At 38.9% G+C, this 72,089-nt stretch overlaps 3 protein-coding genes and 3 pseudogenes across 3 annotated transcripts; 5 read left to right on the forward strand and 1 right to left on the reverse strand.

Annotated features, from left to right (window-relative positions):
- Positions 1–7,335: 7,335 nt before the first annotated feature.
- LOC124102146 (putative gustatory receptor clone PTE01) lies at positions 7,336–8,332 on the forward strand (annotated as a pseudogene).
- Positions 8,333–8,663: 331 nt separating this feature from the next.
- Positions 8,664–29,669, forward strand: LOC124102136 (olfactory receptor 7E24-like; annotated as a pseudogene).
- Positions 29,670–37,884: 8,215 nt separating this feature from the next.
- LOC124102144 (pecanex-like protein 1) lies at positions 37,885–40,642 on the reverse strand. The gene is given in 2 exon segments (XM_046458358.2): positions 37,885–38,335; positions 38,338–40,642. Coding segments are annotated over 2 exon segments (2,532 nt in total). The 3' UTR covers positions 37,885–38,108.
- Positions 40,643–49,665: 9,023 nt separating this feature from the next.
- Positions 49,666–51,483, forward strand: LOC124102137 (olfactory receptor 7E24-like). The gene has a single exon (XM_046458355.2). It carries the CDS (start codon positions 49,738–49,740, stop codon positions 50,584–50,586), a length of 849 nt encoding a protein of 282 aa, XP_046314311.2. The 5' UTR covers positions 49,666–49,737; the 3' UTR covers positions 50,587–51,483.
- Positions 51,484–56,312: 4,829 nt separating this feature from the next.
- LOC124102139 (olfactory receptor 7E24-like) lies at positions 56,313–56,892 on the forward strand (annotated as a pseudogene).
- Positions 56,893–68,628: 11,736 nt separating this feature from the next.
- LOC124102140 (putative gustatory receptor clone PTE01) lies at positions 68,629–69,321 on the forward strand (the record flags this gene model as incomplete). Its single annotated transcript, XM_046458356.1, has 1 exon — positions 68,629–69,321. A coding segment is annotated over exon 1 (693 nt), but the record flags the coding sequence as incomplete, so codon positions are not given.
- Positions 69,322–72,089: the final 2,768 nt, after the last annotated feature.

Consider the following 72,089-nt stretch of genomic DNA (forward strand, 5'->3'; position numbering starts at 1 on the left):
AATCCATTCTCCAAATGCCACATCAAAAATGCCACAATGAAAATCACATGACTGAAGACTTGTGTTTCAAAACAAGATCCTCATAATGCCATCCAATCCAAACAACAGAGGTCATTCCTTGGGCTTTAACTATTTAATGTGTGGTTTGTGGATGACTTGCTTAAGAGAACTGAAAGGCAGGAAAGAAGCAGGGAGGCCCATGTTGGGGTTGAGGGAAAGAAAAAAGGGCTTCTAGAAAAAACAATGATTTGAGATTGGAGAATATTGCTCCAGAAAATAGAAAAGATTTATGAAAAAATAGAAAAAAATGAGATTAGAGAGAATATAGGAGTATAAAAGTCAGGGTGCTGTCCATGCTTTGGATGTTTTGGACACAGGCATCGGGCATTCTCTTCCTCATAATTAAAAAATGTAGGTGTGTGTAAGGAGGTAAAGGATACATCAAATAGTAATGAAATAATCCCAAGATCATTGGGTTGCTTAAAACTGTGAAATATTAGTGAGGGTGTATGGACCTCAGCCTGAATACTTTAATTATAAATATTTTTATTAAAAATATACATAGAGATCTGGGTTGTAGTTCAGTGTCAAAGCACTTGCCTAGCATGTGTGAACCACTGGGCTCCATCCTTGGCACCACATAAAAATAAACAAAAAATAAATAAATAAATAAATAAAGACAAGGTGTCCATCAGCCAATACAAAAAAAAATAAATAAAAATTAAAAAAATAAAATACAGTGTTTGGGCCTGCATGCTTCCTCCTTCTTGTCCTCTTTTCTATTTAGAAGGTATATAAGCAATATAGAAGCATAAAATCTAACATGTGTCTCAAAGTTACATCTCCTGGGACTCTCAAAGGATCCAGAACTACAGCCCACCCTCTTTGGGCTGTTCCTGTCCATATTCCTGGTTGGGTTGTTTTGGAACATGCTCATCCTCCTGGCCATCAAATCTGATTCCCCCTGCCCTCCTTCATATATTTATTCCTCTCCAAAGTGTCATTAGCATGCATTTTTAAATCTCCACCATCCAAAATAAGACTCATCGCCTATGTGCACATCTTCACACAGATCTCTTTTTATCATTATTGGGTACATAGCTGATCTGCTTCTGACTGTGTTGGCCTATGACATCTTTTTGGCTTTCTGTCATCCTACATTACCCAGTCATCATGAGCTTTGGCCTCTGTGGCTTATTAATTTTTATGTCTTTTTGATTAGCCTTTTGGATTATTAGTTGAAAATTTGGTTGTCTTACAATTTACTGACTTCAAGGGTGTGAAATTTTCTAGTTTCAGCTGCTTTATCTTACCTGTTCTGACACCTATTCTAGTAATATTGTAAAGTATCTTATTGTTTATATTTATGGCTCCCTTCCTCTCAAGAATCCTGTTTCTTAATGTAAAATTATTTCCACTATTCTGAGAATCCACTTGTGGGTAGACAAAGCCTTGTCTACCTGTGGATCTCATCTGTCAGTTGTCTGCTTATTTTTCAAAACATGCATAGAAGTGAACCTCAGACTAGCTATATCATTTTATTCTTGAAAGCTTGTGGTTACTTCACTGATGTACTCCTCTCCTGAATCCCCTCATCTATGGTCTAAGCATCAGGAACATTAAAAGTGTCCTAGGGAGGCTCCAGGACCTGTGGCATCCAACTGGAATATATATTGTAAAATGATTCAAAGCTAAACACCTAGTCCTCTCCATTTAGTCTCCTTGGTAACATTATTTTTGTAGTTCCATGGCTTTAATTTGTTGTCAGGTATCATAGGATACTGGAGTAGCCACTGCTGAGGAGGGTGTTTTGGGGAGTTTTTTAAATGGAAACAAATCCTCCATTTGTAAATGTGAAAATTTTCTGGAGATGGATGGTGATGGTAGTTTACTGCAATGTCAGTGTAATTAATGCCTATAAATGTGCACTTGGCAGGGAAGAAATTGCATTTTTCCCCAAATATTGATTTTACTATAATAAAATGTAAATAAAAGCAAAATTCATCCCTAAACAGAAATTAAAGTAATTAATTATACCCAGGAGATTATTTTTCAGTAGTGGAAGGACTACAAACACTTTTTGACATTTTCTCCTCCTCTTCCTCCACCATTAATATGAGGAAGTCCTTAGAGTGGGCCAATTTAACTAATTATGAGCTTTGAGCATTGAGTCTCCAAGGTCCTATAAAAGTCAATGTCAGCTTGTGCCTCTAGTCCCTCAGCTCAATGGCTCCAGTCTAATGTATGCCATACCTATGTCTCTTCCATCCATGGTTTGGATCAGGAGGCTGCGCTGATGTCAATCCTAAAGCCTGAGGAGGATGTCATTTACTACCAAGCATGGAGGAGTGTTGGAACCACAGTTCTTCATCATGACCCACCAGAGACACAGGGCAAATCAGTAAGTGTAGGAACCGAAGGATGGAGGAGGGACTACCCAAAGCATTGTTTTCTCTTCATCAGGAAAGTCAAAATATCTAGGTAGTTGTATTGGAGAAGAATAATGTGCAAAATTTTAGTTATGAGTACTCTAAGTTTGCATATGTGATTTTCGCAAGAGAAATCTTTCCTCCCACACTCTGCTTTCCATACCCTGTTATCCACCATAGCAAAAAAAATGCACTCTTTTCAACTGTGTCCTAATCACTGTGATAGTATCCATAGCCTCATGAATCTTTATTGGAGAATTTTGAGTGCCAAGTGCTGAGCTATGTGATCCATGTAGATTGTTTGAATTTATCTGCAAAGTTCTTCCCAAGGTATAAGTACTACATTATTTTTACAAAGACCAAAGGAGCACAGCTGTTTATGTAAATTTGTGCTAGGTGTTTAGGTTGGGTAGAATAACTGAAGCCATGTTTGACTTGAGCTGTGGATTTGAGACACAGGGTGTCTGCACTCAACAATGCTGACAGGTTGTTGCCTCACAAGCCAACCATGCATTTCTCTTTCTTGTACTTAGGATGGGACTTTACTATTTCTCCCATTTTGGAAGTTCTGTTAGTTCTAGGGATACAATAATGTGTGACATTAGCTTCACAAATTCAGGTAGAATGGATAAGATGACTGAGATGTAAGACAAAGAAGACACAAAATAATTCTACACAGACCTCCCTCCTTCCCCCACTCTGGGATGTCCTTGCAGCTGTCCATATCCTCCTGTTCTTATAAATAGAGCCCTCAATTTGAAAAGGGGACATAGTGTAACATTTCTATTTCATTACTATGCAGGAAACTGGAAAGAGTTATTAATGTATTTGTTATGTGCCTGCAGTTCAGCCTCTGGATTATGTTCAAATATTCTTAAGGTTGGAAAACAATGAAAAAATTAGCACATCAAACTCAGAGTTTCACAATTTCATTTTGACTGCTGCTGTTGGTTCCAACTTAGTATTTCTTGAACCTACTTCAGGTTGTTAGTATGTCTGAAAATCAATATGGTCATTCAAATAGATTTCTATTTGATACAGATGTATTAAGTAGAGATTAAAAAGAAAATGGGTATTCCCTACATGATTAATATGTGATGAATGTATAAAACAGGGGAAAATAAAAGTTGGCTGGTTATTATTAATATGGCAATATGGCAAGGTTAATTTATATACTCCTTCAAATAAAATGTCTTATGACCTGAAGTTAGTCAGCCTTTTCCTGTAATGTTATATTTTAATTGTGTCCTTATGTGATGTATGTTTGGTGAGGATTGCCTTATTTCTGATTCCCTAGAGCCTTTAACATATTTGTTATAAAGGACATAAAAAAAATTTTTAAACACTGGATAGAACTTCCTTTGTTCATAGATCCTGGCCTTAATCTGGGTGTATTCAACACACTTGAGGCTTTCCTGTCTTTGCCTTCACCTTCTTAGGAACATGCCATAGAACAAGAGATATGAGTAACAACTCTTGTTTTTGCCTTTGTCATGGGCCCATGGGCCCTATATTTATGCCTCACAGCATCCAAAGCATTCAGTTATTTTTTAAAAAAAACAACAGAGATTTTCATAGGCATAAGAAAAGCAAACTATATACTAATGGGAGTGACACTAAACCTCCTTTATTGGGCTGAGACACATGTTAGACTTCCACATCATTCCATCGTTCCAGTGTCCTTTGACAATAGTGTTCACCAGCAGATAGCAAGTAGGTAAACAGAGAACAGACTGTTTTCTTAGTGATTTCTTAAGAAAAACCCCACAATGATCAAGTATTTATTAAGATGCAAACATGTACATTACGAGCTATACATGGTGTGACCATGAGTGTTATTCTTCCTATTTCCATTAAGTAGTATGAGCACAGAGAGGTACTACTTATGTAGCATGTCAATATACATGCCAAGAATGTGTATTTAGTAACTCCTAGTGTAGGCTATTTTCTCTTTTACTAGAGTAAAACGTAGATAATACTCCCAATACAATATAAATTTTCTGGAATAGATACTTCAGATGAATTGTTCTTATCTGGGTCTCAGGAGTTATTTTGATAGTGCATATTAGGAAAACAGTGGGTACACATGATGATGAATATTTTTCCTGAGACAATAGATATAGGTGATTAATAATAATATGAACATTCATCCACAGTGGATGTCAAAAAACTATCCACCACACACACATTATAATTTTCACTTGTGTGAAATAGACATAACAAAAATTTTTTTGGGGGGTACTGGGTATTGAACTCAGGGGCACTCAACCACTGAGCCACATCCCTAGCCCTATTTTGTATTTTATTTAGAGACAGGGTCTCACTGAGTTGCTTAGCACCTCGCTTTTGCTGAGGCTGGCTCTGAACTCTTCATCCTCCTACTTTAGCCTCCCAACTCGCTGGGATTACAGGCATGTGCTACTGCACCCAGCTAGACATAACAATTTTGAAAGTAGTATTATAATAATAAACTTAAAAGTTACATGATGTCCCTCTCTCAGGTCATGCTGTACATCACTTAAAGCTTTGGAGACAGGTATTTGTACTTCACAGGGAGACTTAAAAGCACATGTTGATGTCCAGTAGTACATTTCAGGGACAAGAGAAGTTGTGCTGTGCACTCCTTAGATGAACTTATTTACCTTTTGGATATTTCTCAGAAAACTGTTTATGAATAAATAAATCAATTGTTATGGAAACATTGACAACAGCATCTGTCCACCAAATTCATGATACTAGCTGTGTTTGGAGGAGAGCTATGCAGAAGAAAGGAATCATGTAGAGGTACCAAGAGCTCAAATTTAAAAGATAATAATTCAAATCTTGATATAATTTTAGTTGTGAAACAATTATTACCAAATATTTATATTTTCAAATTGATATTCTGTTTTATTCATTGTAATAACAGGTAATGAGACTGCACCATATCTTAAATCTTAATGCCAGTTATAATTTAAGACAGTCAGATATTCTCGTGAAATTGGGTTTGGTGTGACACCAGGCTATATGAATGTTTTAACATTTACATAGGTAAATATGTTGATGCACAAGATTGAAAGCCACTAATTAAGCAATATATTTTATTTAAAAATTTCTTACAACAATGTTGCAAATTAGGTCATTTTTTAATTTCTTTGTCCATATGAAGAATCTGTTCTTGTGTGTTCACAATGGTTCATGTGCTTTTCTATTTTGCCTCTTATCTCAATTAAATCATAGTGAGACCTGACAAAAATCATAATCCTGAGTTTTCTTCACAGAGCAGAACTAATTATAATTCATATACCAGAGAGATTGATGTGAAAGTTTTAAAGGTTTTTTTTTTTTAGATTTTTTAGTTGTCAATGGACTTTATTTATTTACTTATATGTGGTGCTGAGGATCTAAGCCAGTACCTCACACATGCTAGGCAAGCACTCTACACTGAGCCACAACCCCAGCCCCTGATGTAAATATTTGTATGATAATCAAAAAAGGTTGGAACTTAAACTGGGTTTTGGGGGCATATAACTGGTGTAATGAGAGTGATTATGATCAGAAAATTAGTGCTGGATGGGAGCATGTTATCGTAGATTATTCTATGAAAAACCAAAGAGGAAATTAAATTTGGTGCATGCATGATGATGTCATAGTGAACTTAATTCCAGGCATGATGGAACATGCCTGTAATCCAGAGGCTTGGGAGGCTGAGGCAGGAGTATTGTGAGTTCAAAGCCAGCCTCAGCAAGGGCTAGGTGCTAAGCAACTCAGTGAGACCCTGTCTCTAAATTAAATACAAAATAGGGCTGGGGGTATGGCTCAGTGGTTGAGTGCCCCTGAGTTCAATCCCCAGTATTAATAAAACAAAACAAAAACAAACTCAGCTGTTATGTATAAATATTAGACACTAACAAAATCATTAAAAAATCCTGCAAGGGATGGTTTTTCCTCACCAGATAGGTATGGGGCTAATATAAATAAACTTGTAAAAAATTAAAAAAAATCAAAACTGTTTTCTAATATTTAATTATTTTTAATTCACCGACAGGCACTATGTGCACTAATGCTATGATTTTGGTCTGTGACATCAATGATTCTGTACAGATATCAAACCATATTTCTTAACATTTGAGTCTATCTAGACCAAGGATAAGAGAAACATATTGATTGCTTTTCAAAAGATAAACAGTGTATGACCAAGGTCATAAATCCATGGAGGCAAGTAAGAAAACCTAGAAGTGATAAAATCCCAGAAGAAAACTGGTCCCTAGGAATGTGTTCTGATTATGAATTTTCTTCTTTAATTTAATATTCAGATCATGCAGTTCTAGCTCTTATGGGTGTTTATAAATATTCTTCATAAAAGGGATTTGTACCATTGTCTTAGTATATGGTAATGTATAATAGACTGCCTCTTAATTTCCTTTAATAAAGTGTTTTTTTTTTCTCAAAGAGGAAGCAATGTTTCTTATAATATTTTTTTTTTCTGGAGAGTAGACTGCATTTTACTGTGGTCATTATCTTGCTATGTGGAGTGTTCTTGGTTTTCTAACATTGTTCATTTGAGTGTCTCTAAATCAGGTATGTAGGTTGGGTGCAGAGATTCATGACTGTAATACCCACTACTGGGCTTGCTGAGGAAAGAGATCTATTTCAAGGCCAGTCTGGGCAACTTTAGGGAGACCCTGTCTGTCTCAAAGTAAAATAAATGTGGATGGATATACAGTTTAGTAGAGTGTTTGCCCAGTGTGAGACCCTGGGTTTTCTTTCTAGTATGGCAAAAAAATGTGTATGCACAGAAGGGATAAATGATACATAGAAAGTTCCAAGAGGATTTAATCAGACTGTGAAAGGCTGGTGAAGGTGTACAGATCTCAGTCTGAATGCTCTAACGATAAAGGATTCAGTTAAATGTACCTATGGAGTGATGGATGCTGCTCATTTGTTTCCTTTTTCCCAACTTGTTTTCTCTCAAAGGTGTCCCAGCATTATAGATGCACTAAATGTAACAGCCATCTTAGAATTCCAACTCCTGGGATTCTCAGAGGATCCAGACCAGCAACCAATCCTCTTTGGACTGTTCCTGTTCATGTACCTGGTTACTATTCTTGGGAACCTGCTCATCATCCTGGCGGTCAGCTCTGACTCCCACCTTCACACACCCATGTACTTCTTCCTCTCCAACCTGTCTTTGACTGACATATTTTTCATTTCCACCACAGTCCCAAGAATGATTGTGAACATTATAACTCACAGTAGAGCCATCTCCTATGTGGATTGCCTGACACAGATGTTCTTTTTTATCATTTTTGGATGTATGAATGGTATTCTTCTGACTGTGATGGCCTATGACCGTTTATTTTGTGGCCATTTGTCACCCCCTGCATTACTTAGTCATCATGAATCCTCACCTCTGTGGCTTCTTAGTTTTTATGTCTTTGTTGTTTAGAATTTTTGTATCCCAGATTCACATTCTGATTGCATTAGAGTTTACCAGCTTCACAGAGGTAGAGATTTCTAATTTCTTCTGTGACCCTGCTCAAGTTCTGAGTCTTTCCTGTTCTGACAGTTTCTTTGGTCTCATTATCAAGTATTTTATTGGTGCCATCTCTGGTTTTTTCCCAGTATCAGGGATCCTTTTTTCTTACTATAAAATAGTTTCCTCTATTCTGAGGATCCTATCCTTGGGTGGGAAGTACAAAGCCTTCTCCATTTGTGGGTCTCACCTGTCAGTTGTTTGCTTATTTTATGGAACAGGAATTGGAGTGTACCTTGGTTCAGATGAGTCATCCTCCCCCAAGCAAGATGTGGTGTCTTCAGTGATGTACAGTGTGGTCACCCCCATGCTGAACCCCTTCATCTACAGCCTGAGGAATGAGGACATTAAAAGTACCCTAAGGCGGCTCCACAGTAGAACAGACTAATCTCAGGACTTTTGGCCTCCATTTGATAAGTAGTTAGGAAAATGCAATAAGATGAAGCAAATAAATCTGTAAATACTGCATTATTAGTTACACTATTTTTGTATCTTATTGTATTTTATATATCAAGACGTTTAACAGCAGATTGATGGTAGTCATTATTTGTGGGAGGGATAAATGGGGAATTTCAAGTGGGATTTTGAAACCTGAGAAACAATGTGTAGTTATGTGGACCTTAAATGTGAACACATGTGTGTGGACCTTGCACGTGAACGTCTGGTGGTGAACCTTGGGTGTGAACACATGCTGGGAGTTGGTGTAGTTTGGACCTGGAATGTCCCCCAAAGACTCACGAATTGAGGGCTTGGTGCCAGCACAGGAGTGCTTAGATGCTGGGTGAGAAATGCTGAGTGAGAAATGGTTGGTCCCTGAGAGCTCTAATCTCCTCTGTGGAGTGATTCATGGATGGATTCATAGGTGAGAGGAATTCAGGGAGGTGGTGGAAACTGTAAGAGGGGAAACATAACAACTAAAATATCTTCTGACCTCAAGTCAGCATTTTTTTTAATGTCTATAATGGGCCCTTTTATTTCTATCCTTCTGCAAGTAAATGCTGTGTATTTGAAGAGGCATGATTAATCCTCTTTCATTTTTGATTCCACAAAACGTACACAAAGGCACAGAGGCATAAAAAGTACAAATCTGTTTTAAACATTGAAGAGATAATTCCCTGGGTCATAAAAATGTCCACAATCACTGTATCTTCAACACATTCTGCTTTTTCTGCCTGCCATTTCATACCTCTTAGGAATGTCTTGTAGAACCAGAGGCAAGTTATTTTGGTACATTTTTGTCTATGTCATGGAAATACTGGCCTGTATTCCATTGGACAACACCTGCAGCATTGTGTTAATTCCAAGATCATGTCTGATATTATCATGATTGGAAAAGAAAAAAACAAATTTTGGGGCATAAACAAACACTATGAAGGGAGCTAAAGCACATTTAAGATCCACAGCACTCCAGAGTGCAATGCCATTTGAAATGTTATTACCCATTAGACTAATTTTTTCCATGGTCATGGGATTCTTAAATTGAAAATGCCAGGGTGACCCAACATTTACTAAGTTTCAATGTTCCTTTAGGTATCACACCTGGCATGGAGATGGGTGTTGTCTCCATTTCTATTAAGCAGTATGAGCATAGAGAGGTGGAGAATTTTCCACATATTATGCATATGGTCAAATAAATGATATGGGAGAAAAATGTTATTTTCCTCACCCCATTTCAGGCCATTCTCCCTCCAATTGGATCTGAGTAGAAATATTATTCATAATACTGGATGAAATGTCTTGGTGGTTTATCATGGGAACATTATTTCTAAACAGATTGCTGAGATATTTCAATAATAGAATTTCAGAATAAGAGGATGTAGTTGATAATGACCCACATTTTTGTTTGGACAACAGATATAGGTTTTTAATAATAAAATAAATGTACATCAATTGTTTAAAATCAAACAAATATCTTCCATCTGCATATTATATGTAAATTACATGGAGAGAGGAGCAAGAATTTTTAAAGGCTTGTTGTGATAATAAACTAACATATCAAATTATGTCCCTCCCTTACAGTAAATACTGTGCATCAGTTAAGGCATTTCAAGTAGCCTTATGTCTTCAGCCAGTCCTTCAGCCTAACAGCATCTGTTCTGTGAGCTGCATTGATGGGCCTCCTCCTATGGTCATCTGCTTTGGAAGCTTCTATCTGACATGATCTTCATATGAATCCTGCAGATTGGGCCTGAGCCTTTATCAGGCACCTGGGATGGTTGGGTCTTGGGATCTGCAATTCTTTGTTATGGCCCAGCAGAGACATAATGTAATCTGGTAGTGCAGAGGAAACCTTAGGATCTTGGAAGGACTGTTGGAAGTATTATTTTCTTATCATGAATACAAACAACACAGTTTAGTAGCCAGCTGGAAGGACACAAATATGTAAAGTTTCAATGATGTGGATTGTGAAGTTTACGTGACAGTGAATCTCACCATTGTGTACATCCACAAGAAATTAATTAAAATAGTAATAACTATGGGTAAATGGCAGAAAGATCAATAGAGGAAAGGGAGTATGAGGTGGGAAAAATGTAGGGGAAGAATAGGTCCTATGATCTGAAAATGAAGAAGATATATTCCATGCTTGTATAATTATGCCAAGATAGATTCTACTGTCATGTATAACTAAAAAGAACCAATAAAAAGGTGGAGTGTCAGAAATCTTATTCAAATCTTGTTCACTCTACCCATTGAGTTCTTCTTCCCATTGAAATCATGCCCATAACAGCACAAATGGGTCCTTCTAAAGTGTCTCCTAAGTACTATGAAGATCCGTGATGGTGATGATCAGAATGAGGAGAATGACAGTAGCCTTAGCATCATGAACCCATAAAGAAGGCTTCCAAGTTGCAGGTGCTGAGTGACACTTCTACGTGATATGTTTCATTTCTTGTGCATAATCTAATTTTAGTTATGTATGCCCATTTTCACAGAAAGTGAAAAAGTGAATTATCCTTATGCAACTTGTACTCATTTGTTAGGTAGCAAAGAGTGAAGCCTTGTTTGCATTGGGCTGTGCGAGTATGGACACAGGGCATCATGGAGGAGAATCCTGGCTGGCTGTACTATCAACAAGCCAATCAAACATTTCACTTCTCAATTATTCTAATAGGGAAACATTTTTCCCTGTGCTCTTCCTTGTGGGATTCCTGGTGATCACTGGGCAGGATACAGGGTGGTATCTGCTGCATCCACTATGGAAGAACAACCACAGGTCACAGGAGAGATCTCATTCAGTACAGGTCATGCTCTTGCACCCACTCAGGAGTATTAATGCCCCTGATCACATGGTCCTCCATGCTTGTAAATCTCTCAATCTCAAAAGGAAACCTAAGGTAAGCTCTTGATCTCATTCTTACTCATGGAACTGAAAAGAGTTTAAAAATATTCCTGAGATGTACCCATGGTTAGGACCTCTGCTGAAAACTTTGTCATCTGTGAAACACTACAAACGTTGAGTGGGCCACACTTCACTTATCCTTACTGTGACATGGGCAGGCTGTTTATGTCTGAGATTCAGCATTGTGATCTAAGTTGATTTCTAGCTGAGACAACTGCAGTGAGTCAGGATGAAACAGAAAATAGGTGCTCTGTGTATGACTAACATGTGATGCATGTTCAAAATTAGGGCAAAATATAATTTAGATGTTATTATTATTATTACTGATGATAAGAGGTATTCTTTATGCCCCTCAACTAAAACATCCATTGACCCAAAGGTACTATTTTCCTGTTTCTGGATTGGCCATTTTATTTTTGACTCTACAGATTATATGCTGTGTATTTGGGAAAAATATCTCTTTCATTTCTGATTTGTCACAGCTGGTGTTTTCTTGATATAGGAGGTACAATTTCTTAAGTTTTATAAGTCTAAGGGTTTTGTCCCAAGTTCTTAATACAAAACAAGGTACAGTGGACTGTTTCTAATTTCCTCTTATTAAAATTACTTTTCTTTATAAGGAAGGATGTTTTTCCCCATTTTTTCCTTAAAGCATAGGCTGCATTGTACAGTGATCATGAATGTATTCTCTCCACAGTCTTGGACTTCAATATCTCTAAATTGAGTGTAAAGTGTGTAGAAAAGAGTGAATAGCACAGAGAACAATAATGAAAGAATGTATGAAGATTGGGCTACTGAGAAATGTTGTTGAAAATGTTGAAAATATCTGGGAATCAAGTGTAAACACTTTCCTTAGGAATATTTGAATTCAAATTTGGACAGAGTGCTTGGGGCCTTCTGTATTTCTTTCTCTCATTCTATTTTCTTTTGCAAAAGCTGTCCAATAAATTCAGAACCACAGATCTCACAAGTGTCTCTGAATTCCATCTCCTGGGACTCTCAGAGGACCCAGACTGACATCCCCTCTTCTTTGGACTGTTCCTGTCCATGTACCTGGTTGTGGTGCTTGGGAACCTGCTCATCATCCTGGCCGTCAGCTCTGACTCCCACCTCCACACCCCCATGTACTTCTTCCTCTCAAACCTGTCCTTGGCTGACATTGGTTTCATCTCCACCAGTGTCCCAAAGATGCTCAAGAATATTCAAACTCACAGCAGAGCCATCTCCTATGTGGGCTGCCTGACACAGATGTCTCTTTTTATCATATTTGTATGTATGGATGATCTGCTTCTGACCATGATGGCCATCTGTTACCCCCTGCATTATCCAGTCATTATGAACACTTGCCTATGTGACTTATTAGTTTCAGTGACTTTTTTTTGTTGGCTTTTTGGAATCCCAGCTGCACAATTTGATTGCATTACAGGTTACCACCTTCAAGGATGTGGAAATTTACAATTTCTTTTGTGTTCCTTCTGAAGTACTCAGACTTTCCTGTTCTGACCCCTTCACCAATAACCTAGTTGTGTACTTTGTCAATGCCATCTTTGGCCTTTTCCCATCTTAGGGATCTTTTACTCTTACTATAAAATAATTTCCTCCATTCTGAGAATACCATCCTCAGGTGGGACGTACAAAGCCTTCTCTACCTGTGGGTCTCACCTGTCAGTTGTTTGCTTATTTTATGGAACAAGCATTGGAGTGTACCTTGGTCCAGCTGTGTCACATTCATCTAGAAAGGTTTCAGAGGCCTCAGTGTTGTACACAGTTGTCACCCCCATGCTGAATACCTTCACTACAGCCTGAGGAACAGAGAAATTTAAAACACTGTGAGGAGGCTTCTTTGTAGAATTGTCTGTTCTTAATATCTGGGACATCAACTTAATGTTTAGTTTGGAATAACAATAAAATTTGACATCAATACCTATAAATCTTGCCTCTTTGGTCAACTTATATTTTGTAGTTTATTAACTTTAATTTCTAACATTCATGGTGAGATTGCTGTTGTCAGCACTGGAGAGAGGCAGTAATGGGGTATGAAGGTTCAATCAGGAAGGATCAAAATTTATTAGAAATTTGTGTTGGTGATACTTTTCTAACAACATGAATATAATTAATGCCAATGAACTGTGAAGTTAACAAGGCTTAAATTGGTACATTTAAATTGCATACCATAGAAAATATAAATAAATATGTGGTTCTCAAATGTACAAAAAGGCGATTTCTAGAAAACAAAACTAGAAAAGGTAACACAAATAGATGAGGCTAGGCAAAACTTGTGATTTTATTTGAGGTACATTTTAGAAATCACATCACTCCAGGATGAAGTGTCATTTGAAATCTGTTCATCATTAAATTCACATTTTACATAGTGATGGGATTCTTTATTTGAATAATTCACTGGAGAATAAAATTATGTGATTTTTATGTATGCGTATACTCGAATGAAACCCATTTTTATGTGTTTATAATTTGGTAATTAGAAAAAAATAGAAAGGAGACCAGTTACAGTAGAGGAAGAGGATAAGGTGGAAGAGAAGGGAAAGGAAAGAGAGAGAAGGTACTGGGGAATGAGGTTGAGCAAGTTATACTCTGTGGTGATAGTTTTCTAACAGCCATGACACAATAAATCTGATTATTATTTACAATTATAATGTACCATTAAGGCCATAAAATTAACAAAATTTCTTTTTTCTTTTTCTTTTTGATACCAGGGATTGAACCTAGAGTTACTTGACCACTGAGCCACATCCCCAGGCCTATTTTGTATTTCATTTAGAGACAGGGTCTCACTTTTTGTTGAGGCTGGCTTTGAATTTGTGATCCTTTTGCCTCAGCCCCCTGAGACTGGATTACAGGCATATGCCACTGTGCCCCGAAATAAAATTTCTTAAAACAATCATATAATGTAAATAATTGTTATACCCATTTTACAGATGAGGAAATTGCCCAGATGTGTTCATAATATTTCCTGTAATTTTCTCTTTTTTATCTGTTTTCTATCAAATCAGGGTGGCCTGACAAAATAATAAACTGGGTTTGTCTTCAGGGAGCTGAGGCAAGAGAGTTCTAGTCCATGTATCAGGAAGAATTGACAAAAAAATCTATTAATTAGGTATACAGTTAGCACCAAAACTTGGGGTTTGGCATGTTCCCTGTTGCCAAAATCTTCAACCATAAAAAAGAGGCTTTATGACCAGAAAAAAATAAAAGTATTGCCAGGCTAATACAAAAGGGAGAATCAAAATGGAGAAAAATACTTGAAGACAACTTATAAATAAATATTTTACTGATATTTAATAGTTTGATCAAAAGGAAGGCTGTACTAAATAAAAATCTTCAAAATTATTCTTCAAATCTTACGATGACTTAATTATTGACAGGCAAAGTGTACAATAATTCCACATTTATGGTCAGTGATGTCTGATTATGTGGGTCGACCAAATTATATTATCAAAATTTTAAGTCTACTGTGACCAACAATTCTAATCATATATTAAGTGATTTTTAAGATAAATCTTATTTGTCTGAGCACTTGCATCCAGAAAGGAGGGAAATTAGAGAACCCAAGATTAATAAAAATATCTCTTGGTTTAACACAATGCTTTCTGGTCATAACTATGATTCTTAACATTTAGATAAGGCAGTCCTAAATAAAGAGGTTAGAGAACCCAAGATTAATAAAAATATCTCTTGGTTTAACACAATGCTTTCTGGTCATAACTATGAGTCTTAACATTTAGATAAGGCAGTCCTAAATAAAGAGGATTTGTATCACTAGCACAAAATGAAATGAATTATATTGGGCAGCTTCTTAATTTCCCTTTATAAAAGTGATTTTTCTTGAAAGGGAAAGCATATTTATTATTTTCTATGTTTTTCTTCAAAGAGAACATGACCATTATCTCTAATGTTCTTGGCCTTCTATGCATGCTCAGCTGAGTATCTCTAAAGTAGGAGTTTATGGAAGATAACACAGATTATAATAATGCAAGGGTTTTAAAAAGATTTTTTTAGTCACAACTGAGAAGTATTGTGAGGTGTATGTACCACAAGGTATGTGAATACCTTCCTTTGAATACCTGAATTCAAAATGTATACTGAGTGGTGGCTGTTTATTTGTTCTTTTATCCAACACTCTCTATTTTCCCAGAATATGGTCAAACAATGCATTAACAGAGAATCTTACACGTGTCACAAAATTCTTACTCCTGGGCACCTGTGGTGTTTGAGATGTTTAGTCATCCCTCCTTGGATTGTCCATGTTCCTGCTCCTTATCCTGCCAACACCTCTGAAACCTGTCCTGGGTCTGCCAAGGTCTTAAAGATGACAGTGAATATCCAAATCCACAATTGAATAATCTCTTTTGTGGGTTGTATTATACAGATGGCTTTTTTTTCTTGTTTTTGAAAGCATATGCGATATGCTTCTGAGTAACATGGCCTATGAACTGTAGCCACCTGTCTCCCCTGCATTTCCCAGTCATCATGAACCCTCACTTCTGTGATTTCCTAGTTTGGTGTCTTACATGGTTAACCTTTTGGTTTCCCAGATGCACAGTTTGATTATAATTTCCCTACTTTATGGATGTGGAAATTTCCATGTTTTTCAGTGATCCTTCTGAACTCCTTAATCACACCTGACCTGATACTTTCTCTAATAACATTGTCAGGTATTCTTTTTTGTACCATGTTTTTTTTTTTTTTTTTCCATCTTAGGAAGTCTTTTATCTTTCTTTCTTTTTTTTTTAATTTTAATTGCTTTTATTTTTTTAAATACATGACAGCAGAATGCATCACAATTCTTATTACATATATGAACACCATTTTTCATACCTCTGTATATAAAGTAACATATTAATTGGATTATTTTATAAATTAGGTGTATACAAAGATATCAGCATCTGTTGTTGGTTGTTCAAAACATTACATAGTTCTTGATATATCATATTTCACACTTTGATTCAAGTGGATTATGAGCTCCCATTTTTACCCCATATACAGATTGCAGTATCACATCAGTTACACATCCATTGATTTACATATTGCCATACTAGTGTCTGTTGTGTTCTGCTGCCTTTCCTATCCTCTACTATCCCCCCTCCCCTCCCCTCCCCCCATCTTCTCTCTCTGCCCCCTCTACTGACATTCATTTGTCCCCCTTGTATTATTTTTCCCTTTCCCCTCACTTCCTCTTGTATGTACTTTTGTATAACTCTGAGGGTCTCCTTCCATTTCCATGCAATTTCCCTTCTCTCTCCCTTTCCCTCCCACCTCTCATCCCTGTTTAATGTTAATCTTCTTCTCATGCTCTTCGACCCTACTGTGTTCTTAGTTACTCTCCTTATATCAAAGAAGACATTTGGCATTTGTTATTTAGGGATTGGCTAGCTTCACTTAGCATAATCTGCTCTAATGCCATCCATTTCCCTGTAAATTCTATGATTTTGTCATTTTTTAATGCAGAGTAATACTCCATTGTGTATAAATGCCACATTTTTTTTTATCCATTCGTCTATTGAAGGGCATCTAGGTTGGTTCCACAGTCTTGCTATTGTGAATTGTGCTGCTATGAACATCGATGTAGCAGTGTCCCTGTAGCATGCTCTTTTTAGGTCTTTAGGGAATAGACTGAAAAGGGGAATATCTGGGTCAAATGGTGGCTCCATTCCCAGCTTTCCAAGAAATCTCCTACTGCTTTCCAAATTGGCTGAACCAATTTGCAGTCCCACCAGCAATGTACAAGTGTACCCTTTGCCCCACATCCTCGCCAGCACTTGTTGTTGTTTGACTTCATAATGGCTCCCATTCTTACTGGAGTGAGATGGTATCTTAGGGTGGTTTTGATTTGCATTTCTCTGACTGCTAGAGATGGTGAGCATTTTTTCATGTACTTGTTGATTGATTGTATGTCCTCCTCTGAGAAGTGTCTGTTCAGGTCCTTGGCCCATTTGTTGATTGGGTGGTTTTTTATTTTATTGTCTAATTTTTTGAGTTCTTTGTATACTCTGGATATTAGGGCTCTATCTGAAGTGTGAGGAGTAAAGATTTGTTCCCAGGGTGTAGGCTCCCTATTTACCTCTCTTATTGTTTCTTTTGCTTTCTAAAAAAAAATGTTTCCTTGATTCTGAGACTCTCATATCAGCTGATAAACATAAATGCTTCTGTCCTGTAAGACTCTTTCATCAGTTGTTGGCTTATAATGTGGAACCATCATTGGAGTGTTCCTTGGTTCAGTTTTGTCAAAATATCTGAGATATTGCCTTAGTCATTTATATTTGCTCATCCATATCCTGAATCCCTTCATCTTCAGACTGAGGAGCAAGTACATAAAAAGTATCTCAAGGAGGCTTCACAGCAGAATGGTCTAGAGCTAAGCAATCAGTTTAAATGTAGGGTGGAATAGGCAACACAACTACAAAAATAAACCTGGAAATCTAGCCTGCCTTTCAGTCACATTATTGCATAATGACTTCAATTTGTCATCCTTTTTGATGGGAGAATGTTGGGAGCCAATTTTGTGGCTGGGAGGAATGGCAAGATTTTTATGTTGTGTAGAAATTTTCAGTTTGGCTACAGATGCTGGTGATGGATGCACCACAGTGTGAGTGTGATTAATGCTGCTGATCTGTGTATCTGGCAATGGGGAAAATTGCCATTTTTAGAGGGAATGAAATTTCACCATCATAAAAATGGAACAAGGAAAAGGAAAAAAATAATGAAAGAAATGATAATACCCAGGAGCTTCCTCTGCTGTGGGGGAAGAGCCCAAGAGCTTTTGTGGATACTGATTTTTCTCTTCCTCAGCTGGCATTGATATGAGGAGACATTTAGAGTTTGTGGTAACCTGGACCAATTTGGCTAATTAGGAGCTCTGTGCATTGGGCTTCCAAGGCCATATAACAGTCAACAACCAGTCTGTGCCTGCAGCCCTTCAGTTTGATGGCTCCAAGTCCAGTGGGCTCCATCCCTGTGTCTCTTCCTTCCATAGTTGGTCTGATTCAGGAAGCTCCTATCTGAGACTGCATGGTTAGAAATCCTGGGGCAGAGCCTGAGGCTTCAATGAGTACCAGGCATCAGATGGGCTCTGGATCTTCACTCCTTGGCCATGACCCACCAGAGTCCCAGTGCAAATCAGTAAGTGCTGAGGGAGGTGAATGACGGAGTATGAACTGTATGAAGCATTGTTTCCTCATCACCAAGACAGACATGCATTTTGGGAAATCAGATGAGAGAAAAAGAATGGGTCAAATTTCAGTTACCAGGATTGTGAAGTTTATGATCTTGGTGGTTGTTGCCCCTAGAAATCTCATTTAGAGTCTTGCTTTCCTCCCACCCTGGTTCTACTTCCCATGGACAGCTCTCAGACCATAACAGAAAAGTAGGTCCACTGAACTCTTTCCTAAGCTCTCCAAGACATTTATGAAGGTGTTGATGAGGATGAGGATAGTGTCCATCACATCATGAGCCAATATTAATTGACTTTTACAAATTGTTATCTTTATTAAATTTACTACTGAAATTCACCTTTTTGTTTAATAATAATTAAGCACTGTTGTGTGCCAGTCATGGGTGTGGGCATTTTATACATGCTGAGTGTTTTTAAATGATAACATCTTCTTAACTAATTAACCCCTTTGGCAGAATTGGAAAAAAAAATAATATCCAGGATTCAAATACATGTCTATCTGATCAAAATTTATTTTTTTAAAATATTTTTATTGGCATATATTAATGACACAGAGTAGTGGGTTTCATTGTGGCATATTCATACATGTATATTGCATAATTTGATCAATGTCAATCCTCCCTTCCTCCATTAATTCCTCCCTCCCCCCTTCTCCTGACTTCTGCCTGTACTCTGTCTTATTATTGGTATATTTCTGAGCTCCAGATTCTGTCTTTGCATTCTATATAGATTGTATCAATTTATGATGGAGTATGAACTGTATGAAGCATTGTTTCCCATAGTTTTCCCAATGTCAAAAGTGCCACATTACTTTTATTTTTCAGGAAAGAAAGAAGCACAATATTTTTATGTAATTTGTCATAGGATTTTAGGTTGAAAATCTGAAGTCCTGTTTGAATTGAGGTTTGATTAGAGACAGAGCATTTGAGCAGGTTAGGCAGGATGGCCTTGTCAGGCCTTGTCCTGCCAGGTGGCCTTGTCCCCTGTGAACATTCCCCTTCCCTGTCACTCCAGGATGATACCTTCCTTCACTGTGCAGTTCAGTTTGGAGGTTTTTGGTGGAGCACAGGACAGATCAGTGGTTGGCATCTGGTGCTACAATTATAGGAAGAATGTCTGAAATCACAGGGTGAATTCAGAGAAAGAGAAGACAGACACTCATTCAGTATAGATCCTCTCTCACCATCCCAGGATATCCATGCAGCTGTACACACGTTCCTCATTCTTGACATCAACCTGATCTCAAAAGCAGTCTGAAGTTCAGGTCTTGATTTCATTACTACTCAGTAGTCTAGAAAGAATTTTAAAGTGCACCTGGGGTGGAACTGTAGCTAAGACCTCTGTACCTCTGCTCTCTTTTGGATTGTTGGGAACAATGAGCAGAAGGGGTGCATGTCACCCAGAGGTGGAGAATTCAATTTTGAGCCCTGGGGGCTAAATTTCCATTGCTGTGATAAAGAACAGGGTATGGACTCTCTTAGCCTAGGCCTTGTCTTCTGAGTTGAGTTGTAATTGAGGCAACTGCATCAAGAAAGGATTAAACAGATAAAGGATGCCCTGGATGTTGTTAATATTTGGTAAACATAATAAAAAAATCAGAGATTAAAAGCCACGGCTTACATGGCATACAAGTTATCTACAATTGAGTGACACTCCTAGACCCAGGGATTTAAAATGGTTTGTTAAAAAGATTATAAAGTATATAAAATGGGAAAATATTGTCACCATGTTATAAATGAGAAAATTGACAGATGTGCTTACATTATTTTGGGCATTTTTCTCCTTTGCCTTGTTTCCAAACTATATCATAGTGAAAGGTGATGAAATAACAAACCTGAGTTTCCTTCAGGTTGTTGAAGTAAATGAACTGCAATCCATGTTTCAGGAAGAATTGTCATGAATATGTCTATCTGATCAAAACCCAGGGAATTAAGTTTGATAATGAAATCTAGAGTTTGGAGCTTTGCTTGGGGTCAAAGTCCTCCCTGAAAAGGATTCACTTTGTGATCAGAGAAACAGTGAAAGAGCATTGCCAGCTCACTAAAGAACAGTGAATCTAGAAAGAAAAGTCCCACATATCTGTCCTTACCACAGATGTGATGCTGCATTGATAGAGGGGTGCAAGTGAACCGGTGTTGAGGAAAATGTTCAAAAAGATTCTCAACATTTCATTATGCTTTGACCAATGACCAGTGCAGTGTGCACTAATTCTGTATTTGCTGTCAGGGATGTTATACATTTGTGTATTTTCTAAAAATGTTTATAAAAATTTGAAGTTCTTCAAATCCAAGAATAGGAATTACAAATAAGTATTCATAAAATGCAAACTACATTTGAGTGGATATTTACTTGCAAAAAGGAGGGAAATCAGAAATCCAAGATGAATGAGAAGTCTCTGGGAGGAAATTGGCCCATAACACAGTTTTGATTATGAGCTATCAAGTTTAATTTCATATCAGTATCTACAGTCTTACGTCTTACGTCTTGTAAATGTTTTCTAAATATTCTATGTATAGGAGTATCATGCCATGGTTTTAGATAAAAATAGATACATTTGAGTGCTTCTTAAATTATTTTTTATTGATTATTTCTTCTGAAAGTGAAAAGGCTATTGCTTATTGTTTATTTCTTTCTTAAAAGAAACAGAGAATAAATGACATTTTTATTTATCCAGGCTGTCTTTTACTGTGATTGGGAGCTTGTGTGTAAAGTTATGGGTCTTTTTTTGTTGTTGTTGTGTGTGTGTGGTACTGGAGATTGAAACCAGGGTGCTTGCCCACTATACCACATCAATAGTCATTTTTATTTTTATTTTTTTTAATTTTAAGACAAGGTCTCACAAAGTTGCTTAAAGCCTTGCCAAATTGCTGAGGCTGCCCTTGAATTTATCTCAGCCTCCTGAGTCACTGGAATTACAGGTCTGCACCACAACATCTGGCTTATATTATTGGTCTTATAACATTGTTGAGTGTCTGTAAATCAGATGTATGTAAAAGGAGCAGGAAAACAGAGAAACCAATAGTATGAGAGTTCCGATATGGTTGGGTTTATCACAATGAGAAATACTGCTGAAGGGTATAATCCAGAAGTGTGAATACTTAATATGTGAATATATGAGTTCAAAATACATACAGAACTGTTGGTGCCTGTTTATATGTTTCTTTTTTCCCATTTATTTCAAAAGGTGTACAAATACTATAGAAGAAAAAAATCTAACAATCATATCAGAATTTCATCTTTGTGGTTTCTCAGATGATCCGGACCTGCAGCCCATCCTCTTTGGACTGTTCCTGTCCATGTACCTGGTCACAGTGCTTGGGAACCTGCTTGTCATCCTGGCTGTCATCTCTGACTCCCACCTCCACACCCCCCATGTACTTCTTCCTCTCCAACCTGTCCTTGGCTGATATCTGCTTCATCTCCACCACAGTCCCAAAGATGCTCACGAACATTCAGACTCACAGCAGAGTCATCTCCTATGTGGGCTGCCTGACACAGATGTCTCTTTTTGTCATATTTGGATGCATGGTTGATCTGCTTCTGACTGTAATGGCCTATGACCGCTTCATGGCAATCTCTCACCGCCTGCATTTCCAGTCATTATGAACCTTCATCTGTGTGGATTCTTAGTTTTGGTGTCTTTGTTGTTTGCTCTTTTTGAATCCCAGCTTCATATTCTGATTGCATTAGAGTTTACCCACTTCACAGAGGTGGAAATTTCTAATTTCTTCTGTGACCCTACTCAAGTCCTTAGTCTTTCCTGTTACAACAACTTCTCTGGTAACATGATCAAGTATTTTATTGGTGCCATCTATGGTTTTCTCCCAGTCTTAGGGATCCTTTTATCTTACTATGAAATTGTTTCCTCCATTTTGAAGATCCCATCCTTGAGTGGGAAGTACAAAGCCTTCTCTGCCTGTGGGTCTCACCTGTCAGTTGTTTGCTTATTTTATGGAACAGCCATTGGAGCATACCTTGGTTCAGCTGTGTCATCCTCCCCCAAGAAAGATGTGGTGTCTTCAGTGATATACAGTGTGGTCAACCCCATGCTGAACCCCTTTATCTACAGCCTGAGGAACAAAGACATTAAAAATGCCCTAAGGCGGCTCCACAATAGAACAGTCTAATCTCAGGAATTTTGACCTCCATTAGATAAGTAGTTAGGAAAATGCAATAAAATGAAGCAAATAAATCTGTAAATACTGCCTTATTAATAATATTTTTGTAATTTATTGAATTTTATATATCAAGATATTTAATAGCAAATTGATGGCTGTCATTCTTTGGGAGAGATAAATGGGGACTTTTAATTGAAATTTTCAACATTGTACTTGTGTGAACATTGAATGTGAATATCTGTTTGGAAACGGGTACAGTTTGAATCTGTTCTGTCTCCCAAAGACTCGTGTGTTGAAGGCTTGGTCCAAAGCATGGCTGTGTTCAGATGCTGGGTGAGAAATTGTTGGTCCATGAGAGCTCTGACCTCATCTGTGGATTAATCCACAGATGAATTCAGAGCTCAGTGGACTTCAGAGAGATGTGAGAAACTGTAGGAGGGGCCACATATCTGGAGGGAGGGGGTTCTTGTGGGAGGGCCTTTGGGGCATGCAACTTTTTCTTAGCCAATTTCTGTTCCTTTCTTTCTTTCTTCCTTCCTTCCTTCCTTCCTTCCTTCCTTCCTTCCTCCCTCCCTCCCTCCCTCCCTCCCTCCCTTCCTCTCTTCCTTCCTTCCTTCCCTGTGCCTCCTTTCCTTTCCTTTCCTCTCTCTCTCTCTCTCTCTCTCTCTCTCTCTCTCTCTTCCTCCCTCCCTCCTTTCCTCCATCTCTTCTTCCTGGCTGATATGAGGTGAGCAGCTTTCCCCTGCCATTCCCTTCTTCTATGATGCTGTGCCTCACCTCCAGCTCCAAGCAATGGAGCCAGCTGACAATGGACTGAAATCTCTGAAGGTATGAGACAAAATAAGCCTTTCCTCCTTTATGTGATTTTTTTTCCTTTGGCATTTTGTCACAGTAACCGAAAGGTGATTAACACAGAGGTCATACATTTCTTGTGTATCCACATATTATATGAAATCTCACTTATATGCTATGAATCAGTGCACAAGGATTTTGCAATGTTTATTGTAATAATGAATTAAAAAAAAACTAGTAATGTTTGTCTCTCAGGTAATGTTGCATAGCAGTTTAAAGCCTTCACAGTAGATGTATGTACTCTTTTAGGGAAACTTTAAACTACATGTTGAAACAAATCAGCACATTGCAGGGCAATATGTATTTTGTTGTATATTCCCTATGTGAGATTTAGGTACTCTTTAGGCATGTGCTTAAGAAAACTATTTATGTATACATAAATAAATGCAGACATGGAGACAACGACAGGAAAATCCACCCTTAAAATTTCTGAGAGTAGTTGTTTTTAGGGCAGAGATGTGCAGGAGAATAGTATCAGGCAGAGATGCCAAGAACTGAAATTTTATATGAAGTCATTAAAACTCCTACAAGATTTATTATCAAGAACAGTGATTATAATTTTTTGATGATGAAGTGGATTTCTGTAGTTTTTTCTTCTACATTTTTATTGGTGCATTTTAATTGTATGCAGTGTTGGCATCTATTGTGACATTTTTGTACATGCACACAATATAACAACAGAATTCGGTGATGTCACTCCCCAGCACTCCCCCAATCTTCTCCCCTCTTCCACCCCTTGGTTCATTTTCTCTGCTCTACTGATCTCCCTTTGCTTTTCATGCAATAATGCCCCACTTTTCTTTTCTTTTTCCTCTCTATCTTCCACAAATGAAAGAAAGTATGTGACCCTTGACCTTTTGAATTTGACTTACTTTGCTTAACATAATATTCTCACATTCCATCTATTTTCTGTAAATGATTATTTGCATCAAGAACCTGCTACCCAAAACTGCATCGTTCATCCTGAGTGGGGCCATGGTACTCCTGCTAGGGAGGTGTGTTGGGGCTGCTCTCCTGGGAAATGACCTACAAGATACACAGGGCAAACCAATAAGTTCTGTGGGAGATGATGATTGGAAGAGGGAATGTCCTAAGCATTACCTCCTCCTCATGGTGATGAACATGATGTTTGAGTAGCCACATGGGAGACTGGTTGTGGTGATGGTAACCAAAATCTCATGCAAAAGCATTTCTTTTCCTGCCTCGGTGATTCTATTTCCCATAAAGTTTCCTCCACAAAGGGAGTAAATACACTCCATTTATACTTCTCCTAAGCATTATACAGGTGTATGAAGGTGATGAGGATGAGGAGATCAACCATAAAAAACATCATGAATTCCTAATAAGAGATTCCTGAGTGCAAGGTGTTGAACAGTGTTCCATGCAGATTATCTGAATTCATCTGCAAGGTTTTCCGGCACTTTATTTTATTTTACAAAAATGGGACATAGTTTTTTTTTGTGTAACTCATGCTAGGTTTTTAGTTTGAATTACTGCAGCCACATTTGAATTGCACTGTGGAGTTGAGACACAGGGCACATGGGCGAATGGCTCAAAGAGGAAAAAATCAGTGAAAAAGTAGGTAAGAATAGCTGGACACAGACCTCTCCCACAGGGTGTCCCTGGAGCTGTCCACATCATCTGCATTCTTACAATGAGCCCACTCAACGTGAAAAGAAGACCCAGAGTCACACTTGTATTTTATTATGATTCAAGAAACTGACGAGTGGTCAGAGTGTACCTGAGATGTGTCTGCAGTTGAGGCCTCTGGAGCTCTGCTTAGAATGTTCCTAATATTAGGAAACCATTAAAAAATTCATGCATCAGACCCAGAGATTCACAATTTAGCATCAATGCTGCTAGACCTACCTATCATTTCTTGAACACAGAGCAGGTTGTTAGTGTCACTGAGAACCAGCAACTGAGATGGATTCTACTCATACAGTTGAATTGAATACAAATTAAACAGAAAATATTTGTTCCCCATTACCATGACTTGGAAGTATAAAATAGGGGCAAATTCAAGCACCTTTGGAGTGTAGAAAAGATGTGCTGGTCTCCATGGTTGTGCAGTAGGCACCTGTATGCAGAATACTTCAGTTAAGCCAGAGGAACAGAGTCATTACTCCACCATTGAGGAGGCTGCTAGCATTCTCAGGATCTGAGGCACCCGATGGTAACACAGGCTGGAAAATACAACATAATTAAATTCAGTAATGGAAATGCCCCTTCCCTGAGCATTTGCTTTTTGTTTGAATGACTCTCTTCTCACCATGCTTCACAGAAGAGTGATGATCACTGGGTTGGGGAGGAATGGTGAGTTTTTTCACCTGGGTACACAGCTAAATTCTAGAAGATGGAAAATTTCTGGATTTGAATGATAGTGATCATGGTACAGCAATGCAAATGCAATTAATGTCACCAAAAAATGTACTTAATGTGGTTCAAATGGTCACTTTTGTATTTATATTGTACCCCAATAAAATGGAAATTAATGACAGATGTATCTTAAAAAGCAAAGAAATAAAAAAATAGAATATATAAACTTACCCTAATTAGAGTTAGGGCCAGAAACTTATATGAGCATTCATTTTCCTTTGCTTCCCCATTAATGATCGGAAATCCCTGGAGATGGGGATTTCATAGACTAATTAATCTAATTATAATTTCTGTGTATTGATCTTCCAAGGTCATATAATAGTCATCACAGGCATTATGCTCCCTAATTTCATTAAGTAGTACATGCTTTTGGGAGGTGGAAAGTTTACACATGTTCTGCACGTGAGGCAGGTCAATATATAGCATGAAAACCTGGATTTGCTAACTTCCATTGCAGGGCAATATTTCTCTTTTTTGAGTTGCATGGAAATAGTATTTCCAATACAATATAAATTGCCTTGATTAGTTATCTTGGAAAGATTATTACTAGAAGGACCTCAGTGATATTTTTGTTGATAAATCTTAAGAAAAAGTGAATTTCACATATGACAATAACTGTTTTTTTTTTTTTAATTGGGATAGTGTATGCAGGTGATCAGTTATTACACTGAATATGCATCGATTGTGGAGAATTCAAAATATAACCTCTCTCCACTATTACATAATAATATTCAATTTTGTGAAATTGTGAAAGGCAGAAGAATTTTGAGAGGATTTGCATAATAATAAACTTATAAGGTAACTGATGTTCCTCCTTTGGGTAATAGTGCACATCACATAAAGCCTTTGCGTAGATGTGTGTATTTCATGAGTGACTTTAATCCACATGTGGATGCAAACTAGCACATTTCAAGGATTATAGGTGTTCTTGTAAGCCACTTAGATGAGCATTAGGTACTTTTCAGGTAAGTTTTAAGGAAAAATGTTTATGGACACATACATCGATACTGATGTGGAAACATCAACAGTGAACTTCACCCACCCGATTCATGACTGTAGCTGTGTTTGGGGACAGGTCTGCAGGAGAATGGTCTCTTACAGAGATACAAAGAACTCAGTTTTCATAGGTAATTATTCAGACTTCTATCAAATGTGGGTTTTGATGCAAATATTATCAGATGTTTTTATTTTAATATGGATAGTGTGTATTAATGGAGAGTAGCAAAGTTAATATCCATGCAGAATTTTATAAATGCCAGAAAATATTCTAAAGTTGTAGTTCTTAACCCTGTTACTCACTCAAGAACTTCAAATGCACATTCTGATTAAAGTGATTTTTGTTAGAGACCAAGGTATCTGGATATATTAAAATCTCCACAGGAGAGGTAAGAGAGAATGGAAAGAGGAAGCATTGGGGACTGATGTGGAGGTGAGTATATCCATTGGCTGTGTCAAAATGATCCCAATTGTATGTATAACTATGGTGCACTAATAGTAAAAATCTCCACAGGTGAACATATTAACTAATGAGCCCCCAAACCATTAACATTTAAAATATTTTAAAAATACTCTCTTATAACAGAAACAGGAGATAATTATCACTGCCATTTTATAGATGATGCAAATATCCTGGCTGCTTACATTATTTTTTTTATTTTTCTCTTTGGCATATTTTCCTAATTAAATCCAAAAAAAAAAACCCTAGTTTCCTTCAAGTAGGTGAAGTAAGTAATTGCAATCCATGTAACAGGGAATATTTATGTGAAAATCTATTAAGTAGAAATAATGTTGGGACATAAACCTATGCTTGGGCCTTTCTTTGGTACTAAGGTCTTAATCTGTAAATTTGATAGGTTATGTTCTGAAATTCCATGAATAAGTATTCAAGGCCCCAATCAAGTCCAGTGTAGAAATATCACAAAAGAATAAAAAAGAACATTTTTATATATCATATATTTCATGAATTATCCCAAATAAGTCTGTATAAAAATAAAATATTCAAAGAAGGTTATTATCTTTTATTATCTATAAATTATTGACAATAATGTCACATTTTATATCAATAAAAGAAATAATGTAAGTAGCCAGGATATTTGCATCATCAGTGGTACCATTGATTATGTGAACTTAACCATGTTTATCAAAATGGGGTGCAGGAGGAGAGAATAAGGAAGTAATTGGAAATTAAACTGTCCAAATTTTATTATTCACAAATATGTCACAGTGAATCACACTATTAGTTTCAATTATTACAAAACCATAAAAAAATTGAAGTCCACAAAAGCTAAGAATACTTGTTTATTACTGCATAATTTTTAAAGTACACATTTAAAGAGGAGGGGAATCAGAAAAATAAAAACTCTAGAAGAAAAACTGCACATAAAATGTTTTCTGACTGAAAACAATCAACGTTGATTCAATTGTAAGAGAACACAGAACTTAATGTTTTTAATATTGTAACTTAAAGAATTTGTCCCCAAGGACTTAGAATGAAGCAAGATATATTGGGCAACTTCTTAATTTCCTTTCATTAGAATTATTTTTTAGAATTTTTTTTCTAAATATGAGGAGGCCTATTACCCTTTATATATTTTATTTTCTGAAAGAGTAGGCTGCATTTACTTGTGATTATGGACTTATTTTCTCTAATACTCCTGGTGTTCTAATATGGTTCATTTGAGTGTTCATATATAGGTACAAATGGAAGGACAGGTCTAACACAGAAATCAATAATGAAAGTGTCTAAAAAAATTGGATTTTCCATAAATGTTTTGTTCAAAGAGTATTGACTTCAAGTTTGAATACTTGTGAATACATGAATTCAAATGAATTCAAATTAATATAGAGTGCTGGGTTACTGTTTATGTACTTCCTTTCCCCAACATCTCTCCCCACCCTTCCCAAGGTGTCCAACAAATACAGAACTACAAAATCTGACGGGTGTCTCAGAATTCCATCTCCTGGGACTCTCAGAGGATCCAGACCTGTGGCCCATCCTCTTTGGAGTGTTCCTGTCCATGTACCTGGTCATAGTGCTTGGGAACCTGCTCATCATCATGGCTGTCACCTTAGACTCCCACCTCCACACCCCCTGTATTTCTTCCTCTCCAACCTGTCCTTGGTTGACATTTGTTTCTCCTCCACCATAGTTCCAAAGATGACTGTGGACATCCTAATTCAGAGCAGAGTCATCTCCTATGTGAGCTGCCTGACACAGATGTCTCTTTTTGTCATTTTTGCATGTATGGATGATTTTCTATTGACTGTGATGGCCTATGACTGCTTTTTGGCCATCTGTCACCCCCTGCGTTACTCAGTCATGATAAGCCCTCACCTCTGTGGCTTCTTAGTTTTGGTGTCATTTTTGGTTAGCCTTTTTGACTCCCAGCTACATAATTTGATTGTCTTACAATTCACATATTTCAAGGATTCGAAAATTTCTAATTTCTTCTGTGACCCTTCCCAACTCCTTAATCTTAGCTGTTCTGGTACTTTTTCTAATAACATTGTCAAGTATGTTATCGGTGCCTTTTATGGTTTACTTCCCATCTCAGGAATTCTTTTTTCTTATTATAAAATTGTTTCCTCCATTCTGAGAATCCAGTCATCAGGGGGGATGTACAAAGCCTTCTCTACCGGTGGGTCTCACCTGGCAGTTGTTTGTCTATTTTATGGAACAGGCTTTGGAGTGTACCTTGGATCAGCTGTGTCACATTCTCCCAGAAATGGTGTGGTGGCCTCTGTGATGTACACTGTGGTCACTCCCATGCTGAACCCCTTCATCTACAGGCTGAGAAACAGGGACATTAAGAGTGCCCTGAAGAGATTGCACAGGAGAACCGTCTAATCTCAGCACCTGTGTGTCCAGTTGCAATATTTGTTGGAAAATATAGCAAAACTATCAATTTATCCTTCATAGTAATACTGTTTTTTGCAGCTTCATGGTTTTGCTATTTCATAGTGAATGATGGTGGCCAGTGTTAGGGAAAATAGGTTCATGTTGAATAAATAAAAAAATTCTATAGGTGGATGATGATGATATTTTCGCAATAACATCAATGTAATGAATACCTCTGAACTGTGCCCTTGACACTGGTGAAAGTTACTCATTTTAGTGAAAATTTGAATTTGCCATAATAGAAATGGAAATAAAAAGCAAATAAAACATAAAAAATAAATTAAAGAAATGAATAGGACACATGTACTTCGTGTCAGCAGTGGAAGAGCCAAATAACATTTTTGACATTTATTTTCTCCCCTTCTTCCATCATTAATATGAAGTTCTTAGGTTTTGTTTTTACCTGGACAAATATGACTAAATATGAGCTCTGAGACATGAGCCTCCAGGGTCACATTCAGCCTCTGCTTCTACCCTTCCACTTGATGGTTCCTAGTTTAGTGGGCTCCATACCTGTGTCTCTTTCTTCCTTGATTATTTGCACCAAGAACCTGCTATCCAAAACTGCATGGGCATTCATCTTGAATGGGGCCATGGTACTCCCACGAGGGAGGTGTGTTGGGGCTGCTCTCCTGGGTAATGACCTACCAGATACACAGTGCAAGCAGTAACTTCTGTGGGAGGTAAAGATTGAAAGAGGGAATGTCCTATGCATTGCCTCCTTTTATTCCTCAGGACCAACATGATGTTTGGGTAGCCACAGGGGGACTGTTAGTGGCGATGGTAACCAAAATCTTATGTAAAGATTTTCTTTTTCTGCCACAATGACTCTATTTCTGATAGTTTTCTCCACAAAGGAGTAAATACACCTAGTTACCCTTGTACTAAGCATTACAAAGGTGTATGAAGGTGATGAGGATAAGGAGAGCAACCATAAATAACATCATGAATTGCTAATGGGAGATTCCTGAGTGCCAGGTGCTGACCAGGGTTCCACATGGATTATTTGACTTCATCTGCAAAATTTTCCAGGCACTTTATTTTATTTTACAAAAATGGGGCTCAAGTTTTTGGGTAACTCAACCTAGGTTTTTAGGTTGAATAATTGTAGCCATGTTAGAATTGCACTGTGGATTTGAGATGCAGGGCACATGGGCAGGTTGTCCCCTTCACAACCAACCTGTGCTTTCACTTTGCTCTCACTCCAGGATGGGGCCCCTTCTTCCCTGTGAACTTTAGTCCTAGCATATCCAGTAGATCACAGGACACCACAATGCCTGGCATCTGCTGCACCAATTAAGGAAAAATGGCTCAGAGAAGAGGAAAAAATCAAAGAAAAACTAGGCAACAATAGCTGGACACACTGGGCATGCCCACAGGGTATCCTTGGAGCTGCCCACATCCTCTGCATTCTTACAATGAGCCCACTCAACATGAAAAGGAGACCCAGAGTCACGCCTTGATTTTATTATGATTCAGGAAACTGGAGAGTGGTCGGAGTGTACCTGAGATGTGCCTGCAGTTGAGGCCTCTGGAGCTCTGCTTAGAATGTTGCTAATATTAGGAAACACCAGTCCTAGAGACTCACAATTTAATTTCACTGCTGTTTGCTCCACTTATTATTTCCTGAACATAGAAATGGTTGTTAGTGTCACTGAGAACCAGGATTTTCATCTGAGGTGAATTCTATTTTATGCAGTTGCATTGAATACAAATTAAACAGAAAAGGTTTTGTTCCCTATTTCCATGCATTGAATGTGTAAAATAGGGGCAAATACATGTTGGATAGTCATTATTCATATGGCAAGATCATTCTCCATACCCTTCAATTAAAACATGTCCTGATCTTACATTACTCTTTTCCTATTTCTTTATTGTTGAATTTTAATGTCATCCTTCTGTAGGTATGTGCTGTGTATTCAGATAGGAATGACTAAATCTTTTAATCTCTGGTTTCCCAAAGCCTATACCATGTTTGGCAGAGAGGAGATTAAAAAAAAAAAAGTTTGTTTACCCTTGACTAGACCTTTTCTCTGCTCACAGATCCTGGGCATAATCTGTATGGCTTCAGGGCACTGGATTCTTTCCTTTCTGTACTTACATCATTCTTAGGAACGTGTCACAGATGAGATGGAATAGCTGTCATTTGTGTCTGTGTCATGGACACAAGAGCCCTATTCTTCCACTTAACAGCATTTTTTTTTGGTGCTGGGGATTGAACCCAGGGCCTTGTGCATGTGAGGCAAGCATTCTACTAGCTGAGCTGTATCCCCAGCCCTTAACACTATCTTCAACATTCAAAAACAGTGGTAGAGACTTTCATGAGCCTAGGAAAAGTAAAGTGGTAGGAAGTGACAGAAAACCCTTAGAGACACGCTTTAGAGTCTCCCATCATTCCCATGCTGCAGTGTGCTTTGACAATTGCATTTAATAGTAGATTGTTATGATTTGGGTATGAGGCAACACAAGGAGGTTCACAGTGAATGATTATATCACAGGAGCTGTAACCTAGTCAGCATATTAGTCCACTGACCAGGATTAACTGGGTGGTAACAGAAGGCGGGTAGAGGGTGGCTGGAGGAGACAGGTCACTAGGGGCATGTCTTTGGGTTTCTATTTGGCTCCTGGTGAGTGGAGCGCTGTATTTCTCTCTGCTTCCCATTTGCCACATTTTGAGCTGTGTCCCTCCTCCATGCCCTCCTGCCATGGTGTTCTGCCTCACCTCTGGCCCAGAGTTATGGATTGCACTAAACCTGGCCTGAACCTCTGAAACCATGGGCCAAATGAACTTTTCCTCATTTAAGTTGTTCTCATCAGATCTTTTGATCACAGCAACAAAAAAGCTGGCTGCAATATTAGACTCACTCCTTAATGATTGAGTTCTTACTATTTTGAAAAAGCATAATGACCAAATATTTATTAGCTTTCATGATTAACTTATCTGTCATATTTCATGTGGTGATGGATAATATTATTATTCCATTAAGATGTATGAGCACAGAGAGATGGACAGACTGACATTACTCTGCCTCTGGAGCCAGTCAATATACATGCCAAAGAATGTTCAAAAGATTGTTGCAATAATAAAGTGACAAATTGAATGATGTTCATTCCTGGAATTAAGTGCCATGTTATGGTTAAAGCATTTATTATAGATGTGTGTCCTTCACAGACTAGATCCATCCACGTGCCAGTATTACTGCTGCAGATGACATAGTTGACACCTGCTGTTTGCTTTAATGCCAGATCTAGTTCATGGCTACTCATTGATTTTGATTAGCAATTGCTGACCCCACCATTCCTGCTGTTTTTGGTAATTAACATTGTAGATATCATAGTATATTATGAAAAATTGGGTTCCAGGGCATCCTTGGTGCTATAAATGAGATGATTTATGATCAGACAAACAGTGAAGCACTGACTGTAACAGGTCAGTATAAATGATCAAAAACAAAACAAAACAAAAAAACCCAGTTCTTTCTTCCTTATTAGATATTTAAGGGGTGGATGACTGTTTCCTCTTTATGTTTCACAGAGGAATTGTAGTTGTCTGGACTGTATTGTGGGACTAATGGAGAGTTTTAGACAAGGGTAAAAGTTTCAGTTTTGGAAAATCAAAAATTTCTGGAAACAGTTGATGGTGATTTCTGCAGAACAAGTGAATGTCATTAATGTGAGTGAAGTTTGCATTTGGTATGGTCACAATATTATAGTTTTTATTTACATCTTCCCCCAATGAAAATGAACATTTGAAGAAGATATGTCTTTTTTAAAAAAGTGAAAGAAACAAGTAGCACACACAAGCTTCCCCCTAATTAGAGTCAGGATCCAAGAAGTTTGTGGACATTATTTTGCTTTGCTTCCTCCATGAATGTTCAGAGGTCCTTAGAGATGGGGTAACATGGACCTATTTGACTAATTAGGAGCTGTGTGCATTGCACTTCCATGGTCCTTTAACAGCAAGTCATCAGCCTGTGACTCCAGCCTTTTCACTGATGGTTCCTGTCCAGTGGAATGCATAGGTCTGTTTCCGCCTGTGGTTGTCCCTATCAGAAGCTGCTGACACTGTATTCATATGAATGCTGTGGATATAGTTGGAGCCTTTATTGGGCACCTGTTATGGGTGGGTCTTGGGATGTGCATTTCTTGGTCATGACCCAGCAGAGAAGCAGTGTGACCCAGTAAGTGCAGAGGGAGCCAGTGGATGTGCAAAGTGCTGTTGGAGGCAGTGTTCCTCATCACGAGGACAAACATCCCTGTTTGGGGATCCAAATGAGAGGATACCAATATGCAAAGTTTCAGCTATGGGGACTGTGAATTTTACATTTCTGTTTAAGGTGATTAAAATTTGCTGTCCCTCCACTAGTTCTTTTTCCTATAAAAATCTCACTCAAAACAGCACGGGGTCTTTCTGAAGTGTTTCCTAAGCTCTATGAAGGACCATGATGGTATGAACAGGATAAGGGAAATGAGAGTAGCCTTAGCCTCATGAACTGGTATAGGGGGCTTCCTAGATGCAGGTAATGAGCAATGTGTTCTACATTATTTGTTTCATTTCTTAAGCACTATTGGATTTGAGTTATGCATGTCCACTTTATTATTATTTCATAAAAATTGAAAAAGTGACTTGAAAATGTAACTTGTATTCCTTTGTTAGGTGGGAAAGAATGCAGTCTTGTTTGTACTGGGCTGTCTGACCATGGACACAGGGCATCACAGGAGAATCCTAGCAGACAGTCCCATCAGCAAGCCCAACAGCCATTTCTCTTCCCTGTCACTGCAGAAAGATAGCCTTGCCCATGATGCTCTTCCTCCTTGTGGGATTCCTGGGGATCACAGGGCAGAGGAGTGGGAGTGCCTGCTGCATGCACAATGGAAGAACAGTCACAGGTCATAGGAGAAGTCACAGTAGGGGAGACCGATGATCATTCAGCACAGATCATGCTCTTGGGCCCCCTCCAGAACCTCCTTGAGCTCACCACATGGTCCCTTATGGTTGAAAATAGCCCTCTCAGTCTCAAAGCAAACATAAGATCAGGTTTGATTTCTTGTCTACTCATGATGCTGGAATACTTTAAAAATGTGGCTGAGCCTTATTGAGATATCTGCTGGAAACATTCTGTTTTCCGGTAAATGATAAAAATATTTACTGGATCAGATTCAGAGTTTCACATTTCAAATTTGAATCTTGCCACCAGACTCATTGTCTCTGAGAGGTGGGGAGGGTTGTTTGTGTCTCTGAGACTCAGCATTTTCATCTGAGTTTATTTCTATTTGATAAAACTGTAGTGAGTCAGGATTAAATGGATAATAGTTTCTCTGTATGTGATTAATATGTGACATCTACGAGGTTAAGGCAAAATAAAACTTAGATATTATCATTATTGTTATTACCAATGACAAACTTAATCCTCACGCCACTCAGCTAATGCATGAAGTGATCTGAAGTTACCATTTTCCTACTTCTGTAGGGGATGTTTTATGTATGACCCTATAGATGCATATGCTGTGTATTTGGGAAGGCTACATCCCTCTTTCATTTTGGATTTCACATAGACTTGTTTTCTTGGCACAGGAGAGGAATCAAAAACATGTCTCTTGAATATAGAAGTGACCCACCATTCTTTCCTAAAACTGGCCCAAATCAGTTTGATTCAACACACTTGGAGTTTCTGTCTGCAGTTTCATCTCTTTTAGGAATGTCCCATAGAAATAAAGGCAAGTTGACATAGTGTCATAGTAATAGAGTCCTTTGTTATATTTATGAATATCACCTGAAATAGTCAATTTTTAAAAGATCATGGCAGAGACTTTCATGTGCTTGAGAAAAGGAACGGAGGCAGGAACTTGAAGGGGTTACTTCAGGCTTCTGCCTTCAACTGGGACACACTTCTGAATTTCACATCATTCCAGAGCTCTGGGCCCTTGACAATTGCTTTCCTCCAGCATTTGTATTTCCCTGATCATGGAATATTTTACTAAAACCACAAGGATCAAAGTTTATTAAGGTCCATACTTCCCGTAGGTGCCCTACAAGTTGTAGAGATGCGCCTATTGCTCCACAAAGCAATGTGAGCAGGGATAAGTAGAGAGATTCCCACAATCCTGCACACACTGTCAGGTTAGTAATGCAGGATCAAAACACTGCTTTCTGGCTCCAACCCAGGCTACTGTCTTTTTTCCTGGAACAAAATAGAAATATTATTCCCTACACAAGACCAAACTTCTTTGTGAGTTATAGTGGAGAGAATATGACTAGTTAGGGTGCCACTGTCTTTTGGTAACCAAAGTCATGATTAAGTGAATGCAGGTGTTAATGACTTCTTTTTATAGGGCCATGCATGTTGGTCATTAATAGCAAGACTGGACATGCATTTTAGTTGGAAATCAATTATCCTCTGCTAACCTATTATACAGAGACTTTTATTTGTGTGATGTGAAGAAAGGCACAGGAAGTTTGAAATGATTGCCATACTAATAACTTACTGGTTAATGCTTTGCATCAGATCCAGACTGAATGAAGTAGAAAAATATACTTCACAGGGACTCATTTCAGGGTCAGTAGGAATTGTGTTGCAGACTGCTTAGATGAGATTTAAGTACTCAGGTAAGTTTTTTTTTTTTTTTTGGGGGGGGGGGGCAAGTGTTCATGGATACATTAATAAAAACTAATGAAGAAACTCCAACAGAAAATTGCACCTCTCCTGGGAAACAGGTTTGCAGGAGAATGGAATTATGCAGAGATACTAAGAACTCAAATTTCTTAGGTAATTGTTCAGATCTCTATCTAATGTTATTCCTGAGACAAGTATTTTCCAATTCCTATTATTGACTATATTAATAGCTAGTATTCATGGAGCCTGGATATTGTTAGACAGTGGGTTTCAATTCTTGTGTAGGAAAGAACCACCCCACACTTCACATGTACACATGCTGACTACTTTGGTGTTGGTCTGACAACAGGTGGATGTAATAATGAGACAAAACTACTAGATATGCAATTTGAACATTTTCTTTTATATAAGCATTTTATTACATAACTTTTTAAGTATATGTAAAATGAACTGAATAGTAGCTCATTACTTAGAGGGAACATTTGCTAATTATATTTAATTTCTTTTGTGCTTCTCACCTGTCCCAACTCAATCCCACTTATTCCATTTTTGGTGAGTTCAGATGTACATATATTGAATGTCATAAATCTTAACTAGAGTTTTCACACACCCACCCACCCATAAAACCTTACTGCTTTTTATTTATTTATTTATTTATTTATTTATTAGTTTTCGGCGGACACAACATCTTTTTTTTTTTTTGACAGATAGCGTAAGAAGCTTTATTGAATTCTAATTTTGGTACTTTACACCACATATCCTTCCAACTAAAGCATCAATTAGATGTCATTTTTATAAGTGAAAAGCAGCTATAACACAAATAAGCAAAATCACAAGTGTGTGTTTCTTAATAACTAATCTGCATTCTGAGCACAACAAAGCTGGAATCTACAGCTCAATATAGAGAAATAAAAATGAAATCAATATAGAGAAACAGAAATCAAATCTGTATAAAATTTTACCCTTATTTAAAGGCATAAAGCAGATATTTGAATGGCTAATGTATTGGCAAGGTTTTCAATTATACGACTCTGAGAATTAATTATTTAATAATTTATGTGTACATTTATAGATATGTAAACAGGAAAAAGGGATATACTTTATCCAGTTATTATCTGATATTAATATAGAGCCATGATATCCTCAGAGTATTGTATTTAGAACTATAATAAATTCTATTAAAAATGTTGGACATTGTAAAATGTAGAATACCTCAAAGAGATATTTTTTAGTAACTGACCATTAGAAAGCACTTTTGCCTTTCCTATATATAGCATATTCAAAGAAATCAAAGGGTATTTTTTGTAGGGGGAGGTGTGCTGGGGATTGACCCCAGGGGCACTTTACCATTGAGCTACATCCTCAACCCTTTTTATTTTTTGTTTTGAGACAGGGTCTCACTAAGTTGCTTACATTGGCCTCAAAGTTGAGATCCTTCTGCCTCAACCTCCCAAGTTGCTGGAATTATAGGTGAACCCCACCACACCGGGCCTAAACAATTAAAAAAAATTCTCATATAGTACAAATGCTTGGGAAAAACTGTCAAAATAATTTTCAAGAGAATACTAAAGTATAAACTTATTAATACATTAACTACCTACTAATAATGGACATGCTCAAAATAAAACACAGAGTAAGAAGTAGAAACAGACAACAAAAAAGCAAAAAACTTAAATTTTCCTTACACACTGGGCAAACATGGTGCTCTTATGCATAGTTCCAAAATGAAGCTATCTCAAGAAAGAAGTGCAATCATCATCCATTATCTGCTGCATTAAAGTTTTGTATAACCAAGATTACATAAGGCCTGCATACCAAGTTCATCTTGCAAACTGCTACCGCCTACAGCAGATGCATTGTCATGTGATGCTTCTAAGTGGACACTCCCATTTCTCACCAGCAATGAGGCACTAGCACTGAGCACTGCAGCCTGGGAAGGGGGGCGGGACTGGACTTTGACCTGGGCTGTGGACTGCTGGCCTTGCTGACCATCTTGAAGGCTCCACTGACTGCATCTTGCTCGTCCCCTTCAGGAAATGCAACCTGGCTTGGCAAACTATTCCTAGATCGAGTGACTGTTTCTAACTGGGAAGCCCGTCCCAATAAAGACAGCTCATCCAGCACCTCTCCCTCTTTGGCCTCAAGATCTGATTTTGAAGTGGTTAAGGGCTTTATACTTTCAGGTGCCATTAGCCTATTTGAGTCATTCAAACATGCTACTGTGCCACTGTCCAAGCTCAACACTCGGGCACGAGTCTTGGCACTATTTGTGCTGGAAGTCCGTCGTGTAGCCCTCTTTTTGCCAGTTCCTTCAGGACCAGGATGAGCTCTATGTGAGTGTTCAGAGTCTGTACCCCTTTCCTTATGAATGTGTTTGGTCTTTAGAGCGCTATATCTGCCCTCAGGAGATTGGCACGAATGAGAAGTAGTGCTAGAAGAGCTGTCACTGCTGAACTGATGAGCAGAATGGACACTTGATGCTCTACTCAAGTCACTTTGATCACTAGAATCCTCATCATGACAAAATATAGCACTATGTGGTTTGGTTCCAGAAACACCTCGAAAAGAAACATAGTCCCTGTGTCGACTAGAGTCAAAACTGCGGGCTCGTTTCTTTCCTGTCCTTCTCCTGCCTGACTTGTGGGCAGAGGCTGTCCGGTGGATTAAGCTAGAGGATTTGGGTCGTACATCCCCTTCCTTCTGCTTTCCACCAGTATCTTTACAAACTTTTAAATCCACCAAAGTGACAGGCGTCTCATTCTGCTCTTCTTTATTTTCAGCAGGTTTCTCAGGGGTTGGGTCCTCTGGTGCAATAAGCTCATTTGCATGGGGGTTTTTATTGGCTTCTTCAGATGCAGAGGTGCTGAGCCCTCTCTGGTTGTGCATCTCATCAGAGGCCTGAGAATCCTGGGCCTCAGGAGCCCCACTATTTGTACTCACTTCCAGGGCAGTCTTGTCACTGTTAGTCCTTTTGTCACTGGCACAGCAACTCTTCTCTGAGTCAGCACAGCACTCTTTTTTCTTAGCACTTTTCTTTCCCACTTTAGGAGACTCTTCATGCTCTGACAAGATGCTTTCTATGTGAGTGGAACTAGTCTGCTCACTTTTATAGCTGCTGACAGTACTGTTGGTATTACGGTCTGTGCCGCTACAATAGCTCTCTGTTGACCCGCTACTCCGTGTGCTCAGGCTCCTCAGGCTGTCCATGCTTTTGTCTGCATTTAGAGCTTTGCTCTTCCCACTTTTTGTGGGTGGCTGAGAATTACTGTTTTTCAGATCACCAGCAAGCTGGAATTCCCCAGGTAGACAAGTATTTTCCACCAAGGATTCTTTGGATCCAGAATGAGGTTTTGAAGATTCTAACTCACTTACTGGATCTAACCCACATCTTTGCTGATAAAGAGGGAAGTCATTCAGTGAAGTATCAGGAAAGGCCACAGCAGAGCTGGAAGTCCGTGGTACACCTCGCGGCCGGTGATCTTTCCTGTGAGAATGTGAATGTAAAGGTACAAGAGAGGCTACTTCTGTGTCACAGGCGCTGGACAGAGACTGATCGATGTGGTGGTGGTGGCTATGACTTGGCAGACTCACTTTGTCACTGAAGTCCCTTGGCAAGTCCTGTCCACAAGAGGACAAAGAAGGCTGAATGGAGATGAAGGAATCATTGGAGACCAGACGGAAGAGCTTCCTATCAGTTGCCAAATCTTGTTCTTCACTTCCTTCCTTACAAAGACTAGAGCTCTGGCCCAGACTTAAACTGATATCATCAGATGTCTTAGCAGTGTCTGTGTCTCCTTTAATAGTTGCTGCTGTTCCAAGACGAGAGGAACCAGATCCAATCTGGTTGCTTGGATCTAGACCAGCATAAGAATTTCGTGAACTGCAACCAACTGGAGGTGTGGCCTCCCGAATGAATTCAGACATTTCAATCCCTCCACCAGGATCACTAGGTCCATTGCTATCTTTTCTCCTGGTTGAACAGTTGCCTTGTTCAGCTTTGGCTCGCTGATCTGTGAGCTCATTTGCACTCCTATCTACAATTTCTCCAGCATCCAGTGCTCTGTGTAGTCAATAGTTGACCATCTTCAGAACAATGAAAACAGCAGCTACCACAGGACAATAAACTGCTACTATAATCATGGAAGAAGGAAGGGCCATGTACAGGGTGAAGGGCAGGCAGAGCAGAAAGAGCCACAGGTAGAGGTGCAGCGCGTTCACGAAGGTGGCCTGGTGCAGGTCGTAGTACCAGCCCCCGCTGAGTGCGGCCCACACCCCCTGCCTGAGGATCTGCAGCGTCTGCGACCCCATCCCCACCCGGCGCCGCCGCCGCCGCCGTCCCCGCCCCGGCCCCAGCTCGGCCTCGTCGCCGGAGCCTGCAGCTGCCCGGTCTATCACCCTCCCGAGCTCCGGGAGAGCGGGCCGGCGCCGCGGCGGTCGCTAATGCTGCTGCAGGAGGAGGAGGCAGCGAACCGGGAGGAGGAGACAGAGAAGGAGGAGGCGGCGAGCGGCGGGGCGGAGGAGGAGAAGACCAGCCTCCAGAGCGCCGCCGCCATCTTGTCTCCTAACACCCGGAGCCGGGGCCGGAGCCCGACCCGCGGCCCGCCAGCGCCCCCACCGCCGCTGCCACGACCCTCGCCGGCTGCCAGCCCTGGCCCGGCAAAGGAGGCTACCTGGCGCCCGGCAGGGACCTGCGGACACAACATCTTTGTTTGTATGTGGTGGTGAGGATCGAACCTGGGCCACACGCATGCCAGGCGAGCATGCTACCGCTTGAGCCACATCCCCAGCCCCAACCTTACTGCTTTTAAGCTTAGAACATTGGCAATATCACAAGAAAATTATCTGTGTCCTTTCCCAGGCAACTTTTTCCTCCCCCAGATGAAGTTACTTTTGAGAATTTTTAACCCTAGGTTCATTTTGCCTGAAATCATACAATATACATGGTATTAGATCCATGCCCAGTCTGGCTGGGCACAATCAGGAGCCACTTGTCAAAAGAAACTAACTTTATTTTTAGAACCACACACGCCAAACAAAACAGCCTCTCAGGAAAAACCCTCAGAGCCTCAACTGCCACCACCGGCTTTCCACAAGCCTCTCTCTCCCACACAAGCTTCTCTCCACCTCCCACAATCCTCCTGCTCTTGAGGCCAATTGGCTGGGTCACGTGGGCGGAGCCAAAAAAGTCCCCCAATGAGCAGCTCCGTGGTCTGAAAGGGCAGGGAAACAGCCCAATGAGCATCACCGCAGAGGAGCCAATCAGCTAGATGTTGCTGGGGCCGAGGAGCCAATCAGCTAGATGTTGCTGGGGCCGCTGTGAGCCAATCATCAACCAGCAGCTGGAAGTTTGCTGGGGCCCCTTTGGCTGTGGCTCTCAACATCTCCCCCTCTCTGTTTAAACAACAAGCATGTGGCTTAGGGACCGTGCCTGTTAGGCAGTCCAATTCAACATATGGTCCTTACCCGTCATCGGATGAACTGACCTCTAGGCGTCAGCCTCCTGTCTTAGGTTGGTACCACTGCAGTTGGATCATACCCGTCACTGACTACCGGTCCAGCATACAGCCATACTTGTGGATAGGCCTTTGCACCTGTGGGGGGGTGAGGTTCTTTGCCTCACCTCTGTTGGCCCCCAAATTTTAGACCATCACTAGTAGAGGAGGATGCAAAATGCCATGACATTAAGCCAATTGAGGGCTCCTTTGAAAAATTGTACCACCGGTGACACCATCAGCAAAAATACTCCAGCACTACCACAATTCGCTGTACCAACAGATAGTTCACAATGCATACAGGTGAGCTCACAATGTGTCCAGGCAAGTTCTGCAAGCAGTTCAGTGATGGCTATTGTAGAAGCTGTAGATTGGTTTTATCTTTGACTTCACCAGCACTGGGATGAAGATAGGAATTCTGGCAATAATGGCTAAAGAAAAAATTATGTAACATTACAGAAGGCACTAAAAGAAAACAATTTTCTTAACAATTTACATTGTCTTCACCGGCACTGGGATGAAGATAGGAATTCTGGCAATAATGGCTAAAGAAAAAATTATGTAACATTACAGAAGGCACTAAAAGAAAACAATTTTCTTAACAATTTACATTGTCTTCACCAGCACTGGGATGAAGATAGGAATTCTGGCAATAATGGCTAAAGAAAAAATTATGTAACATTACAGAAGGCACTAAAAGAAAACAATTTTCTTAACAATTTACATTATCTTTAAGAGAATTATTAAATATAATGAAAAGGAAAGGTGAAAGTAAACAAACAGATCTGTTAACCTTCTTTTTTGTTTACATATTAAAACAATCCTCAACAGTTGTTTACCCAATTTAAATTAAACCATATAAATCACGTGAAAAAAAAATATTTGGATCCATTTTATCATGAGCGCTCATCTTATATGATATATGGACATACATACATTCAAACATATAACACAAAACACAAGTGTGCACACATAATATAATACATACAACACATAACATTATAGTAAAGGCCTTATAACTTTTTACAGGTGAAATCTCCATTGCAATGTTTAAAAACTCTATAGTCAAAAAATAGAACTGATCAGCAAAACATTAACCTAGGTCTGTATGAGCTCAAAAAACAAAATAGAACTTCATGATATGACAAAGGGCAATAATAAAATAGATATTGAAAAAAGCATCCTGGTTCTGTTGCAGATGTAAGAATAGCCAAACTGGAGTTTTGGATATCAGTTGTTATGGATTTGAGCCAAATCATCTTCTTTTTGGTCTGTAGAAATCGCTTTAGTTAATCTTTCTGGAATCCAAATCAGCTGCTGTTCTCCCTGTGGAAACACATAAACAGACCCCCGACTCCAGACAATCACTGGGTCAGGACCTTGGTTAATCTCTCTGGAATCCAAATCGGCTGCTGTTCTCCCTGTGGAAACACACAAACAGACCCCCGACTCCAGACAATTACTGGGTCAGGACCTTTCCATTGTCCTGTTAGAATATCCTTCCAAAGTACCTTGGGCTTATGTACATTTTTTGGACACATATGCCTTTCCGCAGCACTAAGTCCTGATGAATCCAAATTTAAAAAGTTTAGAGTAAAAAGGGTTATTTTAAGTTTATCTTTGGGGAATATATACCCCTTCCCAATTCCTTCTTTTTGCTTTAATAAGTACATTTTAATAGTTTGATGAGCTCTTTCAACTATGCCTTGTCCCTGTGGATTGTATGGGATTCCTGTTATATGAGTAATGCCAAATGTTGAGCAAAATTGTTTAAAAGAGGTAGAAGTATAACCAGGGGCATTATCTGTTTTTAACTGTTTTGGAACACCCACAGTGGCAAAATTTTGTAAGCAATGAGCTATAACATCTTTAGTTTTTTCTCCGGCATGAAGGGAACCCATCAAAAATCCAGAAGAAGTATCAACTGTAACATGCAAATATTTTAATTTTCCAAATTCTGGCAAGTGTGTGACGTCCATCTGCCAAATATGGTTAGGTATCAATCCTCTAGGATTGACTCCAAGATTAACTTGTGGTAAAAAGGTCACGTGGGCGGAGCCAAAAAAGTCCCCCAATGAGCAGCTCCGTGGTCTGAAAGGGCAGGGAAACAGCCCAATGAGCATCACCGCAGAGGAGCCAATCAGCTAGATGTTGCTGGGGCCGAGGAGCCAATCAGCTAGATGTTGCTGGGGCCGCTGTGAGCCAATCATCAACCAGCAGCTGGAAGTTTGCTGGGGCCCCTTTGGCTGTGGCTCTCAACATCTCCACACACAAAATTTTTGAGATTCAAGCAGGGTGTGTATTTTCCTTTGTTTTGCTGAGAAATATTGCATTATATGGATTCAGGACAATGTGTTTTCAAAAACATTTTGGTTATTTCTTATTTTGGATCAATAGGACTACAGGGCTTGTGGACATATGTAAATACCTATTCTACTTATTTTAATTTCTTACTAGTATTTACATACTAATGACAGAGGTTTTCGTGTTTGCTAGTTTCTCTGAAAATGTCAATATCCATCTTAACATACAGAGTTAATATTGTATGACTTTAATGACTACAAAATAGAAAATATTATAAGACTTTATTTTCTTCTATCTTTGTACAGCTGTTGTACATTTTGTATCCACAGATTATAAACCTTACAATATAGTGTTGTAAATTTCTTACTGAATAATCACAGGTTTTGAAAAAAAATGTATTACAGTATATTCAAAAGGATTTACATTAAGCCAGGCAATCTAATATTCTCTTATGTTTCACCCATGGGTTTGCATTCATTGGTGACCACTATCTGCACTAGTAACCACTATGGTATCCTACAGGTGATTTCTGTTTTGTACTATCCCCTATATTTAGTTTTTATTAGTGAATTGTATTTATACACTGTACTGGGTTCATTTTGACATAATTACACAAGCATGGAATATAATCTGCTCTGATTCAGTTCCTAGCCCTTCACTTTCCCCCTTTCTTTCTCCCTCTTCCTGTTTCGTTTCCTCTAATGATCTTTCTTCTAATAACTTACACTATTTAATATTAGTATTTTATAGATATACACAAAGGGGAAATTCACATATGTTCATATGCTAATTTGGTCAATATCATTCCACCTTTCCTCCCATTTCCCATCCCTCCTCCCTTCCCTGACCCTCAATTCCCTTCTATACTGTATTGATTTCTGTTTTCATGAGATTCCAACCCTTTCCCTCCTTATTTTGATCTAACTTCCATGTATGAGAGTTTCTCCAGTGTTTTTCACATAAAAAGTACTGGACTTTGTCAAATGCTTTTCTTCACCATATTGAGATAATGACATATTCTTGTCCTTAACTCCATGTATGTGGTGTATTACATTTATTGATTTGCATTTGTTGAAGAAATATTGGATCCCTGGAATGAAAACCACTTAATCATGCTATACTAACTTCTTACCGTTTTTTTGAATCAAGATTTTGTTAAGAATTTTTGCATCTATGTTCCTCAGGTTTATTGATCTTACGTTTTCTTTCCATGATATGTCTGTCTGGTTTTGGTATAAGGGTGATACTGGCTTTATAGAATAATTTAAAAGTGTTCCTTCTTTTTCTATATCATGAATAATTTGAGGACGAATGGCATTATTTCTTCTTTAAAGGTCTGGTAGAATTTGGATTAATATACCTCTGTTCTTGGTCTTTTCTTTGTTGGAAGTCTTTTAATTGTTGGTTAAAATTATCAGCTTGATATTGGTTTATTTAAGTTTCATGTATCCTCCTATTTTTGTTTTGGTCATATGTGTCTAGAAATTTTGTCAGTGTCTCATGATTTTCCATGGTACTGGAGTATAAATTTCCAAATTGTTTCTAATGGTCCTCTAGATTTCAAAAGTGTCTTTGATGATATTTTATTTTTTTCACTCTAATTTTGTTGATTTGAGCCTTCTCTCTCTTTATTTCAGTTAGTTGGTTAAAAGTTTACTAATTTTCTTTATCTTTTCAAAGAAACAACTCAGTTGCACTGATCCTTTATATTTTTTAATTCTCATTTTTATTAATTTCAATTCTGATTTTATTTATTTCCTATCTTTTACTGATTTTGGAATTAGTTTGTTCTTTTTCTAGGGTCTTGGAGTCATAATGCTAGATTATTTGTTTGATACTTTTCTATTTTTTTAATGAAGGAACTCAATGCTATCAACTTTCCTTTTAGAATTATCTTCATCCTGTCCCAGAGATTTTCATATATTGTATCTCTATTCTCATTTCTTTCTAAGAATTATTTTATTTCTCCTCTAATTTCTTTTATGGTCCATTTGAAGTTAAAAACTGTGTTATTTAATCTCCTGGTGTTAAAATGGATTTTTCATTTTATATTATCATTGATTTCTAACTCAATTCCATTATGATATGATAAAATTCAAGAAAGTGTATCCTCTTTTTATAATTACTAAGATTTGCTTTGTTCCCTAAAATCCAATGTTTTAGAAATGTTTCATGTGCCACTGAGAAGAATATGAATTCAGCTTTTGATGGATGAAATATTCTGTAGCTGTCTCTGAAGTCCATTTGATTAGTAATAATATTCAGCTCTGATCAGTCTTTACTTATGTCTGGATGACCTATCTGACAGTGAGAGAGGGGTGTTGAAATCACCCATTATAGCACTGGGACCTGTTTAATTCTTCATTTTGAGAAGGTTTGTTTTATGCATGTGTGTACCCAGCATGAGGATTTATGTTCATTATGTGTTGTTGTTGGATGAGTCCCTTTGTCACTGTGAAGAGACATTTTTATTCTCTTCCAGTTAATTTGTTTGAAGTCTACTTTGATAGGAGAGTGACTCCTGCTTGCCCTCTGTTTCCATTTACATGATAGATCTGTTTTCATCCTTGCACCTTGGTTCTTTGGATCTCTTTTCCTGTAAAGCAAGTTTATAAGTCAAGTTTCTTATGGTCTTATATTTAATACAATCTACCAATCTCTGTCCTTTGATTGGACAGTTTAGAGCATTTATATCAACATTATATGAGAGATGATTTTTATTTCTTGCCATTTTGGCTTATATCTAATTCTTAACTCAGACTTGATTCTCCTTAAGTTGACTATTTTTTAGTGTGATTCATCCATATACTTGTCTTCATTTTATTTTTCTTTTATTTGGCATGAAATATATTTTAGTGAGTATGCTTTATAGTGCTGGCTTAGTGGCTATAAATTCTTTTAGTTTCTCCTTATCATGGAAGTTTTACCCTTCAGCTTCAACTCCAGATTTTTATCCAGTTTTGCTGGATATAGTAATCTTGGTTGTTGCCCATTTTCTTTCAGATGTTATAAATACTTTTTCAAGGCCTCTTGGCTTTTAGGGTCTTGGCTGAGAAATCATTTGATTTCTGAATTGGCTTATCTCTAAAGGTGATGGGCCATTTTTTACTTGAGGCCTTTAAAATTCTATCCTTCTTGTATATATATTAGGCATTTTCATCATAATGCGTTTTTTATGATCTTCTTTGGTCTTTACTGTGTGGGGTTCCATTTGCATCTTCTATTTGGATTTGTGTCTCATTCCTAAGGCTGGAAAAGTTTCTAATATTATTTCATTGATAAGACAGTATATTTCTTTATTTTGTATTTTGGAGCCTTCATCCACTTAGATATTTTTGTCATAATGTCATCCCAGATTTCTTGAATATTATGGTCATAATATCTTAACACATTTTCTTTATCGTTGAGTTTATTTTCAAGATGTTATAATGTATTCAAAGCCCAAGGATGTCTTTAAAGTGGTCTACTCTATTGGTGATGCTTTCTATTGAACTCTTTGTTTGATTTATTGAGTCATTTCCACAATTTCTATTTCATTCTGTTTCAGAATCTCTATTTCTTTATTGGAATGATCATTCAGTTTTTGTATTGTCTACATGAATTCCTACATCTTCCTTTATCTTATTGAACATTTTAAAAGTGAACTTTCTAAATTTTTATTCTCTAACATTTCCTCTATTGTGTTGTCAGTGGGAACAGGTCTTGACATGTTTTGGGTTGTTTGGGTTGTTTTCTTTGGTTGCTTTTTCATACTGCTTGTATGTCTACCCATCTGCTGGGCTGATTATTGCTTCTACTTTTATGGAAGGTATTATTTAGTAAACTTCTTTTTCTGAAGATCCCTGGATTGGGAAAATATCCAGGTATTGATACTTTCACTCAATGTGAGTCCTTGCTGTTTCCAATTTGATAGAAGAATTAAACCCCATTTACTACAATTACTTCAGAACAAACTTCATAATAATCAGCTTTAGGAAAAACAAGAACTGGATAATATTCTCCATTCTTCCTCTAATCCAGGTATAAAATTTCACTTATGTTCATTTTCTGGCTACAGGCTGCGCATTGTTCTTTCTCTAGATCTTCTAGTACCTGCACAACAGAGCAAGTGGGCCTTCTGAGCATAGGAGAGGGAGCCAGAGAGGGATCCTCAAAATCTCAATCTCAAAAGTTTTTTGGGGGGGGCATACTGGTTATTGAACCCAAGGGTGCTTAACTACTAAGCCACATCCCCAGCCCTTTTATATGTTTTATTAGAGACAGGGTCTCACTGAATTGCTTAGGGCCTAAGTTGCTGAGGCTGGGTTTGAACTTGTGATCCTCCTGACTGATCCTCCTTAATCACTAAGAATACAGGCAGGAACCATCACACCCATCTCTCAATCTCAAATTTTAAAAAAAGTCTTACAGCAACTCCACCAAGTCAGTAATTATTATTATTGTTTAACAGATGAGGAAGTTTCCAGAAATAATTATGTTACTGGTTGTTCTTTTCTGTTTTCTATTGTCCAATTCAATAGTGAAACCTGACATATAGGAACCATCTCTTTCCTTCACAAAGCTGAAGTAAGAATTTCCTTACAACTGGAGAATAGAATGAAGATTTAAAAAAAGAATGAAGAATTGTTTTGTATAGTAGGTATTTTACTAATATTTTATGGGTTGATAAAAATATCAAAATTTATAGAAATTTCAAATTTATACCAAAGAGAAATAAAATATGCTTAAATTTGAATGTAAGTATCAAAATATAATCTATTCAAAGGTTTTTCTTAGGGCTTAAGGTTTTAGAACTATTGACAGGTACAGTGTATATAAATGCTGCATTTGTGGTGATACCACTGATTGTGTGCACTTAACAATATTTACCAAAATTTAAATTTCATCAAAGAGAAGGATATTTATTAATTTATATAAATTTTCAAGAACAAACTTAAGGGGAGGGGAATAAAAATTCAAAAGAATAATGAGATTTCTTGAAGATAATTGCCCATTATATTTTCTAATTATGATTTCTCACCCTTGATGTAGTTGTCAGAGAAATTAAAGTACCTGGTACACAGTATTTTAAATATCTTAAATCAAATGAATTTGTCTGAAGGTGATAGAACCAAACAAGGCATATCAAACTGCTTCTGAATTTCCTTTTATTAATAAATAGTTTCATTAATAGTGTTTTCTTAATAACGAAGGCCATTACTTATTCTTGATTTTTTTCATAAAAGAGTATGCAATATTTTGTTGTGATCATGAACTTGTTTTTCCACTGCTCCTAGATTTCTAACATTGTTCAGATCAATGTCTCTCAAGTGGATATGGAAGAGGGGTATAATGCAGAAAGTGAAGGAAGAGTGTACAAAGACTGTGTTTTACACTCCTGAGAATCATTATTGATGCACAGTGTTCAAGTGTGAATAATCTTGTGAATCCTTCCATTCAAATATGTACAGATGGAGGGGTGCTTGGTACATGTTTCTTTATTCTCACATTTTTTGATTGTTTAAAATGGTGTTCAAGCAATATAGTAGCACAAAATCTAACACGTGTCTCAGAATTCCAACTCATGAGCCTTTCAGAGGACCCAGACCTGCAGCCCACCCTGTTTGGATGGTTCTGTCCATGTACCTGGTCATGGTGCTTGGGAACCTGCTCATCATCCTGGCCATCAGCTCTGACTCCCACCTCCACACCCCCATGTACTTCTTCCTCTCCAACCTGTCTTTTGTGGACATCGGTTTCATCTTGACCACAGTCCCAAAGATGCTCTTGAACATCCAAACTCACAATAGAGTCATTTCCTACAAGGGCTGCCTGACACAGATATCTCTTTCTGGCATTTTTGTCTGTATGGATGACATGCTTCTAACTGTGATGGCCTATGACCGGTTTGTGGCCATCTATCACCCCCTGCATTATACAGTCATTATGAACCCTCGTCTCTGTGGCTTCTTAACTTTGGTGTCATTTTTGCTGAGTCTTTTGGACTCTCAGCTGCACAATCTGATGATCTTACAAATTACCAACTTCAAGAGTGTTGAAATTTCCAGTTTCTTCTGTGACCCTTCTCAACTTCTGAATCTTTCCTGTTCTGACAACTACTCTGATAACATTGTAAAGTATTTTCTTGCTGCCATATATGGCCTTTTCCCTATCTCAGGGATCTTTTTCTCTTACTATAAGATAATTGCCTCCATTCTGAGGATTCCATCCTCAGGCGGGAAGTACAAAGTTTTCTCCACCTGTGGCTCTCACCTGGCAGTTGTTTGCTTATTTTATGGAACAGTTGTTGGAGTGTACTTGAGTTCAGCTGTATCACATTCTCCCAGAAAGGGTGCAGTGGCCTCAGTGATACATACTGTGGTTACCCCCGTGCTGAACCCCTTCATCTACAGCCTGGGGAACAGGGATATTAAAACTGCATTTAGGAGATTCCACAGCCGAATTTTTCAATCTTAGCAACTCTGCTGTTCAGTTGCAATATCTTGGAAAATTCAGCAAAGCTAAAAGTTTGGCCCTGTTAATGTGCCTTTTCATAACATAAATAGTTTTAATTTCTCACCATGTTTTATAGTATAATGGTTTCAGCCTATGTTAAGGATCAAGATTTCTCTGCATTAAGATGACAAATTTTGGAGATGGATGGTAGTTAGTTTCACAAGAAAACAAATAACAATAAATGCCACTACACTATGTACTTGACAATGGTGAAATTTGTAACTTCTTTTTATATACATACCACATATTAAAAGTGACAAAGCCAATGAGTTTTAAAAATGAAATTAAAAAGTTGCTGGGTACTGAGGTGCATGCCTGTAATCCCAGAGGCTCAGGAGGCTGAGGCAGGAGGGTGGAGAGTTCAACGACAGTCTCAGCAATTTAGCGAGGCCTTAAAAAACTCAGTAAGATCCTGTCTCTAAATAAAATACCAAATGAGCTGGGATGTTGCTCAGTGGGTAAGGGCCCCTGTGTTCAATCCCTAGTAAAAGAAAATAAATTAATACAGTGTTCTATAGTTTTCATTGCAAAGATCCTTCAATTTTTTTGAATTGACTGATTTGCAAGTAATTTATTGTTTTGAGGCTATTGTGAATGGGATAGTTTTTCAATTTCTTTCTCAGAAGATTAGTCATTGAAATATAGAAATGTGATTGATTAATGAGAGTTGTTCTTGTATCATGTTACCATGCTGAATTCATTGACGAGCTCTAGAAACTTTCTTTTTGAGTTTTTGGGTCTTCTAATTATAGGAAACATGTCATCAGTGAATAGATAATTTGAGCTCTTCTTTTCATGTTTATATCCCTGTGGGTACAAGTGCATGGAGTACTACATACATGGCATACATTAAGGGCATCAGAGTGGTAATTGTTTGCATTGATATTTTATCCCAATAAAATGAACATTGATCACAGATGTCTCTTTAAGGTACACAGAAATGAAAGAAAATAAATAAAATATGTAAACTTTTTCCTAATTAGAGTTAGGGCCAGAAACTTATGTGGACATTCAATTTCATTTGTGTTCCTCATTAATGATGGGGAATCCTTAGAGATGGGGATTTCATGGACCAATTAGTCTAATTACAAGCTCTGTGTATTGATCTTCCAAGGTCCTACATTAGTGCACAATTAGCCTGTGCCTGCTGCCCTTTAGTGGATGGTTCTTGTCCAGTGAGCTGCATGGCTGTGTCTCCTCCTGGGATTTTCTGCATCAGGAAGCTCCTGATGACAGGATCTCTTCCTGTGGACACAGTTGCTCTTTCCCTGGGCTCCACACTTGGTAGGGCCTTAGTATCAGCACTTCTTGGTCATGACACTGCAGGGAAGCAGCGTGACCCAGTAAGTACAGAGTGGGCCATGGAAGTGGGAAGGAGTGGGGAAGTAGTGTTACCTCAGCACAGGGACAAACACCACAGAGTAGCCACATGGGAGGACACCTAATACATGTTCAACTTGGGGTTGTGGGATTCAAGCTTTTGTTTCGGGGGGGTATGAGAAATCTTATCCAAACTGTGGTCTCCACCCACACTGATTCTGATTCTCACAGAAATATCACCCACAACAGCACAAAATGAATCCTTCAGAAGTGTTTCTTAACTTCTAAGAAAGGACTGTGATGGTGGTGATAAGATGATGATGAGTATGACAGAAAGTGCAGGGCTTCCCAGGATCAGGTGCTAACCAACTACCTTTTTTTTTTCCTTTTCATAAACACCATCCTACTTTAGTTATATGTGTCCACATTATTATTATTTTATAGAAAATGAAGCACTGTGTTATACTTTTGTAACTTGTACTCCTTTGTTAGGTGGGGAAAAGTGCAGCCATGTTTGCACTGGGCTGTCTGGCCATGGACACAGGGCATCACAGGAGAATCCTGGCAGGCTGTCCCATCAGCAGGTCAACCAGCCACTCCTCTTCCCTGACACTGCAGAAAGAGAGCCTTGCCCATGGTGCTCTTCCTCTTCAGATTCCTGGGGATCACAGGGCAGAGCAGTGGGGTTCCTGGTGCATGCACAATGGAAGGACATCCACGCATCACAGGATAGGTCACAGTAGGGGAGGCTGATGGTCGTTCAGTTTAGATAAAATTCTTGGGGCCCCTCCAGAACTTCTGTGGAGCTCCCTCCATGCTCCTCCATGCTTGAAAACAGCCCTCTCAATCCCAAAGCAAAACTAAGGTCAGATTTGATTTCATTTCCCCCCAAATACTGGAAATATTTTTTAAATGTATTTTTTCATATTTTCATATTTACCAGCAGAGAAAATGTCTGGGCCCATACTGAACACTGTCAGGTGGGAAAGAATAAAATAATTAAATCAATTCTTTTCAGAGTCTGTCAGCCCAGTCACTGTGTCTATAAAGCAGTCCCTGGTTTCAATGGTGTCTAGACTCAGCCCAGTCACCTGAATTCATTTCCCATCGATGCAACTACAGTTAGTAAGGATAAATAGATACTTGGTTATTTTATGTGAATAATATGGGATATGGGAATAAAATGAGGGCATAATAAATCTGGATATTATTGGTACTGTTAGTCCTAATAGGTTAATCTTCATTCCACTCAACTAATATATCCAGTGACCTGAAGTGACCGTTTTCCTGTTTCTGGATGGGACACTTTATGTTTGCCCTTACAGATGCATGTGCTGCGCATTTGGGAGGAACGGCTTCCTTTCTTCTGTTTCTTACACCCCGGATCCTGTTTTCTGCTTGGCACAGGGTGACATCTTGAGCAAGTCTGTTGAGAATTGAACCACCCCACCCTTTTCCATATATTGACCAAAACGAATTTGGATGAACAGACTGTGGCCTCCTGACTGTCCTTTCATTCCTTCCAGCAGTGTCCATGGGAATAGACTTTTTCAAACGGTGTCATTTGTGTGCATGTTTTGGTCATAGGGACACTTTAGTTTTATTTAGTTACATCCACAGTAGGCAAGTATTCAGAAATCATGGCAGAGATTTTCATGGATTTGAATAAAAGCAACAAGGCAGAAGCTGAAGGGGCACCTAACACTGCAACCTTCCACTGAGACCTACGGCAGGGTTTCACTTCATTCCAGTCTCCAGTGCCCTTGACCATGGCTTTACTCCATAATGTTAATACTTAACATAATTATGGATTTTTTTTTACTAAAATAACAATTTCCAAATATTCATTTAGTTCCCAATGTTGCACATGTTGTGGAGATGGTGTTATAATCTGTGTTTCCCTTAAGCAGTGAGCAAGGAGAGGAGGAGAGATTCGCACACTGTGCACAAACTGGCAGGTAATGCAGGTCTGAAATGTTGCCTGCCTGACTCCAGCCCAGGCCTTGGCTCTTCTGTTAGAGCCACAGTAAATAGTATTCCCTGCACAAGACCAAACTTCTTCAGGAGTCATTAAGGAAGAATATTCCTAGTTACGGTGTAATTGCATTTCCAAGATACATATTAGGATTGAGAAGATGTAGATGATAGTAACTGTTCTTGTAGGTACCTAAGTGTAGGTCATTAAGAGTAAATTTGGACACAGATTTTGCACTGGAAATCAACCAATCATGTCCTGACAACATATAATCCAGACACTGTTATTTAAGTGATAGGGAGACTGCTTTGAAATGATTGTCATACTAATATACTACTGCATTAAACAATGTTGTCCTTTCCATCACTTTGCATCAGATAAAGACTTTGCAGAAGAGAAATGTACTTCATTGAGAAATTAAAAGCTCAGGTTAATGTAAACTTGTTTACATTTCATGGCCAATGGGCATTGGTTTGAATATTACTTAGATGATTTTTTACCTATGTTTAGGTAATTGTGTGAAAGAAAAGTGTTTGATAGATGATTCTGACATGAAAACACAAGCAGATAATTACACCTCTGCATTTCATAACAATAAGTATGTTTGGGGAACAGGTTTGCAGGAAAATGGAATCAGGTAGAGATATTATGACTCAAATTTCTTAGGTAATGTTTCAGATGTCTATACAATTTTAGTCCTGGCATGATTATTATCAGATTCATATGTTTCAATATAGGTGATGGTATTATGGACAATAAGAGTAGGTAATATTCATGAAGAGTGTTCTGTATGGCAGGATATTGTTAGACATAGGATTTCAGATCTGATGTAAGAAAGAACCACTGAGAACTTCACATGTGGATATGCTGATATAATTGGTATTAGTCTGACATCACTGTGTATGGATATTCTAAAATATACACAGGTAGATTTAATAATGGGAGAGAACTACGAGTTATGCCACTTGAAAGTTTTTTTTTTAATTTCCTCATGACAATCATAGAAGGTAGGTAATTACTACCTCCAATTTATAAATGAGGATGTTTCCAAGAAGTTATTACATTGTTACTTGTTATACTCTGTTTTGTACTGTACCCAATTATTTCACATAGAGAAATGATAAATAATGAACCCAAGTATACTTCACATAGCCTAAATAGGAGAATTGAAATCAATGTGTCAGGAATGGCTGACCAGAGAACCCATGAAGAAGGACTGAGATTGGAAATAAAACTTGAGTTTTGGGGCTTTCCTTGGTGCTAGATCATAAACAATGTACTTGATGGTTTGAGATCAAAAAACTATGAAGCATTTTTCGCAGACCAGATAGAGTACAGAATCAAGAAAAAGAAAAAAAAAATAGGGCCATTTATATAACAGATATTTGGCTTAAATTATATGGGTTGATCATGGACTTCTTCTCTGCTCCTGGACTTTTAACACTGCTCAGCTCAATGTTTCTTAGGTGAGTATAGGAAGAGGGGTGAATGATGGAGAAGGTGATAATGAAAAAAAATGTAGAGACTGGGTGCTTCACTACTGACAGCTATTGTTGAAGGTGTGTGGACCTAAAGCATGAGATCCTTCCTTGTGCATACTTTAATTCAAATATTTCCAGAATGAGGAGAGCCTGTTTTACGTATTTCTTTTTTAACACCTTTTTTGCTTTTTTTCAAAAGGTGTCCAACCTACCTACAAGAACAAAATCTAACCCGTGTCTCTGAATTCCATCTCATGAGCCTCTCAGAGGACCCAGGCCTGCAGCCCCTTCTCTTTGGACTGTTCCTGTCCATGTACCTGGTCACAATGCTTGGGAACCTGCTCATCATCCTGGCTGTCAGCTCTGACCCCCACCTCCACACCCCCATGTACTTCTTCCTCTCCAACCTGTCCTTGGCTGACATCGGCTTCATCTCCACCACAGTCCCAAACATGATTGTAAACATTCAAACTCAAAATGATGTCGTCTCCTACATGGGCTGTCTGACACATGCTAAGAGCCAAGTATATGATGCATGGCATTTTTGGTCGAAAGGTGACACCAGCTAGCCATTGAGATGATATGATTATGTTAAGATTTGCATTCATATGGATATTGGATTCCTGCTGTTCACCTAGGCCGGCTACGGGACTCCTGGGAGTTCCCATTGGTTGGGGAAGTACAGTAGGAGGGAGTTCCAGGGGAGAAGCACTCCCTGCAGGTCCGAGAGGAGGCCGCGTGGGTGGATGGAAAATCTTCCCGGGCCCCTACCGGACATTGGCTGCAGTTTCAAAAAATAAAGTTTGTTCCTGCTTGAGTGGCTCGTGATTTTGTGCCCAGCCAGACTGCGGCAGACACAGATGTGCTTTTTTGCTATTTTTATTTGTATGGGTTATATGCTTCTGACTGTGATGGCCTATGAGAAGTTTGTGGCCATCTGTCATCCCCTGCATTATACAGTCATTATGAACCCTCGGCTCTGTGGCTTCTCAATTTTGGTATCATTTTTGCTGAGTCTCTTGGACTCTCAAACTGCACAATTTGATGATCTTACAAATTACCAGCTTTAAGGATGTGGAAATTTCTAGTTTCTTCTATGACCCTTCTGAACTTCTGAATCTTTCCTGTTCTGACACCTACTCTATTAGTACTGGCAAGTATGTTCTTTTTGCCCTATATAGCTTTTTCCCCATCTCAGGGATCCTTTTCTCTTACTATAAAATAATTTCCTCCATTCTGAGGATCTCACCCTCAGGTGGGGAGTACAAAGCCTTCTCCACCTGTGGCTCTCACCTGGCAGATTTTTGCCTATTTTTAGGAACAGGTTCTGCAGTGTACTTTGGATCAGTTGTATCACATTCTCCAAGAGAGAATGTGGTGTCCTCAGTAATGTATACTGTGGTCACCCCCATGCTGAACCCCTTTATCTACAGCCTGAGGAACAAGGATATCAAAGGTGCCCTTTGGAAGCTTCACAGCAGGGCAATCTAATCCCAACTTCCGTGGTACTGGTTGCAATGTGTGTTGGAAAATGCAGCAAAGTTACATACCTGGTCCTGTTCAGATGTGCCTTATGCTAATTTCTCACAAAATTTTACAGTAGAATGGTTGGGACTCCTATTGGCAAGGGATGTTTGGCACTTTTTTACATTGGAAAGAAAGTTTCACTTTTGTAAGATAAGGAATGGGGGAGATAGATGATAGTGATATTTTGGCAACTATACCTATATTTAATGCCACTGAGCTTTGCATTTCACAATGGTAAGAATGGCAATTTTTTTTCTTTTTTTGTAATTTAAATTGACCATAATGAATGTGGCTTTAAGAAGGTAGTATTTTCTAAGAATAAATAGAGGAAATCAATAAAATAAATAATCTTTTTTTTAAATTTGTTTTAATTACTGACAAACTTCTTTTTTAATTTTTTTTTAATTTGTTGTAATTAGTTATACATGATAGTAGAATGCATTTATGCACTTTGATAGACCATACATAGATGGGATATAATTTCTCATTTTTCTGAGTGTACATGTTGCAGAATCACATTGGTCATGCAGCCACATACATACATATAGTAATAATATCTGTTTCATCCTACTATCTTTCCTATCCCCACATCCCCTCTCTTTCCCTCCCATCACTTCCCTCTACCTAATCTAAGGTAACACTATTCTTCCCTAGTTCCCCCCACCCCCTCACCTTATTGTGAATTAGCATCCACATATTAGAGAAAACATTCAGCCTTTGGTTTTGTGAGATTAGCTTATTTTACATAACATGATATTCTCCAACTCCATCCATTTACTGGCAAATGCCATAATTTCACTCTTCTTTAAAGCTTCTTTTTTACTAAAAATTACTGAAAAGCATTATTTGATGTTCATTTTACAAACTTTTTATCCCGTAATCATTGTTAGGACAATCTTAGAGTTTGTGAGAGGTCACCTATTTTGCCAGTCTGTTCTATGCTTTGAGCCTCCAAGGTCACACCTGTGCCTCCAGCCTTTCTGCTTGATGGCTCCAGTTCAGTGGATCCCATCCTGTGTTTCTTCTCACCCTGGTTGTGTCTATTAGGAAGTCCCTACCTGAGTGTGCACAGATGTCAGCTCTAAAGATGAGGTGGGAGGTGCCTGGGTATCAGCCATGTGGAATCCACTCTCCTTAGTCACGACCACCTGAGCCAGTGTAAATAGGTTACTGCTGAGGGAGGTGAGGATGGAGGAAGGGCCAACATGCAGTGTGGCTGCCCAGAGGGGAGAGCACTGCACAGTGTCAGTCATAAGGACTGAGAGGCTAGGCATGTGTGTGTTATCCATGGTGGTGAGCATGACTGAAACATCTTACAATTTATAATTTTAAAATCATTGCTGGGTACATTGCACACTAATGTGACATTTATGGACAGTTCTACAATTGATATTGTGCTGACTCATTCATATTTAACAATATTTGAACTTAACCAAACACAAGGATACTTATTTTATACTCCATATTTTTTAAAATTTTTATACCTTTATTTTATTTATTTATTTTTATGTGGTACTGAAGATTGAACCCAGGGCCTTACACATGCTAGGCGAGCACTCTACTGTTGAGGCACAACCCCAGCCCCAAAACATTTGCAAGTGATTTTTGTGTGTGTGTGTGTGTGTGGTGCTGGGGATTGAACCCATGGCCTAGTGTATGTGAGGCAAGCACTCTACCAACCGGGCTATATCCCCAGTCCTTATACTCCATATTTTTTAAAGAAAAAACCACAAGTATACACAGGAAGCAAATGAGAAGATCAAAGAATGATGAGACCCCTTGCAGAAAGGGGGCACAGGCTGCTTTCTGGCTATGATCCACCATCCTTGATTTAGTTGTGAGGACTGGAGAGCAGTCCTCACACAGAGTTACATATCTTATCAAAAGACTCTGTCCAAAAGCCTTAAAAGAAAATAAGGTTATCAAACTGCTTCTTAATTTCCCTGAAAGGAAGGTCATTACATATTCCTTACTTTTTCCAAAAGAGTAAGCTATATTTCATAGTGATCATAAACTTCAGTCTCACTTCTCTGCTCCTGGATTTCTAACACTGCTCAGTTCAATGTCTTTAAAGTCAGTATGGAAAGAGGGGTGAATGATGGAGAAAGTAAATTCAAAGAGTATGTAGAGACTGGGTTTTTTACTATTGAGAATTATTGTTGTGAGTGGATGGACCTAAAGCGTGAGCACCTTGCTTGTGCATACTTGAATTCAAACGTTTCCAGGATGGGGGGTGCCTGTTTTATGTGTTTCTTTTGAAACACACTCTTTCCTTGTCAAAATTTTCCAAGCAGTATACAAGCACAAAATCTAACACGTGTCTCTGATTCGAACTTACGAGCCTCCCAGAGGACCCAGTCCTGCAGACCCTCCTCTTTGGACTGTTCCTGTGCATTTACCTGGTCACAGTGCTTAGGACCCTGTTCATCATCCTGGCTGTCATGTCTGACTCCCACCTCTGCACCCCCATGTACTTCTTCTTAGCTGAAGCCATGTGTGAAATGCACTGTGGATTTGAGGCACTTGGCCAGTGCTGCAGGTTGACTCCTTCATAAGCACCCCTGTGTTTCATGTCTGTGTTCTTCCAGGATGGGACCCTTCTTCTTCTGTTTGAGATTTCTGGTAGATCCCAGGACAGAGTAGTCAGTGGCATCAGTTTCACCTATATGGCTGAAACAAGATTAAGATCTACTATCGAGTGAGCACAAGTAATCCAGCACAGACCTCCCTGTGTCCCCCTCTGCTGGATACCTCTGCAGCTGCCAAATCCTCCTCCATTCTGGTAATTAGCCCTCTCCATCTTAAGAGGAGACAAATCAGGTCGGGGTTTCATTACTACTCAGGAATCTGGGAAGGTTGAAGATGTATCAGAGATGGGCATTCAGACTAGACCCCTGGATTCAGCTTAAAATATTCTGATGGTTGGAAAACAGTGAAAAATATTAATGCATCAGAACCAGAGATTCACAATTTAATTTTTACTGTTGTTGGCTGTATTCATTTCCCCCTGTAACTCAGGGCAGACTTCTTTTGTCTCTGAAACAGCAATGTCATCCAAGGTGATAGTTAATTTATACAATGTCATTGAATCCAGATTAAGCAGAAAATGTTTGTTCCCTGTGCAACTGATATGTGATAAAGGTGTAAAATGTGGGAAAATGTTAGATAGTTATTAGTAATGGAAAGGCTAATCTTCATACTATTCAACTGAAATATCTATTTTTCAGTGAATTATTTTATCTGTTATTTTTAGAGATTCATGACAGCAGAGTTGTATTTTGACATTATATATAAATGGAGTATAAGTTATTCTAATTAGGATCCTGTTCTTGTGGTTATGCATGATGTTGAGTTTCACTGGTGGTATATTCACATATGAACATAGAAAAGTTATGTTCCATTCATTGTGCTGGCCTTCCTATTTACTGAAATATCTTTTTGAGCTGAAATTACAGTTTTAAAATTTCCATATGTGACATTTTAATAGTTCTCTTATGTAGGTATATGCTGCATATTTGGGGTTAAATGACCATCTACCTTTCATTTGTGATTACTCAGAAACTCTACCATGTTAGGCACAGAGGTAATAAAAAAGGGTAAAAGGATGATAAATATTGAATAGACCATTGCTCTGTGTGCAGATCCTGCTCTTTTCTTGCTCAGTGAGGTTCCAACACTCTGGTACTCTCCTGTCAGTACCTTCCTCCTACTTAGGAACGTCCCACAGAGCCAGAGACAAGATGGAACATTTCTTGTTTGTATCTGTGTCAAGGACTCCTGAGCCCCATACTTCCCATAACAGCATCTACAACCTTCAATTACCAAGAACAATGACAGTGATATCCATAAGCCTAGGAGAAGAAAGCAGGAATGAAGAGAAGTGACCCTCGGAGCTTGGTCTGAGACATGTTTCAGAGTTCCACATCATTCCAGTGCTGGAATGGTGCTTTGACAATCATTCTGAGCAGTACTTCCATTGTTTCTTTAATTAACGAATTCTTAATTAATAAAAAAGCTTAATGACCAAATAAAGGTCACTGAAGCATATCAATGTTATAGCTTACATATTAATTTTTGTACTATATTTTACCCTAATAAAAATGGACCTAGAAGCTTATGAAGCTCTAAAAAACATAGAACTGAAAGAAGTAAATTGATAACATAAGGTTCCTCCTAATTACAGCTAGTGTCCAAATCTTAAGTGGACCTTCATTTTCTTTTCTTCATCTTCCTGAATTAACATTAGGAAGTCCTTAGAGATGAGTACTGCATGGATCAATTAGTCTAATTGTGAGCTCCGTGCATTGAGCTTCAAGTCATATATTAAACCACAATCAGTCTGTGCCTGCAGCCCTTCAGTGGATGATTCTTGCTAGTGAGTTGCATGCCTGTGTCTCCTGCTGTGGTTCCATATCAGAAAGCTCCCAGCATATTCATGGGAATGCTGGGCCCAGAGTCTGAGCCTTCAATGGACACCAGGTATGGGTGGGTCTTGGCAAGTGTACTTCTTTGTCATGAGCTAGCAGAGAAGCAGCATAATTTTGTAAGTGCCATTGGAGCCTTGGGATCCTGGAAAAAAGATCCAAAGTACTGTTTTTATACCACAAGTACAAATCCCCAGTTTGAGTATCCAGATGGGAAGATCTCAGGATGATAAGTTTCATGTATGATGTTTGTGAATTTTTGTTTTTATTTTTACTGGGATATCATATACCTTATTTATAATGTGCTTTCCACTCACACTGGTGTAAGAAATAATAATAATGGAGACACAGAGAAAAGAGGTAGAGGCAGGAAAAGAAGTGGCCCCTTGTCCAAGCAGCCACATTTATTTATATCAATAGGTTACGTTAGGTCAGGAGTGCCATAACTACATATTGTTTAGAGTATCAGTAATGTTGCTTATTCTGCAGTTACATTTCAATATGCAATGTAAGGAGCTTTTTGCAGCTCTCAAGAAAGTCCCTTATCTAAAGTTACTCTTAAGAGGACAGATAGGAGTACCACTGCTTGGTGAAACATTATCCTTATCGAGCAAGCAAGTTCCTTTATTCCCAGGAGCTAATGTGCCTAAGATAAAGGTCCAAACTGATAAAACTCTGAACACAGAGCTTCCTCATGAGCAACATTGCTACAGCAGCCAGGCATCCCAAGTCTTTCACATGGAAGTTTACCAGCAGCCAGGTATTCTGTAGCTTTGCACAGAAACTTCCTAGCCACCAAGCATGCCACAATCACACAGTTTATCAGAGACCCCACTGACCTAAACACTGGTTCTATTTACTACAAAACTCTGATGTACCACAGTGCAATGGGTCCTTCAATAGTGTTTCCAAAGCTCTATGAAAGGACTGTGGTGGTTGTGAAAAGGATGATGATGAGGAGGACAGAAGCCAGAGCACCATGAACTGAGGTGCAGGGCTTCCCAGGCTCAGGGGTGAGCAACGTGTTCTATGTCATTTCATGTGTGACATCTCACTTTAGTTATATGTGTCCACATATTATTTTGTAGAAAAAAAAATGTAACTTGTACTCCTTTGTTAGGTGGGAAAGAGTGCAGCCTGTTTGCACTGAGCTGCCTGACCATGGACACAGGGCATCACAGGAGAACCCTGGCAGGCTGTCCCATCAGCAGGCCAAACAGCCTTTCTATCCTTCAGAATGAGAGCCTTGCCCATGGGCTCTTCCTTGTGAGATTCCTGGGGATCCCAGGGCAGAGCAGTGTGGGCGCCTATTGCATGCACCATGTAAGAACAGCCACAGGTCACAGGAGAGGTCAGTAGGGGAGGCTCATGATCATTCAGCATAGATCACACTCTTGGACCCCTCCAGAACCTTCCTGGGGGCTCCCCACATGCTCCTCCATACTTGAAAACAGCATCTCACTGCAAAGCTTAGGTCAGATTTAATTTCATTCTTACTCATAAGAGTGGGAAGATTTTTTAAATGTACCTGAGATTCACCAGTGGTTAAGATCTGGGGATTTATGCTGAAAACTGTCAGGTGGGAAAGAATAAAAATAGTTTGTGGATCCATTTTGCAGTCTGTCAGTCCCAATCACTATGTCTGTGAAGCAGTCACTAGTAGCACATGAAGAATTCAGTTGCATTGTTTGTAAGAAAATTCAGCAAAGCTAAACATTCAGTCCTATAATCTGCACTTATAGTAATAATCAGAGCTTTAGTTTTTGGTTTCTCACATTCTTTTTTCTTTTTATTTTTTTTGTGGATGGGAACCCAGTTTTTATTTGGCTACTCATCAAGGTGGACTAGGCATCAGGCCCCTCCTAGTTTGCAGGTCCCAGGGCTGAGGCGGTTTAGGGGCAGTGCCACCAGGCGTCTTAGTGAGGGAGATCTTTTCTCCCTGGTTTTCCCCCTGCTGTGCAACCTGGACTTTGCTTACTTCTCACACATGTCCTCCTTCTGGTGCCTCAGGCTTCTTGCTTCTAGGTTCCAGTCTACTACCTGTTCTTCTCATCTGCTGCCCACATTTACAGCCTTCTGCAAATTGTTCACAGGTTGTATCCTACCTGGTACCTGGGCCAGCTACATCTATTAAGACCTCCCTGCCTAAAGCACAGGCATGTTATCCTCAGGCTGGTGGAGGAGCTCAATGGCCCCTGGATCTGTGTTCCCAAGCCAAAAGGCTTCTCCTTGGCAGAGGCCAGGGCCTCAGAGGCATCTTCCCTCCCCCTCACCTAAAACCACCTTTGAAATCCCAACCTAGCCCTTAGAGTTGAGCCAAGTCTCCCCACAGCACCATCCACAGCGGAGCTCATGGTTTGGTAGTGGTCCTCCTGGAAACAGTCGTTGCCAAGAAACCACAGCCAAACTCCTGAGCCTGTGCCCTTCCAGGACTCTGATTGGCTGTGGAGTGAACTCTCTTCAGCATACATGTGTGAGGCCAAAAAAAGCAGAGCCTTTTCTTCTTTTTTTAATTTTTTTTTTTCTAATTAGTTTCTCACATTCTTTGTTCAATGCTAGTAGCTAGTGTTTGAAGGAATGTTTGGGAATTTTTCACATTTGGAACCAAATATCACTTTGGAAAACTGAAAAATTTTGGAGATGGATCATTGTGTCAGGGTCATAAAAACACACATGTGATTAATGCTGCACATCTATATACTTGAGAAAGTGAAATTGTAACTTTTTGTAGCTTAAATTTACCATAAGAATACTAATATGAAAAAAGTCTTTAAAAATAAATTAATATTAGAGAAAAACCTAGTTAGTAGTTGATACAAACTGTGAACATTTATTGATGTCTATTTTCTCCTCCTCTTCTTCCTGATATGTTTCAACTACTTGGTAAATTGGGTGCCCTAGGCATTGAGCTGCCAAGTTCACACAGTAGTCAACAATCAGTCTGTGCCTCTTCCAGCCCTTCGGCTTGAGGACTTCAGTCCAGTGGGCTCCATAATTGATCTTCCTGCTGTGGATGTCTGCATCAGGAAGCTCTTAGCTGAGATTGTATTGGTACCCAAAGGCTGAAGTGAGGACCACTGGGCATCAGGGACTTAGGGCTTTGGAGCTACCACAGAGCCCCAGTGTGAATCAGTAACTGCTGTGTGAGGCGAGGGGGCAGGAAAGGCATTCCACAGCATTATTTCTTCACCCTCAGTAGGAGCATGCAGTTTGTCTTACCAGATGGGAGAACAAGGGCCAGATGATGAGTGATGATTCTATGAGTTCATAGGCTTGGTTGTGGTGCGCAGAACAGAAAGCACATGGAAAGCCTTGTCTTATTCCCACACTGGCTGTTCCTGCCACACACTGTCATCCAGAAGAGGAGAAAATGTGTCCCTTTAAATGTGTGATAAGCAATTCAAAAGATTTATGAAGGAGATGATGAGGATGATCTTTTTTTGGGGATTACTGAGTGGCACTGCTAAACTATGTGTTATTTGTAGGTTGTTTGAATTCATGTGCAAAGTCTTCCCACAGCATAAGTGTCACACAGTTTTATTTTAGACAGCAGGAAAGAGTATAGGTGTTTATATAAATTGCGATAATGTTCAGATAGAACAACTGAAGCCACATTTGAAATATAGTGTGGGTTTGAGGCACATGGCATCTTGTCAGGCCAGTGCTGGCAGGTTGTCCCCTTTAAAAACAGCAGTGGGTTGTACTTTCCTTTCTCTGCAAGATGGGCTTCCTTTTCATGTGTACTTCCCTTTGGGATTTCTGGTAGATCCCAATTCAGAGAAGTTAGTTTGTCACTTGATCCACTTCTGAAAGAATGGCTGAGATTAGACAAAAATTTAAGGTCAAGTAGGCACAAATAATCCAGCACAGACCTCCCTGTTTCTGCTACTCCAAGATATCCTTGAAGCTGCCACATCCTCCTGCATTCTGGTTCCCAGCCTTCTCCATCTGAAGAGGAGACAAAGCAGGTCTGAACTGCATTACTACTCAGGAATTTGAAAAATGTACCTGCAGCTAAGTCCCCTGGATTCAACTTAAAGTATTCTAATGGTTGGAAATAGGGAAAAAGTTTAGTTCATCAGAGCGCAGAGAGTCACAATTTAATTTTGGCTGCTGTTGGCTGGACTCATTTTTTTTTCCTCCAACACCTGGCTGTTTGCTACAGTATCTGAAACAGCAATGTGATCCAAGGTGATTTCCAGTGCATCCAATGTCATTGAAACAGATTAAATAGAAAACTTTGCTCTCTATGTGGTTGATATGTGATGAAGATGTAAAATATGGTCAAAAATTAGATAGTTATTATTAAAATGGAAAGGCAAATGTTCATACTATTCAACTGAAATATCTTTGGATCCAAAGTTGTGTTTTCAATTTCTATAGTGTTACATTTTCATACTCCTCTTATGTAGGTGTATGCTGAATATTTGGGGTGAAATGACCATCTCACCTTCATTTCTGATTCCTCAGAGCCTATAGACCACATTAGACACAGGAGATAAAATAGGGCAAAATGTGTTAAGCTCTTGCTCTTTGCTCAGGTCTTGGCCTTGCTCAGAGGGGTTTCAGCACACTGGTGCTGTCCTCTGTCCCTTCCTCCACAGCAGGATGTCCCACAGAGTCAGACACATGATTGAGCAGATCTTGTCTGTGTCTATGCCATGAACACCGGAGCCCCATACTTCTCCTTAACAGCATTTACAACCTCCAATTACTCAAGAACAATGGCAGGGACATCCATGAGACTAGGAAAAGCAGAGTACAAACAAGAGGAAGTGACAGCAGACCCTTAGAGCTTGGTCTGAGGCGTGTTTTAGAGTTTCACATCACTCCAATGCTGCAGAGTCATTTGAGCAGTTAATTTAACATTATTAATTTAATGACTGAATGCTTAAGTAATTAACACTATTAATTTAATGACTGAATGTTTAATTAATTTAACACTATTAATTTAATGACTGAATGCTTAATTAAAATTAAATGCTTTAATTAAAAACACTTAATGACAAATACCTGTCACTGAAATGTATGCTTCTTATGGTTCATATAGTGATTTTTGTTATTTATATTTTTATCTAATAAGAATTAGACATTAAAAGGAGATGTATCTTTAAATACTAATAAAGAGAAAAAAGTAAACTGAGAACATAAGGTGCCTCCCAACTATAGCTAGGGTCCAAATCTTAAGTGGACCTTTGTTTTCTTCATCTTCCTGCATTAATAGTAGGAAGTCCTTAGAGATGGGCATTGCATGGACTGATTAGTCTAATTGTGAGCTCTGTGTATTGAGCTTCCAAGGTCCTATATTAGTCCACAGTCTGTGCCTGCAGTATTTCAGTGGATTGTTCATGTCCAGTGTACTGCATGGCTGTGTCCCCTGCTGTGGTTCTGCATCAGGAAGCGCCCAGCTGAGAGCATATTCATGGGAATGCTGGGCACAGAGCCTGAGCCTTTGTTGGGCACCAGGTATGGGTGGGTATTGGGATGGGCACTTATGTTTCATGACCCATCAGAGAATCAACTAACCAAATAAATGCAGCATGGGCTCTGGAATGTGCTAAGGATTACTGGGAGTAACATTTTCTCACCTTGATGACAAACATCACTGTTTGAGTAGCCAGATGGAAGGACACCCGCAAGTACAGAATTGTATATGAATTCATGAAGTTTTGGTTTTTATTTAAGATGAGGGTATCAGATATCTTTTTAAAAATTTATTTTTACCCAAACTGGTTCTATTTTCCATAGGAAACTCAACCACAAATGCACAAAATTTGACAGTCCTTAAAATCATTTCCTAATCATTATGAAAGTGCTGTGACTGTGGTGATGGGATGATGAGGTGATTGATGACAGAAGCCAGAGATCATGAACTGAGGTGCAGGTTGTCCAGGCTGAGGGCTGAGCAGCCTGTTCTTGTCCTCTCTTCCATTCCATGTACAGCATCCTACTCTGCTTATGCACACCCAATTTAGTGTATAGTAAACCAAGAAAACCATTGTATTTATGCAACTCAGCTTTGTTAGGTGGAATAGAGAGCAGCCTGCTTATATTGGTCTGTCTAACCATGGACACAGGACATCACAGGAGGATCCTGGCAGGCTGTCCCATGGGCAAGGCAATCAGCCATTTAACTCCCTGTCATTGCAGAAAGAGAGCCTTGCCCACGGTGCTCTTCCTTGTGGGATTCCTGGGGATAAGGGAAGAAAAATAGCGGCACCTGCTACATGCACCATGGAAGAATGGTCACAAGCCACAGGAGATGTCACAGTAGGGGAGGCTCAGAATCATTCAGCATAGGTCATATATTGGGCCCCCTCCAGGACCTCCTTGGAGCTCACCACATGCTCCTCCATGCTTGAAAACAGCCCAATCACTCTCAAAGCAAACCTAAGGATAGGTGTTATTTTCATTCCTACTCATGAAACTGGAAATATTTGTAAGATATACTTGTATTAAGCCCTGTCGACCTTTGCTGAAAACTATCCAGTGGGAACAAATAAGCTACTTATTTCATATTATATTATTTTTGGAGAATAAACAAATCCACAACAAAAGCAAATGAGAAGATCAAGAATGATGAGAAATCTTGCAGACAATTGGAACATAATGCATTCTGGTTATGCTGCATTAACTTTAATTTAGTGGCCATTAAAAGCAGTCCTTACAGTCTGTAATATCTTCTCAAAGGTTTTTGTCCAAAAGCCTTAGAACAAAATGAGGTATATCAAACTGCTTCTTAATTTTCCTTATAGAAAGGCCATTACTTATTATCTGATTTTTTCTTAAACAGTAAGCTAAATTTCATTGTGATCACAAACTTCTTCTCTCCTTTGCTCCTGGATTTCTAATATTGCTCAATTCAGTATCTCCAAGGTGAGTATAGAAAGAGGGTGAATGATGGAGGAAGTAATGATAAAGGAGACTGGGTGAAGACTGGGTATTTCACTGCCGAACATTATTATTGAAGGTGTATGGACCTAAAGTGTGAGCACCTTGCTGATTCATATTTGAATTATATTGTTTATAGAATGTGTGGTATCTGTTTTATGTTTTTCTGTTTCAAAACTTCTTTGTTTGTTTCAAAAGGTGCCCAAGAAATATGCAAGCAAAAAATCAAATATGTCTCTCTAAATTCTATCTCATGGGACTCTCAGAGAATCCAGACCTGCAGCCCACCCTCTTTGGACTGTTCCTGTCCATGTACCTGGTCACAGTGCTTGGGAACCTGCTCATCATCCTGGCCGTCAGCTCTGACCCCCATCTCCATACCCCCATGTACTTCTTCCTCTTCAACCTGTCCCTCACTGACATTGGTTTCATCTCCATCACGGTCCCAAACATGATTGTGAACATCCAAACTCACAGCAGAGTCATCTCCTATGGGGGCTGCCTGACACAGATGTCTCTTTTTCTCCTTCTTGGTAATATGGATTATATGCTTCTGACTGTAATGGCCTATGACCGGTTTGTGGCCATCTGCCACCCACTGCATTATCAGGTCATTATGAGCCCTCGCCTCTGTGGCTTCTTAGTTTTGGGGTCCTTTTTTCTGTGTCTCTTGGATTCTCATCTGCACAATTTGATGATCTTACAAATTACCAGTTTCAAGCATGTGGAAATTTCCAGTTTCTTCTGTGACCCTTCTCAACTCCTGAATCTTTCTTGTTCTGACACCTTCTCTAATAACATTGCCAAGTATTTTCTTGCAGCCATCTATGGCCTGTTCCCTCTTTCAGGGATATTTTTCTCTTACTATAAAATTATTTCCTCCATTCTGAGGATCCCTTCTTCAGATGGGAAGTGCAAAGCCTTCTCCACCTGTGGCTCTCACCTGGAAGTTGTTGGCTTATTTTTAGGAACAGCCTCTGCAGTGTACCTTGGATCAGCTGCATCACATATTCCCCAAAAAGATGTGATGGCCTCAGTGATGTTCACTGTGGTCACCCCCATGCTGAACCCTTTCATCTACAGCCTGAGGAACAGGGACATTAAAAGTGCCCTGAGGAGGCTGCAGAGTAGGGCACTCTGACCTCAGGACTGTGATCTCTGGTGTCAATGCATGCTGCAAATGCAGCAAGAGTTGATGGATGCCTGGACCTGTCATTATGCCCTGTATGCTATTTTGTCATCAATTTTTATAGTATAATGGTTGGATCTTATGTTGGGAAGGGATATTTAGTTTTTTTCACACCAGGAACAAGGTTTTACTTGGGTAAGATAAGATTGATGGAGATAAATAATTGTGATTGTTTTACAACTGTCTATTTTTAATGCCACTAAGCTATACATTTAACAATGATAATAGTGACAAGTTTTTATAATTTAAATTTACCATAATGAAAGCGACCTAAGAAGCTCCTGTTAAAAAAGGAAACAATTGAAAGAAATCAATAGTACAGATGAACTTATTTTTTACTAAGAATTGCTGAAAAACATTAGTTGATATTCATCTTTCTTTCATGACACTGTAGAGCTTGTGATATGCTCTTCAGGTGGGAAGTACAAAGCCTTCTCCACCTGTGGCTCTAAGGAATTTTATGCTTTTAACCTCCAAGGTCATACCACAGTCAATGAGCAGCCTGTGCCTCCAGCATTTCAGCTTGATGTCTCCAGTCAGGTGGGCCCCATCCTGTGTTTCTTCTCACCCTGGTTGTGTCTTAGGAAGCCCCTACCTGAGCGTGCACAGATGTCAACCCTAAAGATGAGGTGGGAGGTGACTGGGTACCAGCCATGTGGAATCCACTCTCCTAAGTCATGACCACCTGAGCCAGTGTAAATAGGTAACTGCTGAGGGAGGTGAGGATGGAGGAAGGACCAACATGCAATGTGGCTGCCCAGAGGGGAGAGCACTGCACAGTGTCAGTCATGGGGACTGAGGGTCGAGGCATGTGTGTGACATCCACGGTGGTGGTGAGCATGGTGGCAATCTCACTACAGTTTTCCTTTCCTCCCTCACTGATCCTTCTTACCATACACTGTCATCCACATGGAGGGAATGTGCTCCTTCACACTGACATTAGCACCTTTATGAAGGTGATGATGAGGAGGTGGACCTGGATGAGTACCACATACAAACATATGATCCTTCCATGAGAGATCCCTGAGTGCCAGGCGCTGAACTGTGCACTATTTGTAGATTCTTAAATTCTTCTGCAAAATCTTCACCAAGTTATAAGTGCCAGGTTATTGTGTTTGACAGAGTAGAGAGGATCAGATATTTTTGTAACTTGGGCTAGCAGTTTAAGTGAAATAACTGAAACTATGTGTGAAATGCACTGTGGATTTGTGACACATAGCATCTTGGCAGGACAGAGCTGGCAGATTGTCCCTTTCACAAGCAACCCTGTTTCATTTTTCTGTTCCTTCAGAATGGGACTCTATTTTTCTATACCCTTCACTTAGGATTTCCAGTAGATCCCAGGACTAACACTTTAACTAATTCTGGAAAAGTGGCTTAAATGAGACAAAGTTCTAACATTAAGAGGGCACAAATCAACCATCCCAGAGTTCCCTGTGTCCCCCTCTGCAGGACACCCTTGCAGCTGCCACATCCTCCTGAATTCTGGGAGTCAGGCCTCTTCTTGGGAGGAAGCAAAGCACGTCATGATTTCATGACTACTCAGGGACTTGGAAGAGGTTAAGACTGTATTTGGTAGGTGCCTGCAGCTAAGACCTCTGGATTCAGCTTAAAATATTGTGATGGATGGAAAACAGTGAAAAGATTAGCATCTCACACTGAGATTCATGATTTGATTTCATTTTCTGTTGTCTCAGCTGGTTCTTTGTTAAACTTGGGGCAGGTTGTTAGTGTCTCTGTTACTCAGCAATGTCATTGAAGGTGATTTCTAGTTGATACAATGTCACTGAATCCAGATTAATGAGCAAACTTGTGCTCTCTACATGATTAATATAGGAGAAGGTATAAAATATGGGCAAATATGACCTAGATAGTTATAAATAATATGGAAATGCTAATCTTCATACTATTAAAATATCTTGTAACCTAAATTTACTGGTTTCACATTTCCAAAATACCCCTCTTTAGTTATATGATGTATATTTGTGATAGAATGGCCAACTCTTTCACTTCTGATATCAAAGAGTCCATACCATGTTTGGCACAAGGAGTTAAAAAAATAAAAAATAAAAAAATAATTAATCATTGGATAGACCCTGCTCTGTGCACAGGTCTTGGCCATACTCAGTGGAGTTTCAACACACTGCTGCTCTCTCTGTACCTTCATCCTAGATTGAGTACCTCTTGTTTGTGTCTGTGTCATTTACACATGAGCCCCATACTTCCCCTTCACAGCATATACATCATTCAGTTGCTCATGAACTATGGCAGAGATGTTCACAAGCCTATGACAAACAAAATAGGTACAAAGGGGAGTAACAGGAGACACTTAGAGCTTGGTCTTAGACACAATTTTGAGTTTCACCTAATTCCAGTGCTGCAGTATCCATTGAAAATTGTATTCTTCAATAGATTCACTATTTTCCTTATGACTGAATGTTAAAGTTAAAAAAAGAAAAGAAAATAAATAGGGCCTGGGGCTTTGGATCAGCAGTAGAACACTTGCCTAGTATGAGTGAGGCACTGGGTTCTATTCTTAGCACTGCATTTAAATAAATAAAATAAAGGTCCATCAACAATTCCCCCAAAACTTTAAAAACAAGCATATAAAAACCCCCATAGTGACAAAGTAAATGCCACTGAAGGGTATACTTAGT

The sequence above is a fragment of the Marmota monax genome, unplaced genomic scaffold, assembly GCF_021218885.2.
Source record: "Marmota monax isolate L192 unplaced genomic scaffold, Marmota_monax_Labrador192_F-V1.1 WCK01_AAM20220418_F8-fsc00842, whole genome shotgun sequence".
Lineage (NCBI taxonomy): Eukaryota > Metazoa > Chordata > Mammalia > Rodentia > Sciuridae > Marmota > Marmota monax.

Bases quoted from the DNA above. Each gene is read 5' to 3' on its own strand.
- LOC124102137 (XM_046458355.2), top strand. From the start codon at position 49,738: ATGGTTCTGTCCATGTACCTGGTCATGGTGCTTGGGAACCTGCTCATC.